We start from the raw sequence: 60,948 nt of genomic DNA, 5'->3' as shown, positions 1-60,948 counted from the left end.
GGACAAATTTAGTTTTCTCTCACTTTCCACCAAGATAGTTGCTTTAGAGGAAATGAGATCAGTTATATAAAACCAAAGGGCTGCATTTGTGTTTCACACTAAGGGAGTATTAGGTAAATTTTCAAATCCCTACTACAAATGAGATCTTCCCTGTAGCTCAGATGGTAAAGAATCTGCCTGCAATGCAGGTGACCTGGGTTCAATCCTTGGGTCAGGAAGATCCTCTGGAGAAGGGAATGGCAATCCACTCTAGTATTCTTGCCTGGAGAATCCCACGGATAGAGGAGCCTGATGGGTTACAGTTCGTGGGGTCACAAAGAGTCGGACACGACTGAGCGACTAACACACCCACACCACTACAAATGAAAAAAATGAGTTGGACCATATGCACCTGTCGACTAAAAAATTAGTCACGACCTGAAAGCTGAGAAATGCTTTATTTGGTGGGAGTGTTTAGGACTTCTGGGAAACAGCATCTCAGTAGCCCTGAGGAACTGCTTCCCAGAGGCAGGAGAGGGAGTCAGGCTATATACAAGTTTGCAACAAAGCGGGCAGGCAGCCTGAACATCAAATGTTATTGTTAAGTAAGGAAAACTAGGTATCAGGTTAAGAAATTTAGGGTCCTTGCCTGTATGGGAAGATGCAATAATCTGGGATTATTGAAGTCATTCCTTTCACCTGCATCTCGCCTATCTAGGACCGGTACCCTGCATTTTTACAGATATATTCTTCTCTTCATGAATTCCCTTAGGTCACCGGAGAGCTATAACCACTGATGACTGTAACATCCTTAAGTTCCTCTTGTAGGGAGTTCCTCTTGTTGGCATGGCTCAGAAATTCACATTTGGAGGGCTGGAATTGTGATAGCTATGACATTTCTTGCCCACTGATATAGCAGGAAATACTTCATTTTCCACACCTTTTTAGGGCTTTGAGTGAGCATTTCCATTGTGTATGAGAGTATACCCTCTCATACACTTTTTCTGTACCCTCCTAACAATGGATATTTACATTTTTGCCAGTGTAAGAGGCCAAAATTAAGAATTAAGCTGTCGACTAAAAAAGATGTACAACTTGAGAGTTGTGAGTTAAGTTTTATTTGGGGCAAAATGAGGACTGCAGCCCAGGAGGCAGCATCTCAGATAGCTCTGAGAGCCTGCTCCAAAGTGGCAGTGGGGGAAAGTCAGTATATAAAGTTTGGGTGAAGGAGGAGTTCAATACCACGAAGCACTCAATTTACAAAAGGTTTTCCGTTAGTCATGAGGGTCTGATGTCACCATGAAGGAGTTTAGTGCTTCTCTAGATATGAGGAGATGCAACGATTGAGATCATAAAATCTGTTCCTAAAAACATCCAACTATCTAACCCACCAGATTCCCTGGAGCATAGTGCCTCTTTCCATCCTGAACTCCCTCAAGGGTTGTTGAAGGTCGCCAGCTTTAGCAGCATGGGGTTCAATCTCAGTAGAGGCAGATGGCTAATGCCTTGTTGTTCAGTCATTGGCAATGCTCTTGGTAAGTGCCAATTTGTACTTGACAAAGCCTTTCTTTGATTTGTAGTAAGGTTGAGGAAATTTTGCATTAGGATATGACACTTGCTAGTTATTAGGGCAGTATGCTTTCTTCGCCTAAGTGTTTGTTTTGATCTCCCAATAACATCTTAGTAAGTTTTGCTCCAGGCTCAGTTTTGAAAGGATCCAAACTAAAACAAGTGGGTTTTAGAGTGGGCTGTGAGACGCCTGTTTCTTCCACAGGTCCTGGCATGTATGTGGGCCCTGACAGGAATAAAGGCTGAAGGAGATACTTCCCCAGAGGACTTTTGAGAGACTACCATCCAGGCTGCTTCAGGCTTGATCAGTCAGTCACCCTCCTCCCTTCTATGAGAATCTGCCCCACTCATTCATAGCCCCAAATGTGCCTCAGCAGGTCATTCCATGGCAAGGAACATTGTCTGTTTAGATATGAGTGACCCCAAGACCAAAGTGGAGACTCTTGCTTCAAGGGAAGCCAGACCACCCATGGGCCAATCAGCTGTAATGATGACTTGGCACAAAAAGATGGCCTCAACTGGATTCTTTTTCCCAAGGATTTCAGCTAAGAAACTCAGAAAGAATTTGCCTGTAAACTGTGGAAAGTTGTAAATATAAGGAGATAATGAATTGAGCCCTGGGCAAGTCCAAGCCCAGCTGAATCTGCAGGGAGAAGATATTCTGAGTAGAGAAGCTATTCCCTGTGACCCAGGCAACTGTCCCAGGAGGCGCTGCTGGCCACCTCCTGCCTCTGGGGCTCCAGCCTTGGAGCTGCAGCCATCCTTCCGGACTTTGAGAGCCAGAATCCTCTGCCCTCCAGGCTGCTGGAAGACTGCAGTGATTTCAGCTCTGCTCCAGGCCACACTTCCTTGTATATACCTAGTATTTCCATAGATGTGTCCCCATCCTTTTGCCTTTTCATAACTGTTCAGGGGGTTCTCAAGGCAAGAATACTGAAGTGGTTTGCCATTCCCTTCTCCAGTGGACCACGCTTTGTCAGAGCTCTCCACCATGACCCATCCGTCTTGGGTGGCCCTACACTGCATGGCTCATAGTTTCATTGAGTTAGACAAGGCTGTGGGCCACGTGATCAGTTTGGCTAGTTTTCTGTGACTGTGGTTTTCATTCTGCCTGCTTTCTGATGGATAACGATAAGAGGCTTGTGAAAGCTTCCTGATGGGAGGGACTGAATGTGGGATCCAATTTTCTGTTGATGGGTGGGGTTGTATTCCCTCCCTGTTGTTTGGCCTGAGGCCAAACTATGGTAGGGGCAACCTCCTTCAGGAGGGTTTATGCCGGCACTGTTGTATTCACTGCCCTGACCCCATGGCAGGCCACCGTCAACCCACGCCTCCGCCAGAGACTCCAGGACACTCACAGGCAAGTCTGACTCAGTCTCTTGTGGGGTCAGTGCTCCTTTCTCCTGGGTCCTGCTATGGACAAGGTTTTGTTTGTGCCCTCCAAGTTACCCCAGTCCTGTGGAAGTTCTGTAATCAAATCCCACTGGCCTCCAAAGTCAAATTCCTTGGGGCTTCTCAGTCCCTTTGCTGGATCCCCTGGTTGGGAAACCCATTGTGGGTCCTAGAACTTTTGTAACAGTGCGAGAACTTCTTTGGTATAATTGTTCTCCAGTTTGTGGGTCGTCTGCTCAGTGCCAGCAAATTTGGAAAACTCAGCAGTGGCCACAGGACTGGAAAAGGTCAGTTTTCATTCCAATCCCAAAGAAAGGCAATGCCAAAGAATGTTCAAAGTACCGCACAAATGCACTCATTTCACACACTAGCAAAGTAACGCTCAAAATTCTCCAAGCTAGGCTTCAACAGTATGTGAATTGAGAACTTCCAGATGTTCAAGCTGGATTTAGAAAAGCCAGAGGAACCAGAAATCAAATTGCCAACATCCATTTGATCATAGAAAAAGCAAGAGAATTCCAGAAAAAAACATCTAATTCTGCTTTATTGACTATGCCAAAGACTTTGACTGTGTGGATCATAACAAACTGTGGAAAATTCTTAAAGAAATGGGAATACCAGACCACCTTACATGCCTCCTGAGAAACCTGTATGCAGGTCAAGAAACAAAAGTTAGAAATGGACATGGAACAATGGACTGGTTCTAAATTGGGAAAGGAGTATGTCAAGGCTGTATATTGTCACCCTGCTTATTTAATTTATATGAAGAGTACATGATGCTAAATCCTGGGCTGGATGAAGCACAAGCTGGAATCAAGTTTACAGGGAGAAATATCAATAACCTCAGATATGCAGATGACACCACCCTTATGGCAGAAAGTCAGGAAGAACTAAAGAGCCTCTTGATCAAAGTGAAAGAGGAGGATGAAAAAGCTGGCTTAGAACTCAACATTCAAAAAACTAAGATCATGGCATCCAGTCCCATCACCTCATGGCAAATACATGGGGAAACAATGGAAACAGTGAGAGACTTAATTTTCTTCTCCAAAATCACTGCAGATGGTGACTGTAGCCATGAAATTAAAAGACGCTTGTTCCTTGGAAGAAGAGCTATGACTGAACTAGACAGCATATTAAAAAGCAGAGACATTACTTTGTCAACAAAGGTCCCTCTAGTCAAAGCTATGGTTTTTCCAGTAGTCATGTACTGGATGTCAGAGTTGGACCATAAAAAGAGCTGTTGCTGCTGCTGCTGCTAAATTGCTTCAGTCATGTCCCACTCTGTGCAACCCCATAGATGGCAGCCCACCAGGCTCCACTGTCCCTGGGATTCTCCAGGCAAGAACACTGGAGTGGGTTGCCATTTCCTTCTCCAATGCATGAAGTGAAAAGTGAAAGTGAAATCGCTCAGTTGTGTCCGACTCTTCGTGACCCCATGGACTGCAGCCTACCAGGCTCCTCTGCCCATGGGATTTTCCAGGCAAGATTACTGGAGTGGTTTGCCATTGCCTTCTCCATAAAGAGAGCTGAGCACTGGAGAATTGATGCTTTTGAATTGTGGTACTGGAGAAGACTCAAGAGTCCCTTAGACTGCAAGGAGATCAAACCAGTCAATCCTAAAAGAAATCAGTCCTGAATATTCATTGGAAGGACTGATGCTGAAGCTGAAGCTCCAATACTTTGGCCACCTGATGCAAAGAGCCAACTCATTAGGAAAGACCCTGATGCTAGGGAAGACTGAAGGCTGGAGGAGAAGGGGATGACAGAGGATGAGACGGTTGGATGGCATCACCTACTAGATGAACATGAGTTTGAGCAAGCTCCGGGAGTTGGTGATGGACAGAGAAGCCTGGCATGCTGCAGTCCATGGGGTCACAAAGAAACAGACATGACTGAGTGAACTAAACTGAACTGTCTCCATCCATCACACAGGTCGCAGGTGTACATAATTGATACCTCTGGGAGACTCTGGGTTGGCCTCCCCAAGCCACTCAGAACACCAGAGGAAAGATTTTGCTTAAAAAGATAAAGGTATGTGAGCATTCTTGAGACATTCTGAGCAGATATGGGACAAGTTTATAAAGACCTTCCACAAAATATAAGACAGTACACCATAGCATTTTACAGTGAACTCTCTCCTTAAGACTGGATGGGAGAAAGTTTATTAAAATCCTCTTGGCAATTCTGGTAGTAAACCCAAAGGATGGCATGTAAAATGGACCTGCTTTCACCTCCTCTTCACTCACTCTACCTCCAGACAGTAAGCCATCAATCAATACAGACAGGTTCATATAAACTTTCTGCATGGTTCTTTGGATGCAAGGCAGCCCGTAAAACCTGACATTCTTCTAGAATGATCAGAAAGATTCATACCTTTACCCTTTTCTGAAAAGAATGTTCTGTCAAAAGAAGTCCTTTCCTCAGTGGCCTCACAGCCGAGGGAGGCCCTTCCTGCCCGGGCCAGGGCCAAAGGAGGACCACGTGGATGACCATGACCTGGGCCAAGGGCCTTGTTCAAGTTCAAAGACACCACCAGAGCCCTTGCCAAACCTCCTCTCAGCCATTGTTTGGGACCCTGATTCTGAGGTCGATGTGCAGAGCCACAGCCTAGGACTTTAAGGGATGTCTAGAAGGAAAGGGGAGCTAGTGATCAAATGAAAGTCTGCGATTATCTACTTTATGAAAATAAAATACCGTTAATTAATATCCCCCTGCCCCAACCAATAAAGGGACAGGAGCAGAGTGGCCTGGCATGCTGCAGTCCATGGGGTCCCAAAGAATTGGACACAACTAGGCAACTAAATAACAACAATAACAACAACCAACGAAGAAGTCCGTTTAGCTTTAGCACATTCCTTTTATCTGTGTCAAGGGTGGTCTGAGTGTACTGTTGATCCTGAGAACACTTATTTTAATTACTTACAAAGAATAATGAACCAGTTGATAACTAAGCAGAGGGTTTGAGCTAATTCCTGGAGTAAATGCTATGCCTGGGAAAACTCTTCAAAATGATGAACTACCTTTGTTCATGCAGTAACTTCGATGCTGGAAAGTAACAAATCAATTAGAATTTTGTAAAATTAAATATTATTAGAAAGGCAGAAATGATCATCATAGAAAATGCCCTCTATATGAAAGGACTTTTATAATGTGACTAGTCAGGCTATAACCTTTAGTTTATTGGGTTTTTTACCTAATGGCTTGTAAGAATCCTTGTTTCCTGACTCAATACCCAGGTTCTTCACCTCAATTTGCACCTGTTCTATGAAGCCTTCCCTTCCAACCTGGGTTTTATAATTCCCTTTCATTCATCTCTGAAGTCAGTTTTAATATTGTCTGTGTCCTACAGTTTAGCTCTTTTTGCTTTCAATATTCAATTCCTGCAATATATTTTTTAAAAAGAAGTATAATACTCAGTTTAAAACATTTTAAAATGTTTATCTTGCCTCTTCCTTCTTTTCCCTATTTCTATCATTACATTCTTCAGTATATTTATAATAATCAGAATTTCAGGTATAGATCAACAAGTGTCACTGTAAAAAGTAAAATTTAGAAGGCTTATCAAAAGCTACAAACTTCCAGTTATAAGATAAAGAAGCACTGGGCATGTAATGTACAGTGTGATATACAACTGCTGTGTTATGTGACAAGTTGTTAAGAGTTCTCATCACAAGAAAAAAGCATTTTTAAAATTTCTTTAATTTTGCATCTCTATGAGAAGATGTATGCTCTAACGTTATTGTGAGAATCATTTCATGGTGTATGTAAGTCTAATATGCTGTACACCTTAAACTTATACAGTGCTCTATGTCAATTATATCTCAATAAAACTGAAAGAGAAAAAACAGTAAGTAGATAGAAAAAAATTGATTAACTGATTCATTCGCTCATCCATCCCTTCATTTATTCTTATTAAAACTGTGTGAGATTTTGGGTGGAGAAAATAATCATTAATGTTGCTTGTGTACGTGCTCAGTCACTTCCTACTCTTTTTGACCCCATGGACTGTAGCCTGCCACTCTCCTCTGTCCAGGAGATTCTCCAGGCAAGGATACTTAAGTGGGTTGCCATCCTCCTCTAGGGGATCTTCCCGACCCAGGGATCAAACCTGGGTCTCCTGCATTGCAAGTGGATTCTTTACCCACAGAGCAACCTAGGAAGCCCTAATGTTGCTTAGAGGAGATTAAATCATAACAGTGGGAATCTGGGAGGGAAGGCAAAAGAAAAATCAGCATAGGAACTGGTTTATGAATTACCTTTATCCACCAAGTAAGTCAGTTGATATAGTCAAGTTAATTTATTCTGAGAAGGCATGTGTCAACATTTTACCAAAAAAAAAAAAAAAAAGCAGTGTACTGAACTAACCTGTACTTTAAAAAAAGTACTGAAAGCTAAATGGAAGCAGCTCAGATCCCAAAAGGTCAGTTCATGGAAGGATCAGTTTGTTCAATGTCCAAGCTACTCCCAATTTGTCAATGTGTGATTTATCAAAAATGTAAAAGCACTCTTGAAAATACCCAATGAATACTAAGATTTTTTTATGAATACCACAAGGAGTATTTGTTATTCAGGATAATCTTTAAAATATTATTGTCACATATTCTAATTTAAAACATTTATATTCAGTTATTCTAGAATATATTTTTCTTCATGAATGTGAATATGTTCCATAAATGTATTCAGTTCTGTTTCTTCCAAAACATGTTAAGATGCTTGTAAAATAAATTAAGCTTTCTGTTAATTGGATAGCTAAGCTCACAAGAAAGTAGGGAACATTCTTGATGGTCCCAAGATTAAGAGGGAGTTAAATTGTGGGGGGAGGGGGGATGCAGGAATTTTGGATGAGCTGAGGCAGAGGCTTCCCTGGGGGGTTACTGGACTTTGAGTTTTAATGGATGCAGAGCAATGGGAGAAAGACCTAGGATTAACAAGAATAAAGAGGTAGACCTGATGCCTTCATGTAAAGTTAGAACTCTGAAGGGCTATACCTGTGGTGAAAGTATGTACCAGAAATGAAACTGCAGAAATGCACGAGGAAATAGAGAATGTCCTGTTATAACCTCTTTATTTGGTTTAAAAAAAAACAAAAAACACCTTCCCTTGAGAATTTAACCGCCTGACCTGCCTCTTGAGAAGCCTGTACTCAGGTCAGGAAGCAACAGTTAGAACTGGACATAGAACAACAGACTGGTTCCAAATAGGAAAAGGAGTACTTCAAGGCTGTATATTGTCACCCTGCTTATTTAACTTCTATGCAGAGTACATCATGAGAAACGCTGGGCTGGAAGAAGCACAAGCTGGAGTCAAGATTGCGGGGAGAGATATCAATAACCTCAGATATGCAGATAACACCACTCTTATGGTGGAAAGTGAAGAAGAACTAAAGACCCTCTTGATGAAAGTGAAAGAGGAGAGTGAAAACATTGGCTTAAAGCTCAACATTCAGAAAACTAAGATCATGGCATCTGGTCCCATCATTTCATGGGAAATAGATGGGGAAACAGTGGAAACAGTGGCTGATTTTATTTTTGGGGGGCTCCAAAATCACTACAGATGGTGATTGCAGCCATGAAATTAAAAGATGCTTGCTCCTTGGAAGGAAAGTTATGACCAACCTAAACAGCATATTAAAAAGCAGAGACATTACTCTGCCAACAAAGGTCCATCTAGTCAAGGCAATGGTTTGTCCAGTGGTCATGTATGGATGTGAGAGTTGGACTATAAAGAAAACTGAGTGCTGAAAAATTGATGCTTTTGAACTGTGGTGTTGGAGAAGACTCTTGAGAGTCCGTTGGACTGCAAGGAGATCCAACCAGTCCATCCTAAAGGAGATCAGTCCTGGGTGTTCATTGGAAGGACTGATGTTGAAGCTGAAACTCTAATACTTTGGCCACCTGATGCGAAGAGCTGACTCATTTGAAAAGACCCTGATGCTGGGAAAGATTGAGGGTAGAAGAAGGGGATGACAGAGGATGAGATGGTTGGATGGAATCGCCGACTCAATGGACAGGAGTTTGGGTAGGCTTCAGGAATTGGTGATGGACAGGGAGGCCTGGCATGTTGCAGTTAATGGGGGTCGCAAAGAGTTGGACATGACTGAGCGAAAACTGAACTGAACTGAGAACTTAAAATTATAGTCTGCCTTTACTCAGTTCTAGGTTTCAATTTTGTACTCCCTATAGAAAGCAGGGGCCTACAAGTTGAAAAATTAACTTAAAAGTGGATACCAAGCAGAGAGAAGCAAATATAAAATCTCTTTGAAAAGAATATATGCTCCAGTGAACTATACAGGATTGCTATAGACAGTTCAGTTCAGTTCAGTCGCTCAGTCGTGTCCAACTCTTTGCGACCCCATGAATCGCAGCACGCCAGGCCTCCCTGTCCATCACCAACTCCCGGAGTTCACTCAAACTCACGTCCATCGAGTCCGTGATGCCATCCAGCCATCTCATCCTCTGTCGTCCCTTTCTCCTCCTGCCCCCAATTCCTCCCAGCATCAGAGTCTTTTCCAATGAGTCAACTCTTTGCATGAGGTGGCCAAAGTCCTGGAGTTTCAGCTTTAGCATCATTCCTTCCAAAGAAATCCCAGGGCTGATCTCCTGCAGAATGGACTGGTTGGATCTCCTTGCAGTCCAAGGGACTCTCAAGAGTCTTCTCCAACACCACAGTTCAAAAGCATCAATTCTTCGGCACTCAGCCTTCTTCACAGTCCAACTCTCACATCCATACATGACCACTGGAAAAACCATAGCCTTGACTAGACGAACCCTTGTTGGCAAAGTAATGTCTCTGCTTTTCAATATGCTATCTAGGTTGGTCATAACTTTCCTTCCAAGGAGTAACCTTCTTTTAATTTCATGGCTGCAGTCACCATCTGCAGTGATTTTGGAGCCCAGAAAAATAATGTCTGACACTGTTTCCACTGTTTCCCCATCTATTTCCCATGAAGTGATGGGACCAGATGCCTTGATCTTCGTTCTCTGAATGTTGAGCTTTAAGCCAACTTTTTCACTCTCCTCTTTCACTTTCATCAAGAGGGTCTTTAGTTCTTCTTCACTTTCCACCATAAGAGTGGTGTCATCTGTATATCTAAGGTTATTGATATTTCTCCCCGCAATCTTGATTCCAGCTTGTGCTTCTTCCAGCCCAGTGTTTCTCATGATGTACTCTGCATAGAAGTTAAATAAGCAGGGTGACAATACACAGCCTTGACGTACTCCTTTTCCTATTTGGAACCAGTCTGTTGTTCCATGTCCAGTTCTAACTGTTGCTTCCTGACCTGCATACAGATTTCTCAAGAGGCAGGTCAGGTGGTCTGGTATTCCATCTCTTTCAGAATTTTCCACAGTTTATTGTGATCAGACGAGCCCATTACCTAAAATTGCAAAATGCAGAAGGAAATAATCACCATGAGTGAGAGTTGAGAAATTCTGAGGAGGAAAGTGACATGGACCTTGCCTAATACAGTAGCCTCAGCCTGGCATGAATATTCCCACAGTTAAAGTCTCCAAATCATCAGAGGAATCTGACAGGGGCTGAAATTGTTTCTTTATTTATCCTAACCAGCCCGTTCAAGAGCACACTTCACAGACTAGGCTCTGCTAGATGACAGCTAATCAATTAGCCTCCCCCTACCCAAATGTCCGGAGAAGACAATGGCACCCCACTCCAGTACTTTTGCCTGGAGAATCCCATGGACAGAGGAGCCTGGTGGGCTACAGTCCACGGGGTCGTGAAGAGTCAGACATGACTGAGTGACTTCACTTTTTATGCTTTCACAGGGTCAAAAAAATAAACACAGAAGCAGGACTAGACCACAATAACTTTAGATAATAGAATTACCAGACTATTACCAAATGAAGTCCATGTGCCCCATTCCGCAACAAGCCGAGCACTGAGAGGTGGAAGTTTGCAACAGAGAAAGGATTTTTTCATGAGACAGCCAAGCAAGATGGGAGAACAAGTCTCAGATCCACCTCTGTAAAGATGAGAGGCTTGGGATATTTATGGAATAAAGAAGCAGGGTGGTCTGAGGCATGGGGAAAGGGGGTTGAAGATAAGAAAAAGGTGGAAGTAATCAGTGTTGTGTGCAGGTTATTTGCATTACATGCTTCTTCATGGGACACATGCTCAGAAAATGGCAGCATTAGCATGTCCTAAGGGTGGAGTTTTTGTCCCTCTGACATCTATTGGAAACTCGCACGGCTGAATGTCAGTCATCTTGACCAGTTTGAATTGGGCAAGACTATCCCCATGTTCCTGAAAAACAACTTAAGCAACCATTACTATAGCGACCCATATGTCAGAGATTTTTCTCTAGAGCGTAGTTAAAGAAATCTTGTGATTTATTGTCCAAGCTATGGAGAATCTTGGTGGGTATGCAATTTGCAAGAATTAAAGCAAGCTTGATTAGTGAAGGTGGGTTGCAAGTTATTATTAAGCGAGTTATAGTTCAAGGATTCTAATTGATGACTCCCCTCAGTTTCAAGACTGTTAAAAAAGTATGTTTAAGAGGTGGGAGGTGGGAGGGAGGTTCAAGAGCAAGGGAACTTATGTATACCTATGGCTAACTGATGTTGATGTTTGACAGAAACTGACACAATATTGTAAAGTAATTATCTTCCAATTAAAAATTAATTATTTTTTTAGAGCATGTTTAAAATAATTAGACTTATCCCTAAGTATTTTGTGTTTTGGGGTGCTATTGTAATGTTTTGGGTGTTTTTGTAAAATATTTATTTGGCTATGCCAGGTCTTAGCTGCAGCATATGGGATCTAGTTCCCTAACCAGGGATCAAACCTGAGCCTCCTGCATTGGGAGTGCAGAGTCTTAGACTCTGGACCATCAGGAAAGTCTCCTGTAATGATATTTTTTAAACTTTCCATATGTTCATTGCTGATATGTAAAAATATCATTGATATTTTATATTGACCTATAGCCTGTGGCCTTGCTAAACTTATTTAAGCGTTCTAGTAGCTCTTTTGTAGATTCTTTAGAAGGATTTTCTATGTGCACGATTATGTTGCTGCTGCTAAGTCGCTTCAGTTGTGTCCAACTCTGTGCTACCCCATAGATGGCAGCCCACCAGGCTGTCCCGTCCCTGGGATTCTGCAGCCAAGAACTCTGGAGTGGGTTTCCATTTCCTTCTCTGATGCATGAAAGTGAAAAGTGAAAGTGAAGTCGCTCAATCGTGTCCAATTCTTAGTGACCCCATGGACTGCAGCCCATGAGGCTCCTCCGTCCATGGGATTCTCCAGGCAAGAGTACTGGAGTGGGGTGCCATTGCCTTCTCATGATTATGTTATCTGTGAGTAAAGACCATTTTCCTTTTTGCTTTCCAATCTCTGTGGCTTTTGTATATATTTTTTTTTGCAGTGACTTGAAGCTCTACTGTAATGGTCAATAGAAGTGTTGAAGGTGGACATCCTTGCTTTGTTCCTGATGTTAGGGAAAACGTATTCAGTCTTCTACTACATGAACATTAACTGTGGGTTTTTAATACATGCCCTTTATCAAGGTTGAGAAACAACTTTTCTGTTCTTAGTTTGGAGAACATTTTTATTATGAATGTATTTTAACTTCTGGCAAACACCATCCTTCCCCACCCCATCTTTTTAGATGATTGTATAGCTTTTCTTATGATAATGTATTTCTTTCTTTAGAAACTGAAAGAAAAGAGCTCTGAATCTGAAGTTTTATACAGTACAGCCAAATTCTCATTTCAATGAGAGAGTATTAAGAACGTTTTCAAGCATACAGAGCCTCCGAAGTTTAACACACAAAAATCCACAATCAAAACACCTTTAAAAGAAGTGTTCATGTAAGAAAAACAAATCCAGGAGAACCTTCAAGATATATGGGATGTCAGGGTGATCAAATATTTTGATACATTTATTGCTGTTTAAAAAAACTTTTTTAAAGCTAAGACTAAAAGAGACAATGTTTATCCAAAATAACTAACGTCAAAAATTCCAAACAAGAACAATATGATGGTGGGGAGAAGAGGGATGCAGAAGGGATGCTAAAAAATGCTAATGCATTTGACTTATTAGGAGGAAAGTATATATATTTAGAAGTTTCAGAAATCAATAGTCCTGGGAATTTTCATCAGGAGTTATGTGTTCTTTGATAACAGTCAGGGATGGAAGAAGTGAGGCCATTAAATAGGAAGAAGTGAGGCCATTAAATAGGTACCTCTCTAGGTATCATTCCCAACACCCCAGTTTATAGTATATCTGAAAAAGAACATCCCCCAACAGAAGCCAGAATTCCAAACTTTTAGCAGCATGCTTTGCCTTTTCAGAAATATTGAGTAAGAGATGGAGAAAAGCCCTACCTCACAGTCTTGATTAAGCAGATTTTACTGACATCAGTATTTTAGATTTCCCCCTCTGTGGTTATCTTGAGGTTTTTCTACCCTGGGACAATGCATCTAATAAGATTCAGCATGGGATTCCATAGTTTAAAGTGGGGAGGGAACATGATTGTGAGAGGGACAAATGGCATGATGTTCCACGGCAGGTCCTTGTTAAGCAGGCCGATTTTAGTGGAGTGCATAGGAAAACAGGCAGGCTGGAAAATAATCTCTGCAACTACCCGTGCCTGGACACCCTTGGAAGAGCTGTGTGTACCCTCTAGTACTCATGCCCTGCACGAACAGGAGTGGGTCATTATGAACAAATGGAGAATTTTTTAAATTAGTTTAAAAAATCACCAATGCACTGTGGTCAGTCCCCTTGTGATGCAGAACACAAGAGGGGAAGAGTGAAGAGTAACTCTGGAAGCAAATAGGCCCAGGACAGGAGAGGCCCCTGTTTTCTTTATGTGCCACTAATGTCCAAAATCCTGCCATGGCCGCTCACTGTCAGATGTGTCTATTTTTCCTCATCCCAGTGACCAGGTCAGGGGATGAGGAAAATTCTTAGAATTGTGGAAAATTCTTAAAGAGATGGGAATACCAGACCACCTTACATGCCTCCTGAGAAACCTGTATGCAGGTCAAGAAGCAACAGTTAGAACTGGACATGGGACCATGGACTGGTTCCAAACTGGGAAAGGAGTATGTCAAGGCTGTATATTGTCACCCTGCTTATTTAATTTATATTCAGAGTACATCATGTGAAATGCCAGTCTGGATGAAGCACAAGCTGGAATCAAGATTGCTGGGAGAAATATCAATAACCTCAGATATGAAGATGACACCACTCTTATGGCAGAAAGGGAAGAGGAACTGAAGAGCCTCTTGATGAAGGTGAAAGAAGAGAGTGAAAAAGCTGACATAAAACTCAACATTCATAAAACTAAGATCATGGCATCTGGTTCCATCACTTCATGGCCAATACATGGGGAAACAATGGAAACAGTGACAGACTTTATTTTCTTGGTCTCCAAAATCACTGCAGATGGTGACTGTAGCCATGAAATAAAAAGACGCTTGCTCCTTGGAAGAAGAGCTATGATAAACCTAGAAAGCGTATTCAAAAGCAGAGACATTACTTTACCAACAAAGGTCCATCTAGTCAAAGCTGTGGTTTTTCCAGTAGTCATGTATGGATGTGAGAATTGGACCATAAAGAAGGATGAGCACCAAAGAATTGATAGTTTTGAGCTGTGGTGTTGGAGAAGACACTTGAGAGTCCCTTGGACTGCAAGGAGATCAAACCAGTCAATCCTAAAGGAAATCAGTCCTGAATATTCATTGGAAGGACTGATGCTGAAGCTGAAGCTCCAATACTTTAGCCACCTGGTGCAAAGAGCCAACTCATTAGAAAAGACCCTGATGCTGGGGAAGACTGAAGGCAGTAGAAGAAGGGGATGACAGAGGATGAGATGGTTGGATGGCATCACCGACCTGATGAACATGAGTTTGAGCAAGCTCCAGGAGTTGGTGAAGGACAGGGAAGCCTGGCATGCTGTAGTCCATGGGTTCACAGAGAGTCAGACATGACTAAGCAGCTGAACAACAACAGTGACCAGGTCTCATTTCGTGTGTTTTGCTCTCACACTAGCCTTCTTGGAGGACTTTGGAATTCTTGCCTCCCTTGGCTGAACCATGCTGGGGCTCAAGGGACTGAGGGCTTGAGGATGCTCTCAGGCCCATCTTTCTAGACATCACTCTCAGTATCGCTTCTCCATTGTTCAGGTTCCATACTGGCCCCCCTGGGGATTGTTGTCTCCTGGAAAATACCCAAGGGAAAGTGGGGACTCTACCCTGGTCTCCTCTCAAACCCAACCTAAGTCATGAGCTCTTGAACTAGATTGGGAAAATTTTTAAAGGGATTCTGCCCAAAATAGTGCCTGTTGGACTACCAGGGAAAACAAGATTTTGAGACAGGGCCAGAAAAAAAGTGGAAGTGAAAATCTTAGTCACTCATTCATGTCTGACTCTGTGACCCTATGGACTGTAACCCACCAGGCTCCTTTGTCCATGGAATGCTCCAGGCAAGAATACTGGAGTGGGTAGCCAGCCATTCCTTTCTCCAGGGATTGAACCCAGGTCTCCTGCATTGTAGCAGATTCCTTACCATCTGCCACCAGAGAAACCCAAGTCTTCCAAAAGAGAGTGCTGTCCTCTTGTCCGGGGACCTTCAGTGAAGGGTCCAGCAGGGGAACCACAAGAAAGCAGTCAGCATTAAACATCAATCAGATGGAGGGAGGGAGGAAGAGCTGACTTACTGTGCCCATTAAGTAAGAACTTCCTTATCCCGCTTACTCTTCTCCAGTCCAGCCCCCCACTCAACCCTGGTGTGGTCACAAACAGCAGCATGCAAGATGGGAAGATGTGGTGATTGAGAGAGAGGAACTTGGTTTTTTATCAGACAACTTTCTGTTCTAATTTTTTTTCTAGCTACATCCATGTGTAACTTAAATGCAAAAAAAATTTTTATTAAAATTCACAAAGTGTACATTAACCATTGTATGTAATTAAATAATTATGCAGACTACCATTCTAAATGAATGATCCCTAACTCCAACTGAGCTTTCAAGTCAGGCAGGAAAGTCTTCTATCTCTTCTAGGCAGCTTGCTGTCCCAGTTTCACAATAATGATTTCAAACTTTGACCCAGCTGCCTGCCCTTCCCCCAGTCACAGCACTCCCAGAACTAGTGGGCTTCCCTGGTGGCTCAAGCAGTCAAGAATCTGCCTGCAATGCATGCAGGTTCAATCCCTGGGTTAGGAAGATCCCCTGGAGGAAGAAATGGCAACTCATTCCAGTATTCTTGCCTGGAGAATCCAATGGACAGAGGAGCCTGGTGGGCTACAGTCCATGAGGTCGCCAAGAGTTGGACACAACAAAAGCAATTCGGCATGCCCAGATTTCAGGCTCACACTCATCTGAGCTTTATATCCATTCTCTCCTGCCTCCTCAATAACCTTATTCTTTCAGTTTTTTCCACTCTGCTGTTTTCAATATTGTCTTTGCTGGGCTCCTTCTCAAAATGATTTCGACATGCACAAGGTCCTCCACCTTAAAGACAACCCTTCTGGATCCTGTGTCCTCCAGTTACTTTCCTTTCCCTCACAGGCAAACTTAAAAGGCTTGCCCACACTTGCTGTATGCAGTCTTACCTGCCAGGCACTCACCACCCACTGTACATCGGCTGCTGTCCAGAATTCCACATAAACTGGTCTCTGAGCCTGCAGTGACCTCACATAGACAAATCCAATTCCCATCTGAGTCCACATCTTGCTTGGCCTCTGTGTCACTTGGGAATGCTTTGGACTGCAAATAACTGTCTTAGAGCGGCTTAAACAAATAGGAGTCCTCTGCTCATAAGAGGATATCTGGAAGTAAGCAGCTGCTGGTGTTGGTTCAGTGGCCCCACAGCACTGGGGTAGTCTTTCTAAATCCTCTCCCACTTCCCTCCATGGTTGAGGCTGTACATCCCCATTCACAACTGGAGGAAGGGGAGAGGTCTGCATTTGTCTCTTTTATTAGAAAACCAAAAGATTTCCCAAGTTCCCCTTATGTCTCATTGCCAAGAACTGTGTTCCCTGGTCATCTAACTGCAAAAAAAGATGGGGAAGTGAGTGTTTAATGTATTTTAGCCTTTATTGTAGAGATAGACAAGAGAGAAGGGTGTTGAAAATGGAAACTGGGCTACCACCCACTCTAACCAGTGTTGGCCTGGTGTATCTCTTGGGTTACTTAAAACCTACGCACACCCTCACTTTCCCACATACATATTTAACCTGGGGGGTGGGGGGTGGGGCACTCACTCCATACAGGAGATAATCCTAGACAGGAGTCTCAGCCAGCTCCTGCCTACCACATAGAGTCCAGGTTCTCTGTGTACTCTGTAGGACCCTCTTTGAGGTTCAGGTGTGGCTTCTCATGGTTGGATGATTTAAGCCAAGACAAGTTCATTGCCTGCTAAAATGAGAAAGATGGGATGTACCAAGTATTGGAGAGAACGGGGACCAATAGAACACCTTATCCTCTTGCTGGTCTAGATTGACGCAGCCACTTTGAAAGATTTTTGGCACTATCTCGTACAACTGAACACCTGCATTCACTCTGAGCCGGGTGAATACCTGACACAGACATGAGCAGGTGTGCAAGAAAACATGTGTTGTACAAAGTTTGAAGCAGCATAATTTATAACCACCTGAAACTGGAAACCACCCAGATGTCCACTGATGATAGAAGGGAAAAGGGAGCAGCATACAGAAATGAGGGTGAATGTTCTAGATGCACACACTATGTACAGATCTCAAAACAATGCAGTGTAAAAGAAGCCAGAGACAAAAGAGTATGTACTGTGGGTTCCATTTATAGAAAAAACAAAAACAAGTAAAAGCCACTCTGTGGTGTTAGCAAAAGCCAGGATAGCAATTGCCTTTCAGGAGAGGGTGGTGCTTGGACAGGAGCACAGGTAGGTCTCCTAGGATGCTGGTAATGTTCTGCTTCTTGATCTGGGTGCTGGTTATATGGGGGCATTCAATTCCTGAAAGTTTATTGAGCTGTATGTTTTTCGGTATGTGTACTTTTGTGTGTACTATTGTGAAATAATAGAAAAAAAACATATATATATATATACACCCTTGGTTCCTGGCACAGAGCTGTAATTCCATTGTAATTTCATAAGTGACAGGAGCACTAGGAGCATCTTTGTTCTAATATTTGGCCTTTGACCCTGGTTCATGATGATTTTTAAATCCCTTGGAATTTCCTTGGTGATTGGAGTGTCCTTTGTTCTAATGTGGTGACCCTTGGTGGGCCCCTGGATGGCTTCAGGATGGGTCTGATCACCAAAAGACCATAATTAGACAGGTAGAGCTTTTAGCTCCACTCACTAACCTCCAAGAAAGGGAAAGGACTGGAGATTGAGTTAATCATTGATTATGCCTGTATGGGGAAGCCTTCATAAAAATCTCAGTGGTACAGGGTTTGAACAGCTTCTGGGTTGGTGAGTATATCCACATGTCTGCAGGGTGGGGTACTGCAACTCCAAAGAGACAGGGGCTCCAGTGCTTCGTGCCTTTCCAGACCTCACTCTATACATTTCTTCATCTAACTGTTCATCTGTACCTTTTGTGGTAACCTGTACTATAAAATAAACTGGGAAATGCAAGTAAATGTTCCCCTGAGTTCTGTGAGCTGTTCTAGCAGATGATAAAATCTCAGGCGGGAGTCATGGGAACGTTCAATTTGTAGCCGAGTCCAACAGAAGTCATGGTTAACCTGGGGACCTACTTACTGAGCTTGGAATTGGAAGTGGGCAGCAGTCTTATGCAGCTGAGTCCTTTACCTGTGGGCACTGTACTAACTTCAGTTAGTGTCATAATTGAATTGCATTGTAGAACACTCAGCTGGTGTTGCAGAAAATTGCTTAGTGTGGGGAGAACACCCCACACGTCTGCTGTCAGAAGTATTGTGTGTGTGAGTAAAGGAAAACAGGAGTGTGTTTTTTTCTGAACAACCATGCATCAATAAGCTCTAAAGAAGAAAACCAAATCAAAATACAGGGAAACACAGTCAATGCACAATGTGAAGAAATAATAAAACTCCTTTCTTTCCAGAAAAAAAGAGAATAAAAAACATAAGATTATACCCCAGTCAGTAAGCCACATCCCGTCCAGTCCTGCTGGACAGAAACAAGGGGTGTCTTCCGTGACCACGTATCAGGTTCTTGTAGGGGATCTGGCAGCCCCTCCCTTGTTAACAGGGACGACCACCGTTGACCAGGCTGAAGATTTTAGGGATATATGACTCCATCCATCATTTGTTAGGCTTCTGGTCAAGTTTATGCATGAGTAATCACAATCATGTAACTTATCTAAAGAGTCTTCAAATGGTTTTCTAATGAAAGACTATATTCCACTCCCCACAATAGGTAGTATATTTGACTTTTTAAAAATGAAAGCAATATAAAAAGATAAAATGAGGTCTGATTCTCACCTCTGTTCTCTTTTGTTAGTTCCTTGGGTATACCTCAAATGTTTCTTTTTGGAAAACAAGCAAGACCAAGTACAGGAATACTTAAGTCTTACAGGAGCTGGCCTGCGTGCTCAGTCGCAGTGGAGGTGATTCAAAACAAAGCAGGTAGAGAAGCCACCTGTGGCCCCCACCTGCGGTCCATCTTTGCTCCCGTGGGCCTCTATCTTATCTCCTGATAAAGCTGCCTCTTCCCTGTCTCCATTTGTTCTGACTTCAACTTGGATATTCAAAGAAAATTGTTTATTTCAACCCAGCAAGGCTCCAAATTGTGCGACTCAGCTACTTTAGGCTGTGAGCTGTACCTCATCAAGTCCTCCTCTCTCACCAATGCCTTATTTTCTTTAACCTCTGCTTTCAAATCCGTTCTAATCTGGATTTGCCACTCTCTTGAAGGACTTTGCTGAAAGCTACTTTAAAAAGGAAGAAAAAAAGGCAACGCTCTCAAGTGTTCTGTATTGTTCCTGAGATTTCCAATAATACAACTTTGGTTAGCGTGTGGGTTTTTTCCAAGTGACAGCTGTCTAGCAAGTGACAGCAGTTCAACTCTTTACTACTTAACATGTTGGTCACCAACTTTCCAATATGGAATAGAGAGGCTTCACCACTGGCTACCTTATTACTTCAGTTAGCCAATCCCACATTTTATTATTGGTTTTTGTGTTCTACTTCTAGTAACAAGTTATTTGCCTGTTAGGAATGGGTTCAGCTACAAGTTCTAGAACACTCCTCTATAAATGGCTTAAACAAATGTCTCATGGACTAAAATGGGGCAAGGGAGGTCAATAAGGAAGTTCTCACAGTAGTTTAAGTAGCGGATGATGGTTTCCTGGGTGTTAGTTATACCTCAGTAAAGCTGGGGGCAAGGGGGAATGTAGCTCCTAGAATCTGGCTTGAATAACTAAATGGATGGCAGTGACATTTGCTAAACTGGGAAAAACAGAGAGGTACATGTTTGGGGGTGAAAATATTTCAGTGGGCCAAGTTAAGTTTGGGATCCTAGTTAGACACTTCTGTGGAGATGGCAAGTAGGCAGTTATTTTGAGGAGTCAGGACTTATAGGCTGAGGTCACTGTTTGAAGTCTTTTTTTTGGAGTCATCTGCTTGTAAATGGCACCTAAGACCACATGATTAGATGAAATCACATAAGCAGAGTGGATAGGTCGACAAAGAAGGGGACTAAGGATAGAACCCTAAGCACCCCGATATTTATAGGTTGAGAAGTAGGTGAGAAGTCAGTGAAAAGAACCCAAGAAAGAACAGCCAGTGAGATAGGAGGACCAAGTACATGGCATCAAAAAACAAAAGAAGGTGTTTCAAAGTAGGAATGAGTGACTGTGAGAAATAGTACTGAGATGGAGAGTAAAAACAAAGAAAAGGAAAAGGCACCACTGAATTTGCATGCAGACTGCAGTTTCAGTAATGCAGTGGACAAGAAACCACAGCAAGATGAAATGATCCTGGGGATGGTCTATTAGAGGGGGAGCGATTGGTGAATTAAGAGAGAGATGACACAGGATAAGATCCACAGAAAAAGTGGAAGTGTTGGATAAATAGAATGAGAAATGCTTTATCCATCTATCAGACACTGAACTTGTTGAAGGAGACCATTTCTTGTTTGTATTCATTTCTTGGGTTAACTCCTAGCACAGAGCCTAGTACCTAGGAGGTACTCAAGAAGTGTTACTGAATGAATGAATAAACCATCAGATGGACGAATGGATGGACAGCAGAGGGAGAGCTGAAAAATGAACTAGATCAAACTAACTCAAACTTCAGAGTAAGGAAAGGAGGAGGAGTCTGGGATTAATAGGGTGTCCTCTATCCTCAGATGGTAAAGAATCTGCTTCTAAAGTGGGAAACCTGGGTTCAATCTCTGGGTCAGGAAGACACCCTGGAGAAGGGAATGGCAACCTACTCCAGTATTCTTGTCTGGAGAATCGCATGGGCAGAGGAGCCTGGCTGGCTACAGTCCATGGGGTCACAGAGATGGACATGACTGAGCAACCAAGACCCTGCTCTCCTGCCACAATGGTCAGAGAAGGGTGGAAATAATTTTCTGAGCTATTAAAACTAGAAAGTGGTACTTGATGCTAGACAATATGTTCACCATCCATGTTTCTTTCTTCATTCTGCCAACCCATAAAAAGATAGGAAGCCTGGCTGCTTGATTCTCCCAGTTTGCAGACTCCCAACATGATTCTCTCAACTAAGTCCCTGCATCATCTTAAATCCCTGGCTGAGCCCACAGCAGTTCTGTATTTCCTAGGGTTATGTGAATTTTTTCCTTAGAGATTTATCTTAATCTATCTAAGTATACCCGAAGTATATTACGTTTCCTGTTTTTCTCCATCCTAAAATTGGTCCCAGGGCCCACGGTTGGTGAGCAACTGCAGGGGCTAATGGCTTGATCCTGACAGAACTGGAATGGCAGGCAACAATTTTTTTCTTCACGCTATTATATTTTTTCCTAACTTGCAGTCAGAGAAACCCAGGAACCTGTAGAGGTGGAGCTGGTGGTGGGGCTGAAAGCCAGTTTGCGGGCCAGTTGCATCCGCCATCCAACGTCCTCATTCTACTACAATCCTGGGGGCTTCCGGGCTTGCCTAGCCCCTACGGTCTTGGGGGTTCAGGTGGTCCAACCCAGGATCCAACCGAGTGTCGCCCTATGGAAGGTAGACAGAAGAAATGCCTCCGCCCAGTCCTTCCTGGGCCTGAGGCCGTTACACGTGGAATCACCCCAGCGGCCCGGATCCCGCACTGGTCAGAGGCGGGGCCCGCGGCGCCAATGGGCGGGCAGAAAGGGACGCGCGTGCGCACAGCGGGCCAGGCCGGGGGCGGAGCGGAGGAAAAACGTACTGAAGACGGGAGCTGGCGAGGCTCATGCTGGAGGGCTTCGCGTCTGGGGAAAAACTGGTGGCAGCTGGTGGCAGCGAGGGTGAGTGAACCGGGGGCCTCCCGCGATCCGGCTGCGGCCTGTGATCCCTGTGACCCGACCTTGGAGGAGGAGGTCCGTGGGGCGGCATTCAGGAGTCTGCAGAGGGGCGGGATCCTGGCGTTCCTTCGGGGGCTCTCAGGGCTTCTGGCTAGGTTTGGAAGGCAAGCGCGGCCTGGGTGGGGGCTCGGACCCCGAGCCTCCCCGGGAAGCTGGCCGACTAGGAGCAGAGCCTCCCTCCCGGGGCATATGCCATAGGGGCTTTAAAGCCTGATGGGACGGCCGGGGTCGATCTCCGCGCTCTTGGAGGACCTGCGGTGGACCTGCGCGCGGGCCCGAGTCGTTGCTGTCCGTCTGCCCCTGGTACCCCGTCTCTCTCTGGGAGAGACAGTAAACACTGACGGGGGCCGAGCTTGACCAGGCTATGCCAGGGAAACAGGGAGGCGGGGAAGCCTGTATTCCTCTCTTGTATCCCCTGTGTGGGCATGGCACCGCCATCCATCCAGATGCCCAAGCAGAGTCTTGCACGTCATTCTCACCTCCTGCACGCTTTACCCATCCACATCGAATCCATCACAAATCTCCCTTGGATACGCCGACTTCTCCACGCCCAGTTCCTCTGCTCTAGCAAGTTCAGGCCACCATCATCTCTCCCCTGTGCCCCTTCTCCGTCCTCTGTGCTTTGTTATATGTTGGCAAGCCAGAGTGATGGCCTTAAAACCGAAATCTGATCACGGTCACCAGAACCCACCCCCCATCCCCTGGTCTTCCTTCTGTGGATCCCTATTGCTCTTACAAGCTCTTGAACATCGCTTTCAATGCCCTTGGTGACCGGTCTTCTTTACTAACTCATCCGTCTCCACTATACTGTCTTCAACCATGTTGAACCCTTTTTAGTACCCAGATTGGACCACGCTTCTTCTAGGCTTAGGTGTTTGTTACAGTAAGTTCGCTCTACCTGAAGTGCTATTCTTTAATTGAAAAAAAAAAAAATCGTCCTTCATATATTAACCCAGGTAGGGGTTCGGGCTATTGCCATGCCCTACAGCTATCCATTTACTGGTCTTTTCCACTGGGCTGTAATCTGTGTGACAGGAGACTGTCTGGTTCTTGTCACACAGATTATCCTATCCTCAGACATACGTGTCCTCAGAACCTTGTGCAGCACCAAGCTGTTTAGCGAAGTTGTTGTTGTTGTAGTTTAGTCACATCCAACTCTTTTGCAATCCCATGAACTGTAGCCTGCCAGGCTTCTCTGTCCATGGGATTTCCCAGGCAAGAATACTGGAGTGGGTTGCCATTTCCTTCTCCAGGGATCTTCCCAAGCCAGGGGTTGAACCCCACGTCTCCTGCACTGCAGGCAGATTCTTTACTGCTGAGCCATCAGGGAAACCCAGGGAACAGTTTAGTTAAATGTATAAATGAAGCATGCTAGCTCCCTCCCAAATGAACAAATAGATCAAGTTATTAACTGCCTGCTTCTCCAGAATCAGTTGTCAACGCCCAGCCCATGTAGAGGTTTCTTTTTCTAGGAACTTGGTTCTTTCCTTACTTTCAGTCCAGGACCATGGCAGTTTTAAATGGGGAAGTACCAGTCAGAGTTTTTCTTTGGCATCGACTCTGGGTACAGGATGTGTGGCTACTTTGAGTTTGATTCTTAACTGAGGGCGGTAGCATGAGAGAAAAGTTGCCTACAACTGATGGGAGGAAGGCTGACTCCAAACTTTTTGGTGCTGATAAGACTAAGGACACAATGAGAGTGGGCCAGGCCAAACCACTGCTGGGAGGACTCCCAAGGGAAGTTATGTTTCTAGCTTAGGTCAGATCCTCTGTGATAGGAAACAACACACCTGAGTTCCAGGGCCCAGGGCCCTGATACAGAGTGAAGGCATGCCGTTCCAGGTGAGCTCAGTATTTTGTTACAAATTCACTAAAGGAGTAAAGGAGAGACAGAGAAAATAGCTTCCCCGTCTTCACAGAGGGAGGGAAAGAGAAAAATAAAAGGAGAACAGTATGTGACCATATGGTAAGGCCAAGTGAGTGTGAGAGACCGCAGACTGAGGTCAGAGGAGGGAACAGCTGGCTTTGGCTGAGAGAGCACAGAGATGACATTTGAACTGGGCCTGGAAGGAAGAGGGCAGATGGACAGGTGGAGCGAATGCGAACAAACGCCCTAGGACTGGGAGAGGCTGCTGGAGCCAGGAGGAAAGCCCTGTTACAGTCAAGGCCCGGTGGGAGCCGGCCGCCGTCAGTGGTCTAGCGCTTCTCCCCAGAACGCCTGTGAAGGATGTCTCAAATTCAGAAATCTCTCCTCCTCTGGATTTTTCTCTAGCCTAGCCTTTACACTTTCTGAAAGGCCAGTGAACCCAGGAACTCCTGGGGCTTATCTGCCAAGCTCTTTGCTTATGGCCTTGAGCTAAATAGTTGGAGTGTGGGTGATGCAACTTGTTCTTTCGGCGGAAGGGGCTGCTAATATTTCCTTTTCAGTGTGAGCAGTATGGTTTGTCAGGTGGCAGTCAGATTCCCTGTTCTTTTTGTAGCACTTGCTAGGGGGAGTTTCTCTTCTGTGTTTGCAGATTTGGCTTTTGTTGTGGTCTCAAGGTTGGAAACCTGACACAGCAAGCCAGAATGGGGTGAGCCCCAAATGTATGGTTCTTGGCCTTTATCTGGTCTCCTTTGAAGAGGGGATAATTTGGACTCAAAGTTACTATATTACCAAGCACTTGGTTGCTTTTTGGCCTTATTCCAATAGAACCTCTCCCCCTCACCCCACCCATTCCTGATATACTAAGTATCCAACCACGTGGTTCTAGGAGATGGTGCCAGGGGTCTGTTGATCATTGAGCTCTACTATCTGATAGATAGCGCCCGAACCGAATTTCATCCTCAGTTACGTTGACATCAGACCTGGCAGTGTATGGGTGAGGATGATAACTCCCCAGCTCCCAAGGACCATGGCACGAAGGCTGAGAACCTCCAGCCTCTGTGCAGGAACTGTGCCCAGTGCTGCGAATGGGAATCCAGGCCCCAGCCTCACAGAGCCCAGTCCAACAGAGGGTACTGAGAGGTCCTCAGACGTGTTCACAGGTGCATGCACAGCTGTTGTCAGCAACAGACAGGACCCTCCTGAAGGGAAGCACTTAGGAGCATATGGGAAGAGCGTCTAAGCCAGACTCGGAATTGAATAAGGCTTGCTGGAGAAAGAGACATCTAATGCATTATGAATCTTAAAGGCTTCCCCCTCTGGTCCCTCCTGTCCCAGAACTCTGCAGTGTGTTGTCAGAACAAGCTATTCTTCTCTGGTTGGGGCAGTCTTTGCGGAGAGTAACCTGATACCTTGTTTTCAGGTACCAGGTAGAAGGACAGTGGCCTCATCAGTGTCTGGACACTTCTATTTGGTAAAATTGGGATGTAGTTTCTGGCTGTTCCTGAATTATTTTCTAGAGATGAGACTCAACCAGAATCCCCCTTTTTATTCCATCCATATAGAACTGGAACAAAATTATGGGATGAATTGCATTAAATATATATTTGTAAAGAAAACACATGTTTTTAGTAAAAATTTTAGAAGCAATGGAAAAGTAAAGAGAAGAAAAATAAAAGTCACTCCTAATCTCATAATTCAGAAAGTAATCTCTCTTAGTAGTTTTTAGTCTTTGTTCTGTGTATGAGAAATATACATACATTGTTTTGTTTTTTACAAAAGTGAATTTTTTTTTTTCTTTTTGGCTGTACCACGTGGCTTGTGGGATCTTAGTTCCCCAACCAGGGACTGAACTCAGAGCCACAGCAGTGAAAGCACCGAGTCTTAACCACTGGACCACCAGGGAATTTCCCCAAAATGAATTATTCTTTACAGACTTTTGTAGCCTGCTCTTTTTCACTTGGTGTATATTGAACATCTTTTTCTGTTATGAAATATGACAATTGCATTTTGATGTCCCTATTCATTTGCGAGACTCGATGCTTCTGTTTACACCTAGAAGTTATATATCCCAGGGACCATTGTCTCCTTAAGGGAGGGTATACTGCTGATATCCAGCAAAGCGGGTCTGGGAAATTTTCCTAAACATTGTGGGGATGGCATTTTCCTAGGGTCCTGCCCTCCAGAGCCTCTTGGGGTAGGTGAAAGGGGCCAGAACACCTCTGAGTAGAGGTCTCTTGGCTGTCCTTCAACTTCTTTTTTTTATAGAGGTCAGTCTATAAGCCCTGGAAGGATCAGGACTTTCAGCTGAATAGCAGGAGAAGGAAATGGCAACCCACTCCAGTGTTCTTGCCTGGAGAATCCCAGGGACGGGGGAGCCTGGTGGGCTGCCGTCTATGGGGTTGCACAGAGTTGGACATGACTGAAGCGACTTAGCAGCAGCAGCAGGGCGGCCTGAGTGTTGGTGGGGTACAGGTGGGAACAAGGCACTCCTGTCCTCGGGGAGCTTGCTGTGTAGCCAGCTGTTTCTCCTTGTTGACCAGGACTCCAAGTCCAGCCAAACCCCGGAAGTACTAGATGGAACCTAATCCCTATGGAGCTCTCCTCCCTGGTGCTCTTTCTCGTGGCTCAATTGCTTGCCTCCCTCACAGCCCTGGGAGGTGGACGAGGCAGGGGATAATGCCCACTGCCATGGGCCTTGATCTAACCTACCCACTGTTTCCCTCAACCCCTATCTCTGGTCTCACTCTGCCTAATACCTTCCCCATTGCACTGCCAGATGAGCCGTTCTGAAACCATCTCTGCTCTCATCTCCCTCAGTGGCTCCCATCCATTCCCAGGCAATGTCAGCCTCTTGGCCTAGCACGCAGAGCTGCCTCCAGCATGGCCTGGTCAGCCTCTGCAGCCTGTTGCCCACTGTTCCATCCACTTCATACCCTCTAAGCTCAAGTCCCTCTCACCCACTTGGAGTTTCTCTCCCCCTTGACTGCACCTACCCTTCTATTCACACCGTCCATTCGTCCTTCAGTTCCTGCACGCCCACTGCACACCCCTCTATCTGGACCTGCTGAAATGTCCCCATGTCTGTTAACCTCTGGCTTTCTCTAGCCCGAAGGACACTTCGTCCTCTGAACTCTCAGAGGGTTTCCTCTTTCTTTAGTACACCTCACTTTCTGCCTTGATTAGTGCTCTTGGCAGGAAGAATTTCTCTCACCAGACTGTAAGCTGCTCGTAGGCAGGAGTGCTCTCCAGATCCCGGTAAACTCTCATTGAGCTGCTTGGCATTCTGAAGGGGCTTCAGGAAAGGTCATGGACCTGCCAGCCCATTTGAGTGATGGGGACTTGGAGAGCCCGAGGTCATCCTGCAGTCTGGTGGCAGAGCTGGCCAGCTCTCTTCCCCAGCCCTGCTCCTTCACCCAGTTCCCAGGAGTGTGCTGTGTCAAGTCTTGAAAGAACCTCAGTTCTGGTGTTCTTGTCTTCACCTTCTTGTTCCCCACCTCCCAGGTACCGGTGACCATGAGATCTCTGCGACTGCTCAGAATCCCCTTCCTGTGTGGCTTGCTCTGGGCCTTTTGTGCCCCGGGTGCCAGGGCCGAGGAGCCCGGGGCCAGCTCCTCCCATCACGGCAGCATGGGCCTGGATAAGAACACAGTGCATGACCAAGAGTACGTATTCAGCCAGGGCTGTGGTCCAGGGGCCTCCCCGTCTGCAGCTGCAGCCAGCTGCAAGGGCACACGCTGTCCCCTTTGCCTTCTACTATTTGTACAACCCCTTGACATTTTTCCAAGCATGGTGTTTATTCCTTGTAGCCGCCTGTAAGTCCAGGTGTTCTTCTTTTGCCATCAGATCACAGATGAGACTCAAAAAGGATGAATGGCTTTCCTGAGTTCATTCTGTCTCTCTCTCAGCACAGACAGGCAGACAGACACAGACACCAGCAGTAGTGGCAGAGTCCAAAATAGAGCTAAGGTTTCTTGCTTATGACAAGATCTTTTTCTTTTTTCTTGGCATGTTCAAACATTGCATCATTTGTTGGAACTTTTACCCTGGGCCAGTTAGCCTCACACATTCCTGCCTACAGTTCCTGCTCTATTATCCTTAAATTGCTTTAAGAAAAAAAAAAAAAAATTAATAGCTCCCCCAACAATGTTAGGTAAAGAACCTGCCTGCCATTGAAGAAGACCTAAGAGACATGAGTTCAGTCCCAAGGTCTGGAAGATCCCCTGGAGTAGGAAATGGCAGCCCACTTTAATATTCTTGCCAGAAAATTCCATGGACAGAGGAGCCTGACGGGCTACAGTCCAAGGGGTCGCAAAGAGTCGAATACGACTGAACATGCACACACCCCCCCAAATGTTATAACCATATTCTAATAATAAAAAGGAAAAAGCACCCATAATCTTGCCAGCGTAACAGATGAACTGTTTGATTTTTCCCTACTACTTTCACGGCCTTGCCTATGTCTGTCTTCCTGGAGAGTGGTCTGCCACTGTTTCTGTTAGTTTTTCTGTGATGGGTGTACTTGAAGATCTTGAACTTTTCAGAGTCTTTAAGATTTCAGCAGGATCCCAGCCCAGCATCGCTGCCAAGTGGTCTGAGCTTCACTGTTGGTCTTTAGGCATATCATGGAGCATCTCGAAGGTGTCATCAACAAACCAGAGGCGGAGATGTCCCCACAAGAGCTGCAGCTCCATTATTTCAAAATGCATGATTATGATGGCAATAATCTGCTTGACGGCCTAGAACTCTCCACGGCCATCACTCACGTTCACAAGGAGGTAGGTCGGGCAGTGGCCCGGGGGGCAGCACCTCGGAGGGGCCTCCCTCTGGTGACTCAGCCCCTGCTCCTGATGGCTTCCCCTGTCCTTGTGCAGCACTGTTACTGCTTCTCCTCTTTCTGCTCACCTTCTGCTCTGCCTTTTTTCCTGTTCAGAGGGCCTTCTCACAAAGGGTGACCAGCCGAGGCAGAAGCCCCAGAGCCTGCCTTGGATCTTTAGCAAGTGCCACTGGCATTTCCACCATGCGCCAGGGTCTGAGAACTAGCTGAAAGGCAGACCACATTCAAAAGGCAGAACTGGGGAGAGGTTATATCATTTGGGAAGAATGGCCTGTCTGGTCCAAGGGATCAAGGGATTTGATGATAAGGGTTTGGGTAATACAGTATGATGGTCATGTCCTTGTTATTATCTCTAATTTGAGAGGTGAGGAAACTGAAACTCAGATCTTATGCCTCCAGATCTAATGTCTGTTCCACTTGACCACACTGTAATCTCAAGAGAGGAGGAGAGGCAAAGTTGGGGAGGGGCATGTGCTCACACCGGCTGCCAGCCGAGCCGGGCTGTGTTTGCTCTGAAGGTAGCAGGGAGCACCAGCGGCTTTGCACAGGAGACAAGCATGACTAATGCAGTGTTTGCTGTGGGAGGCAGACTGATGGATGCTAGCAAAGACTGGCTTTGGGAGAGGAATCGAGGTCCAGCTGCCCTGGCAGGCGAGGATGGTGGTGGGCAGGAGAGGAAAGGGTCGGGACATGGGAGAGGTGACAGAAGACGGATTGGCCACAGATAGGAGCAGCATTAGCTCAGCCCTTGGCAGCGTGAGCCCTGCCACACCTGCTTCTGGAGCAGAACTGCCTTCACCTCAGAGACTGTAACAGGGTCTGCTGGTTGGCAATGCCTTCTTCCTCTTGTCCTGACCCTGAGATGTCTAGTGTGGGCTCTCACCACTTTAGCAGAGCTGACCTGTGGGAGGGCCTGGGCTGTGAGCTTTTCTTTAGGACAGATTTGTGGGTCCTGGAATCTGTGAGACTCTGAGTTCTCTAAGCCAGACCCAGCTTTCTACAATGAACATGTATGACTTTGGTAATGAAAAAAGAATGAAAAGTATTTTTTAAAACAAATCAGCAAGGGCCTACTTTGATTGCATCGTCCTTTTAACTGCCAAATATCATTTTTTAATTGGGTTGTTGTGAATTGACTCTGGATCTAACATGTGGCTTGTGGATTTCCAAGAAGTAGAAGTACTACATTTGAAGGAGTCTGTGGACATTTTATTTTGGACATTAACCAGGCGCTTTCAGTAAAAGATGCAGCTCATCTTGGTGTGATTTGTATCTTGTAGGAGGGAAGTGAGCAGGCACCAATGAACGAAGATGAGCTGATCAACTTAATAGATGGTGTTTTGAGAGACGATGACAAGAACAATGATGGATACATCGACTATGCCGAATTTGCAAAATCCCTGCAGTAGACCCGATGTGGCCATCTCCCAGTTAAATGCAAATCTGACCCATTATAATGTGATCGGACACTTTCCGTAATGCAAAATAACTCATTTCCAAAATACTGCTTTGGTATTTTGGTAAAAACCTGTAGCAACTTGTTACACTGGGGTGAGAAAGAGAAATCAAGAGAAATAAAAAAGCAGAGGAATGGGACCTACTGTAGTCCCCAAGTACTGTTAAATATCTTATTGGACAAGGGCTTGATAAAAAAAATCCTTTTAAGGATATTGGATGATCACAGCTGAGCACTCAGGAACTTGGATGGAGAATGCTGCTAGGCTCTTGGTTTTAATTCATGCTACCTGAAAAGTAAGACAAGCTTTTGCTAACTGGACACACTTTTCAGTAACTGAAGGAATGAAATGAATGCCAAATGTTTCCCCTGGGGCTGTCCTGTCTCTTCAGAGGAACGTGGTCAGTATTCTGTAAAGTTCCCCTGGCCTAAGTGATTACTTGTTCTGGTCAAGGGAGTATTTATTAGGCTATTCAAAGCCACAGATCAGAAGAATGTCAAATAGTTGAGCTAGCCAGAGTCTAAGATTCTGTATCTCCTGGGACTTTGGGAACACCACACCACTGACCTAAGTGATTCACCTTTTTCAGTTTTTCAATATTTCGTAATACTACTGCCACATCCTTACACTATCTTTTATGTCTTCTTCAACCAAGGAGAGACCTCAATTCTAAAAGTGTTCTCTACTTCTCATCATTAGCAAACATTTTAGCTTTCTAGGTATTTGTATTTAACTTTGTTTCTAGGGTTTTGTTTTTGCAGTTTAGAAACTCTTAAGAATGTAAGGACTTTATCCCTTCTGCTTGATACAGCAGAGGTGAGCTACCAGCCAGTCTAGCCTAAGTGAAAAGTGGAAAGATTCTTCACCAAGCAGGTGATTAACCTGATACACATGAGATCTAGAAGGAATGTTGTTTAAATTACCTCTTCTGCCTGAATACGTGAATTCTTTCAGATCAGCAGAAAAAGAAGCCTAAAAACTCTTAAAAGTGTGAATCTCAATTGTAACTGAAAATCAGAAGTGGCTGCAGATTATAAGTTGGCTTATGGAATGTGATGGATATGCTGTGATAGGAAACCTGAAATGATGGTTGAATGGGTTAAAAAAAAACTGCATAAAATTTGCTGTAAGATATATAGACTTATTTTCTGTACTAAAGTATTCTTATAAGAAAAATAAGTATTTGTAAAAATGGTTTCCTGTGTCAAGTATTTGTGCAATCAGAGCTGAATTGTAAACTATTCTTGTAATAACTGGTTATTTTGAAAGATTTATATAATGAATTCTGGATATATGACCAATAAAACTGATGAAATGCAAGAGCAGTTGATTTTGTGCACATAGGCTTCTTCTCCTACCACCCAAAGGATTGGTTGGTTTAATGCCCACGTTTACAGGTGGGACCCATCCCGTGGGCTGGGACCCTCCCTGGCACTACCTTGTTCCTTTCTGCAGGGGTAGATCTAGGATTCACAGTAACTGTCCTTCTGTAGGCATTTTTTCCTTCTGCATGAAAGCACTTTTTGGACTGTCCTTCTCTGGCCAAGTTCAGATTATGACGGCATTGTCTAGGAAAATACAATGTTTTCTCCTTGAGTCTCATTGACTGTTTTTTCTTAGCCGGAAAATTTAAATTAGATAGCATTATTGCAAGCACCCTTGGACCAAGCAGGAAGCATAGTCGCCCCTGGATTTTTGGAAATGACACTGTTCTGCCAGTTGAAAGGAGAGCAAAGGAAGAAGTTACCATTGCCTCCCTGACTCCCATCCCCTGCCCGAGACCCCTGGGTCTTGCCCCACTTCATCCAAAGCTGCCCTTCTGGATGGATCTAGTGAGCAGACCCACGGTTGAAAGAACCTTGTATTGTTGGCAGCTAGGAAGTGAGGCAGCTGGAGACGAAGAGACAGATTCCTACAAGGTAGAGTCACCCAGTTAAACAGACCAGACAGACACCTCTTCCCTCCTTCCCAGTGGGCTGCACTTTGAAATTATTCCACACTGGCCTTTATGGTTAGCCTGGCTTTCCTTATAGCACCGCCCCCCCCACCCCCCCACCCCCACCCCACTGCCTGGCCCACACTTTCCCATCATGGCCCCTTTATCTCCTTTCCCCTACATGAGGTGTTGGCTGTCTCAGCCCGCCTCGGTTTTTCACATTGTGTAAGGAACATCTCTGCTCCTTAATTTCTTTATCTCTAAAATGGAGACAAATACACCTGAGAGGCGACCTTATAACACCACAAGCTTTGAACTTGGGCAGAGCTGAGTTGAAATCCCAGGCCTGCTATGCTCTTAAAGTTCTCTAAATTTCTCATCTAAAAACATAGTGAAATTTACCCACAGAGTGGTTAAAAGTATTAACAAAGTGAGAGAAAATATATATAAAACATCAAGCAGATGGCCGGCACAGGGTATGAGCCACACACAGTCAGTCCCCTCCCTGTTCCTTAGCCTGGCCGAAGTATCTGGGCCCCGTCTCACTGAAGAGTAGGGTCTCGAGAGGCTGGGAAGAAGTGGGTGGCTCCTTAGGGGCGGGCATCAAATGTCTTTTCTGCTGCTTTTTTTTTTAACCGGAATTTTTTAATTTTTAAAAGATTTTGGCCCACTGTGCAGCTTGTGGGGTCTGTTTCCCAACCAGAGACTGGACCTGGGCCACAGCAGTGAAAGCACTGAATCCTAACCACTAGACCAGGAAACTGTCTCTTCTCTGCTGATTAGATTCCTCAGTCAAAGTGCTGAATGAATGAGTGAGTGAGTGAGTGAATGAATTCTCAGGGAAGAAATGAAGGGTCATACTGAATGCAATGGTGAAGGACACAAAAGCATGGAAATAGAAATCAGACCAAAGGAGTTTTCTACTCACCTGGCCTCCCAGTGATTTCACTGGTCCTCAGTTAATCCCCCTTCAGTTCAGTTCAGTTCAGTTCAGTCGCTCAGTCGTGTCCAACTCTTAGTGACCCCATGAATCACAGCACGCCAGGCCTCCCTGTCCATCACCAACTCCCGGAGTTCACTCAAACTCACGTCCATTGAGTCGGTGATGCCATCCAGCCATCTCATGCTCTGTTGTCCCCTTCTCCTCCTGCCCCCAATCCTTCCCAGCATCCCCTTAAAGATGGGAAAACAGACCACCTCCCAGACCTCCTTAGTCAGCATACAGAAGGCACTCAAGCCGTTAGCTGTGCCTCCTTCCTTAGAAAGATCTAGAAAAGAGAAGAGAGGTGCCAGCAGGGTCCAGGGCTGTGGAGATGGAGACCACAAAGGACAGCTGCCTCAAGCCTGCTTTTTCACTCCGGGGCATTTTGGAGGTGTGCAGGTCTGAGAAAGCACTAGAAGAGGATTTTTTTTTTTAATAAATGGCAACTGCAAGATCACAGGATAAAAGCACCTGTATCTCCATCTCAAGTAATTAGTCCCAAATCAAGAATAAATACAAAAAAAGACAAATTCCACCTTCCGTGACCTGGGTTTGCCAGACCCGAGGGTGGAGAGTCGGCAGGGGGTGGTAGGTGGACCGACAGGGAAGAATGAGGGCGGCACTGAGGGAAGCAGCTCCTTCGTCCCCTAGAATCTAGGAAGGCAAGGACTGAAGGAACAAGGCACCAGGGGAGGCATGAAGTGGGAGCCAAAGGCAGGGATTGTCCCAGCCCTGTGAGAGGAGGGCATAGATCCGGCCAGGCCCAGCCTGTTGCATCCAGCTAGCCCCCTCATTCTCCTCAGAACACAGCAGACTGGCTCTGAGGAGGTGAGCCAGAGATGCTCTTGGCTTGGGAATGCCAAGCGAAGTGTGGGGATGAGGGGACCAGGCTAAAAGCAGAAGTGAAAGGCTCTTCTGCACATGATCACAAAGCTTCAGATAGCCAGGAGCCAGGCTTGTGCTCCTTGTGAATGAAAAGTCCATTCTCAGAAGAAACTGAAGTGCCCCTGTGTGAAGACCTTCAATTACTGACATGTTTGGGTTCCCAATGAAAAAACCAGGCTACCACCTGCCCCCACACAGATAACTACCAAATGGAGCCTGTCCAGACACCCATGGCTCCCAATCAACTTGTTAGTGTCACACTTAAATATGAATGGGTTACTTAGGATTGTAAGTCAGTTCGGGGGAAACCTGCAACATGAGAGAGACAGTAACCAAAACAAGCTGAGAAAAGGAACACTGAGGAAACGGAATTAACACAGGGGTGAGCAGACCATTAAAGCAATTTGATCCGTATCTTCTGAGGTGTGAGACTTGATCACATCCAGGAAACATAATTAGGATGCCATAAGAAAGAAAAAATTGGAAATAGGATCTAGAAACAAAAAATGTGATACTATAGAATCTGGAAATAAAAAATTGCCCTACCCCACCCCCATTATGTTTTCCGTGGATGAAAAGTGAGGTCAAGGAAATTTCCCAGGAAGCAGAACAAAAAGGCAAATAGTTGGATGATCACAGAGAAAAGACAAGAAAGTAAGAGGATTTAGTGAGGAGATCCAACATCCAGTTAATAGGCGCCCTTAGAAAGAGAAAACAGAAAGTATGACGGGGAGTAATCAGAAGCCAACTCAAACTAGAATAAGGGAAAAAATGGGTGAGGATGTGTCGGCCACATTACTAAACGGACTTCAGGTGTGGCCAGTCCCAGGGCTCCCTCCACCGCCAGCACCCTCTCTCCTCTGGTCTTCAGCCCCGTCCGCTGCGGGAGTGTGATTCACCTGCAGGTCCCACACAGCAGACCCAGAGCATCCTCCTCCCCTTCCCTCTCCTCCTGCCCCTCCTCCTCTTCCTCGCTGCCCCACCTACCGCGCCCCAACCACCACCCGCCTCCCCTTGGCTTCCAGCTCAGCAGAAAAGAAAGCTTGACTCTGTCGCAGCACACACCTGTGCCCTGATCATGATAGAGAAGACCATATGGCATGGTGTGAAGAATGTGAACTCTGGTTTCAGACTGCCTAGCTGTGAGTCTTTTATTTTTTTTTTAAAGGGTTTTTTTGGATGTAGACTATTTTTTAAAGTCTTTATTGAATTTGTTACGATGTTGCTTCCATTTTATGTTTTGGTATTTTGGCCCCCAGGCATGTGGGATCTACGCTCCCCAACCAGGGATCAAATCTATACCCTATGCATTGGAAGGCGAAGTCTCAGCCACTGAGCCGCCAGGAAGTCCTTGTGAGTCTTGGTTTTGTGTCACTGTTCAGTGACACAGCTATTCAGTGGCAAAACCAAGACTCACAAGGACTTCCTGGCAGCCCAGTGGCTGAGACTTCGCCTTCTAATGCAGGGGGTATAGATTTGATCTCTGGTTGGGGAGCTTAGATCCCACATGCCTTGGGGCCAGAGCCTCTTGATGAAAGTGAAAGAGGAGAGTGAAAAAGTTGGCTTAAAGCTCAACATTCAGAAAACTGAGATCATGCCATCCAATCCCATCAGTTCAGTTCAGTTCAGTTCAGTCGCTCAGTTGTGTCCAACTCTTTGCAACCCCATGAATCACAGCACGCCAGGCCTCCCTGTCCATCACCAACTCCTGGAGTTCACTCAGACTCACGTCCATCGAGTCAGTGATGCCATCCAGCCATCTCATCCTCTGTCGTCCCCGTCTCCTCCTGCCCCCAATCCCTCGTAGCATCAGGGTCTTTTCCAATGAGTCAACTCTTCGCATAAGGTGGACAAAGTTTTGGAGTTTCAGCTTCAGCATCAGTTCCTCCAATGAACACCCAGGTCTGATCTCCTTTAGGATGGACTGGTCCCATCACTTCATGGCAAATGGATGGGGAAACAAACAGTGGCTGACTTTATTTTTCTGGACTCCAAAATCACTGCAGATGGTAATTGCAGCCATGAAATTAAAAGACACTTACTCCTTGGAAGGAAAGGTATGACCAACCTAGATAGCATATTCAAAAGCAGAGACATTACTTTGCCAACAAAGGTCCATCTAGTCAAGGCGATGGTTTTTCCAGTAGTCATGTATGGATGTGAGAGTTGGAATGTGAAGAAAGCTGAGTGCTGAAGAACTGATGCTTTTGAACTGTGGTGTTGGAGAAGACGAGAGTCCCTTGGACTGCAAAGAGATCCAATCAGTCCATTCTAAAGGAGATCAGTCCTGAGTGTTCATTGGAAGGACTGATGTTGAAGCTGAAACTCCAATACTTTGGCCACCTGATGCGAAGAACTGGCTCATTTGAAAAGACCTTGATGCTGGGAAAGATTGAAGGCAGGAGAAGAAGGGGATGACAGAGGATGAGATGGTTGGGTGGCATCACTGACTCAATGAACATGAATTTGAGTAAACTCCAGGAGTTGGTGATGGACAGGGAGGCCTGGTGTCCTGTGGTCCATGGGGTCGCAAAGAGTCGGACATGACTGAGTGACTGAACTGAGCAGAGCTGTGTCACTTGGGCTTGTTACTTAGTGCCTCTGTACCTCAGTTTCCTCATCTTACAATAGGAATGAGATTCACCTCACGAGGCTCTCATGTGGAGTGATTGAGGAAACACAGATAACATTTGCAAAACCCTAAGAACGGAGCCTGCAGAGAGGGAGCACTTTGTGTCAGTCAGAACTATTAATATTCTGAGCCCTAGAACCCATCACTGAGGCCAAGGCCATGCCACACAGACTGGTGGGCTCAGGCCTCGGCTATAGCTGCATTTCTGGGGAGGGTCTGGAGCCCCAGTAGCATAAAATGACTGATGGTGATGAGGAGGCATTTCTGCAAAGTAAATCAGGGTACAATTTTTAGAAAAGGGAGGTGGGAAGCTCAGCGTGTCCTGCCCTAGGATGGTTAGTAGTGAAATAGTCCATTCTTTCAAGGAAATCTCCTCACTCCTCACCATCCAGGGCCCGGCCTCAGGGGCTGCTGAGATAGATAAATACTATACTTGAAGGCCCAGCTTCCTGCCTGTTCCCACCTGGGCCTCTATCATCAGCATGAGGGGAAGCCGTGTGCTGTTCTCTTTCTGTCAGTCTCTCCTCATCCACCTCGGACCCAGACTGCCTGGAATCACTCACACTCACTTCTCAGGAGTAAATAATCATGGTCGAACATGGTCCAGTCTGACACCATTTAGGAAAAATGTCTGCAGCTGTACGAGGGCACACAGTAGGGCTCTTTGAATCAATTTACCCTTCTCAACACCCCGATCTTCAGTGGGGTGACTTCCTCCAGTCTGAGGCGTTCTCTAAGTACCACGAGTGTTTGCCTTGCTGCTGGGAGACTGACAGAGGCCCCTGGGAGCAGTGGCCTGAAAAAGAGGAAAGATCTGCCTACTGAAGTAAATAACTGAGTCCCACAGCCGGGAGGAGAGAATGGAAATATGTCAAGCACACACAAGAGAAAGACTAGAGAAACGAGACAGAGGGCTTACAGGAAGGTTGACAACACTCCAGTCCATGGTCAGGACTTGGAAGGCACCAGAGAATTGAATTGAGGACAAAAATCGGGTGGGGAGAGTCCATGGGATGCTCTGAGAGGAAGAGCCTGCAGCTGGGGAACTCAGGGGTGTTTGCATGTCAAATGTAATTGATGTTCACAATAATGTGTTTTAAAATGTATTAATGTGTCAGCTTTATTTTCCTACTTTGTGCTTGACTATGTACACAACCACAGCTTACTCTCTCCCTCTTGGTGCTATAGGAACAAAATGCTGGGATTTCATTTGAAGAATATACTACATTTTTATTAAAAATAATATGAAGGGCTTCCCTGGTGGCTCAGTGGTAAAGAATCCACCTGCCAATGCAGAAGACATAGGTTCGATCCCTGATCCAGGAAGATCTCACGTGCCACAGGGCAACTAAGCCTGGGCACCACAGCTATTGAGCCTGTGCTCCAGAGCCAGGAGCCGCAAGTACTGGGCCCAAGTGCCACAGCTTCTGAAGCCCGTGCACCCTAGAGCCCGTGCTCTAAAACAAGAGAAGCCACCACAATGAGAAAGCCAAGCCCCGCAACTAGAGTAGCCACTAATCGCCACGGGGGGGAAAGCCCGAGCAGCAACAAAGACCCAGTAGAGCCAAAAATAAATAAATAAAGTCATTAAAAAAGTAATAATATGAGAGCTTCCATGGTGGCTCAGTGGTAAAGAATATGCCTGCCAAAGCAGGAGACATGGGATCGATCCCTGATTAGGAAAGATCCCACATGCCGTGGAGGAGCTAAGCCCGTGTGCCACAACCACTGAGCTTGTGCTCTAGAGCCCCGTGTGCTCTAGAGAAGCCACCACAATGAGAAGCCCACACACCGCAACTAGAGAATAGCCTCCGATTGCCACAACTAGAGAAAAGCCCTTGCAGCAGTGAAGCCCCAGCACAGCCAAAAATAAATATAATCAAATAAAAATTAATAAATAATAAAACAAAAATAAAAGTAAATAAATAAAAATTTAAAATAAGGCCTCTTCAGTGTGAGTGAAGAGCATCATCATCATCATAATATGAAAATCCAGAATAGTAAAGAAAGGAGAAAAACGGACTCATTCAACAGAGTTATGTTATATATAATGATGTATTTCCACATAGTCTTTTTTTTCTGTTTTTTTTTTAACATTGTTTTTATCATGGTATATATACAATTTGTGTGTGTTTTTATCAAAGACATGTTCCTGTCCTCTGATGTAGTCCTTGTAAACTTCATTTTTAACAGCTGCAGGTTATTCTGTTGAACAGATAGACCATGATGTCGATCCATTTGTCCACTGAGGAACTAGATAACATGTGAGAATGTTCTTATCATTGGTGTTAAATTTTCATTGTGATTTCTCTCTTTGTGCCTAAAACCGTGTCTATCTTTACTATTATTTCTTGAGGAAATAGAGTTACCGAGGGCTGAATAATTTTAAGTCTTGAAAGGCACTGCTAAATTGTGGCCCAGAAAAGTCAGACTAATTAATACTCATCTCTATTGTCTATAAAGAGCCCATTTCCTTTAGCTAGACCCATAGTATATCCCAACAAGTTTCCCTAAGTATAGAGTGACCAAACATCAGTGCTTCTTACATTTTGCTCAAAATAGTACAATCTACACCAATGCTATATGCAAATGATACCATTTGTTCATTTACTTACTGGATATTTATTGTGTGTTTACTATGTAACCTCTCTGTTCCACTATCTAGGGTTGAATACCTCCTGGAGAAGAAAAAAAGAAAAAAGAGGCTTTTCTTTATTTACCTCACCCTGCCCTACCACCCACCCTGAAAAAGGCTTTTTGTCACTGACCATGTTTCCCTAGAAGGTGCTGAGGTGAACAGAAAAATATTCTTGAGTAGCATCTCCAATAAAACAAAAGCTAAATCACATTTCTACCACAAGAGGGAATCCATTTTATCAAGGACCGAACCAAATAACTAGCATTTCAACAGGGAATTCGTTGCAGAAACCATGAACATTATATCTGAACTTTTGGGATGTTAAAAAAAAAACTACAGGACTTTTGCTTCTGGGAAGAGCAAGCAGACATGCTTCTCCCTGTTCCTCTAAGCACAACAAAACCCTGGGACGTTATACACAAAACAGACATAGGAAGACTCTGAAAGGTGGAGAGAAGACAGGCTGGCCAGGGGCCCTGGGGCCTGAGCAACAATATGGTGGTGAGTTCCCTTATCTGTTTTCATTTTTTTAACCTCATGTATCCCAGACCTGGAGCTAACGAAGCCAGCAACCCGGAAATGCCAAAAGGCACAGACAAAAAAGGCCCCCTTGAAAACCTGCTGTCTCTAGCCAAGGATGAAGACAAGAGCAGCCTAACAAGGCAGAAAACATTCAGACAATGACTGCTCTGCTCCTGCCAGACACTGGGGAAAACTGGCCCGTCCAGCAGAGGCCGAGCGAGGCCCAGACTTTCTCCCTTGCCAGGCTATGATGAGGGGCCCCTCCTCCTTCCTGCCCGAGGAGGCCAAGAGCTCAGACTTTCATTCCTCCCACCTGCTAGGCAGTACTGAGGCCTGAAATTCTACCTCCACCTGGGTTCACTCCCACTTCCTGCTGGATGGATCAGAGGAGGCCCAACAGAGGGTTAGGATTTCACCACTGCGCAGTGACAAGGGCTTCCCAGGGGGCTCAGCGGTAAACGAATCCACCTGCCAAAGCGGGAGACACAGAAGATGCGGGCTCAATCCCTGAGTGGGGAAGATCCCTTGGAGAAGAAAATGGCAACCTACTCCAGAGGAACCTGGCAGGCTACAGTCTGCAGGGCGCAAAGGATTGGACACAACTGAGCGCACACGAAAAAGACAAGAAGACGGTGATAACAGGTCACCTGCACTGCAATGTCAGTGGGGACCACACAGTTCCCAAGCTCACATCCCACCCGGCAGCAGTGAGGAGTACCTGGCTTTGCTTATCAACACGGGACTAGTGGAGATTCTGGGCTTCTCCCTCCGACTGTTAGTGATAAGACAGAACCCTACCTGCTCCCTGCTAGACTGATGTCATAGAAAACCAGATAATGAGGTTTAAATAAGATCCAGTCTCATTACATAACCGGAAAATGTCCAGGTGTCAATTGAAAAATCCTTCATCATGCTAAGAACCAGGAAGACATCCAACTGAAGGATACTGAAGTAACAGATGCTCTCTGTTAGATATCAGTATAAACTGTTGGAGAATTAGATGGGTTAGAACTATCTGATGAAGATTTTAAACCAGTTGTGATAAAAAGAATAGTTCAACAATCACAAACAAGCACACAAAAAAACAAGTCTCTGCAAAGAAATAGAAGTAACAAAGAAGAATGGATAGATGAATGGATAAAGAAGACGTGGTGCATATATAAAATGGAATTATTATTCAGCCATTGAAAAGAATGAAATAATGCCATTTGCAGCGACATGAATGGACTTGGAGATGATCATACTAAGTGAAGTCAGACAGAGAAAGACAAATGTCATATGATATTGCTTATACGTGGAATCCAAAAAAAGACAAAGACACAAATGGGGTCTTCCCTGGTGGTTCAATGATAAAGAGTCTGCCTGCCGATGCAGGAGACAGGAGTTTGATCCCTAGTCCAGGAAGATCTCACGTGCCATGGGGCAGCTAAGCCTGTGTGCCATAACTATTGAGCCTGCGCTCTAGAACCCAGGAGTCACAACTACTGAAGCCCGAGTGCCTAGACCCCACGACCTGCAACAAGAGAAGCCACCACAATGAGAAGCCCACGCGCTGCTGCTGGAGAGTAGTCCCTGCTCCATCGGAGCAGGAGACGACGGTGGGGGTGGAAGGGGGGGCGACCTGAAAGCCAGGATCTGGGAACGTGCAGGACCACAGGGCGCGGCGCTCTCGGAGGGTCCCACTCGGCCCGTCGCGCGCCTTCTGCGCCGACCACGGCCGCCGCGACCCTGTTGGTGTCGCCCGAGGGGGCCAGGAGCCGACGCCGTCTGAAAACCCTGCAGGGCAGTGGAGACCCAGCACAGCCGATAATACATAAATAAGATGATTTTAAAAATTGACACAAGTGAACGTGTTTATAAAACCAAAACAGACTTAGCAAACAAACTTATGGTTACCGGGTTGGGGGGTGCTGGGGAGGATGCGGGCAGGGATAGATTGGGAGTTTAGGATTGACATGTCCACAATGCTGTATTTAATATAGATAACCAACAAGAACCTACTGTATAACAGAGAGCGCTGCTCAGTTGCTAAGTCCTGTCTGACTCTTCGCAGCCCCATGGACTGTAGCCCACCAGGCTTCTCTGTCCATAGAGTTTCCTAGGAAAGAATGCTGGAGTGGTTTGCCACTCTCTACTCCAGGGGATCTTCCCGATGCAGGGATCGAACTCACATCTCTTGTGTCTCCTGCATTGGCAGGCAGATTCTTTACCACTAATGCCCCCTGGGAAGCCCAATCGACTATATTCCAATATAAAATGAAAATTTTAAAAATTGCTGGTCAACCTACTGTCTGGCTAATGAAATTTCCCAGAGTGCGAAAACCCCCAAAGAGAATAGTAAGTGCAAAGAAATCTATACTGAGACTTATCACAGTCAAACTTCTGAGATCTAAAGGCAAAGAAAAATATCTCAAAGGTATGGGGACAGAAACAAAACCTTACCTATAAGGGAAAAACAACTTGAATAACAGCCCATTCTCATCAGAAACCATGGAAACCAGAAGGAACTGGCCCAGTTTTTAAGCATCAAAAAAGATCCCTCAATCCAGAATCCTGTATCTAGCGAGAATATCCTCGCAGGGAAACCAAGATATTCTCAGACAATGGAAAACAAAGGGACTTTTCCACCAGCAGATCTACTCTAAAAGAATGGCTACAGGGAGTTCTTTGAACACAAAGGCAACAATAAAGGAAGGAAACAGAACAGCAGGAAGGAAAATAGAAAATAGACTCAAAAAAAAGGTAAAAAAAAAAGTGTTGAAAAATGTAGTCTTTTCAACCCCACCGTGGCAATTTAAAATGTGGGCCCTCTGAACCAGGGTTAGAAGAGGCCCGTTGCTCGGTGTTAGTGCCCCGGGGGCTGTACTGGCAGTCCTCACAATTAGAGCCTTCTTTCAGAGGCTTTCAGAGAATTCGATTTGCTCTGCCAGAAACATTGCACTGGGCATTTTCTGTCCATGAATTTCTAATTGCTTCCCGCTGGGTGGCTGGGGAAGGACACACACATCACTCCTGCCAAGGCTAAGAGGCCCAGGGAGGGGAGAGGAAGGTGAGGAAGTCACTGCGTCTCTGTGGAGGGAAGTACGTGGGGCTTGCCTGAGGGCTGGAGTCCTACAGGGCAGAAGAGGCTGAGTGTCCCTTGCCCCTGGCTGTGGATATAGCCAAAGAGGACTGGAATGGGGGCAGGTGTGGATGTGGTGGGTGAGCCTGAGAGGAGAGACCCAGCGGGTGTCCACATCTAGATTTCAGGGAGAGACCTTGAGCTCCACAGATACGGGGGAATTGCAGCGTGGGAAATACTAGGTGGCCATCCACAGGGCGGACTCTGGCATTCATAAGCTAAATTCTACGAGCTCTGTGGGGTGTGATTTTGGGAGTAGAGTGACCATATCTGAAGGGTTGAGGGTTTTGAAAGTACCCATTCTTGTGGGCTATGGGAGCCCATGAACAACAACCTCATTAAACTGTCCTTGGGTTGTTGGAGAAAGTCACTGGGTGGGAAGAAGATGGTGTAGATGGAGCAGGCAAGGAGCAGACAGTGAAGTCATAGGGCTACAAGACTTCCCTCTGCCTCAGGGCGGGACCTCCAGCCAATAGCTCATTCCTCCCCTCCTTGAAGGCAGACATACCCATGCTGTAAGGCTATACTGACCATAGTTTCAGAGATAGGCCTGGATACACACTCAATTCAGGCCAATGCCTTTTCTATTCCGGGGATTTGATGTTTTGGACCGAGGGACAATCAGCAGGCGAGCGCGGTGGTGGAGGCAGGTGTGTGGGACCCTTGCTACTCAATGTGTGGTCCACGGACCAGCAGCATCACCCAGGGTGGGGGGTGTTTATAAATGCCCATCCCAGATCAACTGAGTTGGAATCTGCTCTTTAACAGATCCCGTGATTCATATGCTCATTTAAATTGGAGAAACTGCTCTAGAGAGACGGTCCCCAGACACCTCTTGCGAGGAGGGCTGAGCTCTGAGAAGGGCGGTTCCATTCTCACTTGGATTCCAATGGCCTCCACTGAATTGCCTTTTTTTCTAACTCTGGCCAACTTGGTTTCTATATTGTTTATGACCAAGAGAATCTTGCCAATGCACACAGACAAGGCCTTGGGAACAAGGTAACTCAAGAGCAGGCTGACCCAGTCTGCCATACCAATCCAGTTCCATCACTAGTCAGTCAATCCTCTGTTTTCATAGAGGCTTTAAGTCACATATAATGAAAATGCTCCCAAAATGAAAATGATTTAAACCATTCTTCCTCTAGGATCAAGTTATCGTTTCAAATTCTTTCCAAAGGGACCATTTGATGGACTGGACACAGAAGAAATCATAGAGACCCTCCCATATTTACATTTTAGCAAAGCCTGGCTCTGCTTCTGCAGGAAAGTCTTGTATTGAAACCTCTCTGTGAGGCCCCTTTTAATGAAGTGCAAAGAAGACCTTCATCCCTGCTCTGACTAGTCCAGCCCGTGGTCACCAGTGCCGCGCCTGAGCCTCTAGAACAGCACACCTTGACCTCTTGTGCACCATGGGTCCCTTTACAGAATAACGTCTTCAAATGTGTAAAAGACAAAAGATTTCAAAGAAGTCAATTACATTGAAATACAGGTTCCAAAACATTTTAAGAGGTGAGCCATTTAATAATATAAATGCTTCTTAATTCACATCAGTAACATCTACCAGCACTTACAACAATCACTGCAATTTCAAAGTCATGATAAGTAAGTCATTTGAGACATTTGCAATGACTACAAATGATAGGAAAATATTTAAAAACTTTCTGTGAATGATGAAGTCACCGTTTCTGCTAATACCACCATGTTTGATGCCTAATTCATAATTGAAGAAAATGCTAAATTCCAGCTTAAGTTTCCTGAAAATAAAGATGTCCTTTTTTTCCTGCCCAAGTTCATGGAACCTCTGAAGAATATCTAGGGACAACAGTTGGTGGGCCTGAGGTTTAGAACCCTTGCCCTAGAGAATATCTAGTCTGTAACACGTAATAAATTATTTATAACCTTAGAAATAATGTATTTTTAAATGCAAAATAGATGTGTATTACAGTAAGATTCCAAGCCCCATCACTCCTCTACCTGCCTTCCACCCACCCAGGTCTGCCCCTCTCCTAATTGGTGTTGTCTTGGCAGGGTCCTATATTCAGTGGACCTGAGTCTGTCTTCTCTTACCTGCTGGACCGCCACCCAGACTTAAATGCATGGCAGAGGCTAGGCCAGGAAGGATCACTTAATCAGCATGTGTTGACTCTGCCTGTGATGACTTGTTGAATGTCTGTATCTTAAGATTCTGAGATTTTTGTTATCTATTGATCCCCTCTGTGCTGTGCTTAGTCGCTCAGTCTTGTCTGACTCTTTGCAACCCCATGGACCGCCAGGCTCCTCTGTCCATGGAGATTCTCCAGACAAGAATACTGGAGTGGGTTGCCATGTCCTCCTCCAGGGGATCTTCCAAACCCAGGGATGGATTCTAGGTCTCCTGCATTGCAGGCAGGTTGTTTTTATGGATCCCCTCAGGTCTGATATAAAATTTGTCATTTGCATTTGCACCACTAGATGGCAGCAGCATCCCACCGAATCTCCTTTCCCAGACTTCATATCCTATCCAAGGGCTATTTATTTTTTGAGTCCGTTCTATTTCTCTTTTGGAAAATCCAAGTCCCTCCCCCAACCCATGCGGATTTCCCAGACAGAGTCATCTCTGCATTATTTTGCTCCTCCAGTGGCAAGGCAGTGGGGAAAAGTGGAAGACTGTGGGTAAGTAGGTAGACAGTCTAAGTTCAGTGCAAAATGATCTGACTGGTCTGAATGGAGAATTCACCTCCTACCAGCATTTTCTGGGCACCTACTGTGTGTTAGACTTACAGCTATGCTTCATTTACAGGGTACACTGTCCCTGTCACAGATGTATGGTCACATCCTGAGAATGAAAGGAAAGAGTAGCTGTGGTCCTTGGGGGGATGGTTTAGAGTTGCAGTGGGAACTGGTGCTGGTCTGAGCAGTACTGCTCTCACTGAGCTGTTCACTCCACTTGGAAAATATAAATTACAACAGACTCTGAATGCAGCGAAGCTAAAATACGTATGTGGACAAAGTCTCGAAGGTGGCATGCAGACACGAAGTCAGTAATCGGGATGGGATTAAAGGATGATGGTCTATATGGAATGTTCTCTATACAAAGGACTCTGTCACATTGCCATTATTTAATTAAAGAAATAAAAACATTAAAGAACATATAATTGATTATCTTAGTAAGAAGTAGACCTCAGGCTAACCCCGAATCACACATGCCATGTGTGAATTCTTCACACATGAATTGGGTTTGGTGAGAAATCTTAAACAGCAGATGGTGTTTGGGTCACTGAACTTGACAGGAAAACAGAACATTTCCTTGTAGGGTCGGCAGCTTTGTTTGCTTCAAGGTGGAACAAAAGCCTTTTAATCTTCAAATTTAAGAGCCAGGCTGGCTGACATCAGATACCTCCGTGTATTCCTGTGCGGGCAGAGCCAAATCCCAGGGTCTTTTTAATTGGAGGTGCCTTCCCTTCCGCACGATTATTTACAAGGGCAAAAGGAAAAGCTGACTCCTCTTCAAACCTGCCTGCATCAAACGGCCACCAGAACCCTTCTTCCAGCACACACACATACAAAATGACAACAACAAACCATTCAAAAATGAATATGAACTTGAAAAATTGCTCACATTGAACTACTTTGGGGAAAGGCATTATTAGCCTTTCCCCAAACAATGGAAGTGAAGACCTGGATAGGCAGAGGCAGCAGTGTTACTGTGGACTCAGTGAACTCTCAGTGGGCCAAAGTGAAAGTGAAAGTCGCCCAGTCGTGTCCGACTCTTTGTGACCCCATGGGCTATACAGTCCATGGAATTCTCCAGGCCAGAATACTGAAGTGGGAACCTATCCCTTTTCCAGGGGATCTTCCTAACCCATGGATCGAACCCAGGTCTCCCTCATTGCAGGCGAATTCTTTACCAACTGAGCCACAAGGGAAGCCAAAGCAGTGTATGAAGTCCGGGTATAATCAACCTTTGTGTTACTGGGATTTCTTTTCCTAACACAAATGCCTTCTGAAAAATCTCTACCCTATAGCAGTTTGGCCACAGAGAAAAGGGATTTCCCCCCTGACTCCCATCAATATTGCTCTCTAGGCGAGCAAGGCCACCAAGAGGTTACCACAGTGTGGGGATGGGGGTGGAGAGGCATGGGAATTGATGCGGATTGACCTGGGAAAGGGAGGCCTGGAGTGCCTGGTGTGCTGTAGTCCATGGGGTCGCAAAGAGTAGGACACGACTTAGTGACTGAACAACAACTTGGATTTGGAAAATGAGGTAGGTTGAAAGAGCCAAGCCCTGAGGGAGAGATGGGCATGTGGGAGCTCCGTCATGGCCCTACACACTGGAGTTGACATCCTAGCCTTAATCCCTAAGCTTTGATTCCAGCAAGCTCCTCAAACGTCTCCAAAGCCACACTTCTCTTCAAGAAGTCTAAGAAAGCCGAAAGCCCTACAGGGGTGAGAAAACTTTGCTTTTAGAAGTGTTATTCATCCTTTAGCAACACAAGCACCATAGAGAATTCAAACTGGTTTATCTGTGGTCAAGCCTGGAGGAACAGGGCTCTACACATCAATTCAGAGAGCGTTTTTCAACATCTCTCAAGAGCCAGGATTGAATGGGGTTAGGATTCTGGGGTTGGGTGGCCTCTCAGAGCCTCAGTCCTCTGAAGGTGTGGGTGATCTAGTGCCCGTCTCATAGGCTTGTTGTGGAAACTGTGTCAGTGCCTGTAGCATTCATTGATAACTGATGGATAAATAGTATAGATCAATGTGCTCCTACGCATGGATGCAGTCAACCAAACCTGATGGATCTCTGAGAACATAGAGTGAGACCCTACAAATGTGTATACACCCACATATACTGCCTGGATTCTAAAATGCACTTTTTTGTATGTTCACATCTTTGAATTTGGCAACACTTTTCCCCAGGTGTCGCAAGGGGTAAAGAATCCACCTGCCGATGCAGGAGACACAAAAGACTCCAGTTCAACACTAGGTTGGGGAGATCTCCTGGAGAAGGGAATGGCAACCCACTTCAGTATTCTTGCCTGGAAAATTCCATGGACAGAGGAGTCTGGTGGGCTCCAGTTCATGGGGTTGCAAAGAGTCAGACACAATTGAGCACACACACACCGTGCTACTACAATACGTTAAGCAATGATACTTTCTTTGTTGGTGGTAAATTAAAATGAAATAATGGTATGACTACATCTTAGAGTTGGTGAAAAACAGCAATAATCATAGAGACAGAGCCACCAGCTCACCACCATGATCCAGCCCCTAATGGACACCCAGAACCAGAATCTCAGTACAGGTGACACAGAAATAAAAGTTTTAGTCACTCAGTTGTGCTCAATTCTTTGCAGTCCCATAGGCTGCAGCCCACCAGGCTCCTCTGTCCATGGAATTCTCCAGACAAGAATACTGGAGTGGGGATCTTCCCAACCCAGGGATCAAACCCAGGTCTCCTGCATTGCAGGCATATTCTTTTTTTTTTTAATTGAAGGCTAATTACTATTTTGGGGGGCTCCAAAATCACTGCAGATGGTGATTGCAGCCATGAAATTAAAAGATGCTTACTCCTTGGAAAGAAAGTTATGACCAACCTAGATAGCATATTCAAAAGCAGAGACATTACTTTGCCAACAAAGGTCCATCTAGTCAAGGCTATGGTTTTTCCAGTAGTCATGTATGGATGTAAGAGTTGGACTGTGAATAAAGCTGAGTGCCGAAGAATTGATGCTTTTGAACTGTGGTGTTGGAGAAGACTCTTGAGAGTCCCTTGGACTGCAAGGAGATCCAACCAGTCCATTCTGAAGGAGATCAGTCCTGGGTGTTCTTTGGAAGGAATGATGCTAAAGCTGAAACTCCAGTACTTTGGCCACCTCATGTGAAGAGTTGACCCATTGGAAAAGACTCTGATGCTGGGAGGGATTGGGGGCAGGAGGAGAAGGGGACAACAGAGGATGAGATGGCCAGATGACATCACCAACTCGATGGACATGAGTTTGAGTGAACTCCTGGAGTTGGTGATGGACAGGGAGGCCTGGCAACCATGGGGTCGCAAAGAGTTGGACACGACTGAGCAACTGAACTGAACTGAACTGAATTACTTTATAATATTGTGGTGGTTTGTGCCGTACATTCACATGAATCAGCCATGGGTGTACATGTGTTCCCCATCCTGAACCTCCCTCCCACCTCCCTCCCCATCCCATCCCTCAGGGTCATCCCATACACCAACCCTGAGCACCCTGTCTCATGCATCTAACCTGGACTGGCGATCTATTTCACATATGATAATATACATGTTTCAATGCTATTCTCTCAAATCATTCCACCCTCACCTTCTCCCACAGAGTCCAAAAGTCTGTTCTTTACATCTGTGTCTCTTTCACTGTCTCACATATAGGGTCATTGTTATCATCTTTCTAAATTCCATGTATATATGTTAATGTACTGTATTGGTGTTTTTATTTCTGACTTACTTTGCTCTGTATAATAGGCTCCAGTTTCATCCACCTCTTTAGAACTAATTCAAATGCATTCTTTTTAATGGCTGAGTAATACTCCATTGTGTATATGTACCACAGCTTTCTCATCCATTCATCTGTCGGATAGACATTTAGGTTGCTTCCATGTCCTGGCTATTGGAAACAGCGCTGCGATGAATATTGGGGTACACGTGTCTCTTTCAGTTCTGGTTTCCTCCATGTGTATGCCCAGCAGTGGGATTGCTGGGTTATATGACAGTTCTATTTCCAGTTTTTTAAGGCGTCTCCACACAGTTCTCCATAGTGGCTGTACTAGTTTGCATTCCCACCGACAGTGTAAGAGGGTTCCCTTTTCTCCACACCCTCTTCAGCATTTATTGTTTGTAGACTTTTGGATCACAGCCATTCTGACTGGCGTGAAATGGTACCTCATTGTGGTTTTGATTTGCATTTCTCTGATAATGAGTGATGTTGAGCATCTTTTCATGTGTTTGTTAGCCATCTGTCTGTCTTCTTTGGAGAAATGTCTGTTTAGTTCTTTGGCCCATTTTTTGATTGGGCTGCTTATTTTTCTGGAATTGAGCTGCAGGAGTTGCTTGTGTATTTTTGAGATTAATTCTTTGTCAGTTGCTTCATTTGCTCTTATTTTCTCCCATTCTGAAGGCTGTCTTTTCACCTTGCTTATAGTTTCCTTTGTTGCGCAGAAGCTTTTAAGTTTAATTAGGTCCCATTAGTTTATTTTTGCTTTTATTTCCATTACTCTGGGAGGTGGGTCATAGAGGATCCTGCTATGATTTACGTCAGAGAGTGTTTTGCCTATGTTTTCCTCTAGGAGTTTTATAGTTTCTGGTCTTACATTTAGATCTTTAATCTATTTTGAGTTTATTTTGTGTATGGTATTAGAAAGTGTTCTAGTTTCATTCTTTTACAAGTGGTTGACCAGTTTTCCCAGCACCACTTGTTAAAGAGATTGTCTTTTCTCCATTGTATATTCTCGCCTCCTTTGTCAAAGATAAGGTGTCCATAGGTTGCAGGCAGATTCTTTACTGTCTGAGCCACAGGTGACACAGAATGCTGTCTTTTTCTCTCTTCCGATGTGTCAGCTCCCCGGCTGCCTTTGGGGGACAGGAGTAGGAGGGGCCTTTGGGTGACTGGACTCATCACCTTCTTGGTGGACAGTACCCAAACTCCAGTGCACGTACAAGTCCGTGTTTAGAATGCAAGCCCTCAGGTCCTGCCCTGGGGGGATCTGGTTGGGTAGATGTGGGGGTGGAGCACCAGGTGGCTTAGCCAGTCCTGGTCCCTCCCTAGTGCCAGATGATTCTTTGCTGGAGGAGAGGGTCTGAGCTCTGGGCCCAGGAAAGGATCTTCACCAAGAAACCCGAGTTTGCTTCCAGATGCTGCTCATCCAGGAGTGTGCTGACGCTGCCACTCGACTGCCAGGCAAGTGCCAGGCGACTGCCAGTTAGTGTGAATACAGCCAAGGAGGAAGCACTTAACCCAGAGCAATGGGCCAATACACCAGACGTTTTTTCCCTTTCAGAGAGTCAGTTTACCAGCACACTTTGTAACTTCTAAGCTGGGTGACCTTCAGTAAGGAGGTAATGGAAAACCACTCTGAGTGAGTCTGTCTTTCCATCCGAATGGGGATAATTATATTTCTCACCTCATGGGGTTGTGGAGGGAATAAATGAGTTCATGAGAAAGCATCAAGCCCAGGGCCAGGCTCCATCAATTTGCAGTTTATTCTTTTGCTCCAGAAGTTTCCTATAATGTTTTCTCCTTGGGAACATATCGTGGCTCTTCAGTCACTAAGTCACGTCCAACTCTTTGTGATCCCATGAACTGCAGCATACCAAGCTTCCCTTGTCTTCTGCTATCTCCAGGTTCCTATGCAATATTGTTCTTTAGAGCATCAGACATTATTTTCACCAACAGACACATCCACAACTGAGCATCGTTTCCACTCTGGCCTAGCAGCTTTATTCTTTCTGGAGCTGTTAGTAATTGCCCTCTGCTCTCCCCCAGAAGCGTGTTGGACACATATTGGGTCAGCCAAAAAGTTCATTTGGGTTTTTCTGCAAGATGTTACAGAAAAACCTGAACACACTTTTTAGCCAACCCAATAGTAAGGAGAGAATGAAATGAAATGAACGTCCTTCATGAGACAGTTTAAATCTCCATGTGGGTAACTAGCATTTAACAGCAAGGATGTGTGTGTGTTATCATTCAGTTGTGTCTGACTCTTTGTGACCCCATGGATTGTAGCCCGCCAGGCTCCTCTGTCCATGAAATTCTCCAGGCAAGAATACTGGAGTGGATTGCCATTCCCTTCTCCAGGGGGGTCTTCCTGACCCAGGGATCAAACCCGGGTCTCCCACATTGCAGGCAGATTCTTTACTGTCAGAACTACCAGGGAAGCCCAACAGTAAGGATAAATAGTAAGCAACTTTATATGACCTTTTACAGTTTAATCACCTGTATTTAATGTGGCACAACCTCCCAGGGCAGACACTGCTCCCCTCACTCTTCAGATGAGGAAATCAAGCCCCAGAGAAGTGACTTATTCTGTGTCAGCCAGTAAGTGAAGCAGGAACCACAACTTTTGATGTACTTTGTTTCTTCCCCATCTCATCACAACAGAGCCTGTGTGAAAAAGAGTCGTGGGTGAGCAGGTAGGTGGGTGGTGGTGAAAACAAACTAAACTCCCAAGCCCCACAAGTTTCCTGCCCAAAGCTTAAAATTTAGTTGGAAAGCTTCAAACACCCGCAAGGGGACTCGCTTGGGAACGATGACCAAGCAGAGTCACAAAGAGCAGATGATTTAGTGAATTCAGTTCCTCAAACACATGGAGGGGTGATCAATGCAAGAACAGACCATCTCAGAACTTTCAAATGAACAAATCTGCTCAGATGTTCCCCTGGACAGTTTCTCAACCATGCTGTGGTTCTACTATTACCTTCCCTCCGGTGTTTGCAGGGGAAGCCGAGCTTGGGGCTGAGGCAGCCTTTCTTTTTCCCTTGGTTGCAGTCAGGCTCTTGGTTTTCTCCAAGACAAACACTAAATTCTTGAAAGCTGAGGCTGTCCGCCCTGGGTGTGAATTCGGATGGCGATTTAGTCTTTGGTTTCTGCAAGTATGAACTTTATGGCCTGAGCTGCTTATTGACTTATGAGCTGATTAAAAGGCAGGAAAAAACCTCTCCCAACTAAAGACATGCACCAGACCTTTCCAAAGTTTAAATAAAGTTGAAATTCAGCAGCAGTTTGGCTACGGTTGAGGAAAGGGAATTTCAGCCAAGTTAAGCCTTCATGTTCTGAAGGTGTTCAAGGGCCCAGCCCTGAGGCTCCAAGGAGCACAATGTCTTCCCTTAGAAAGGGAAAAAGTTGGCTTGCAACATTTGTTGCCTCAACCTTGGGCTTTGCTGAGAAGATAGAAGCAGTTGTTAACAAAATTCAGGAATCCAGAGGGAGAAGGCGGAACCCTGTGGACATGGTGTGACATGACAGTGACCATCAGCTGGTCTGATCATGTCCCCCCAGGCCCACCCCCCAGGCACACAGCCCGCTGGGTCTCTGAGCCCTCATTTGTGGCTCAATGAAGGGAGTGGCTTCTTAGGGGCTGGGGCTAAATCTCGCATGTGATGTGCTTGGCCAACACAGTGTTTTAACTTTTCTTCCCTTCCTTTCCCAAAATGTGTGTGCCATTAGGAAGGAAATGCCTCTACAATTCACTCTTCTAACCATTTCCTGATTTTTAACCCACTTCACACACCCACAGAATAAAGATTTTCAGCTTTAAAGATTCCATGAGTAAGATGTTCATGATTCCTTCACATCTTGAAATACTAAAATCACTTTGTAGAAAATATTTGTTGATATGGGGGAAATATTCTCAATGTAGTGTTGAGTGTAACAATAATAATATCGGTACTAGAAAGTCACAAAATGAGATGTGAACTCTGGAAATCTCTGGTCTTTGAGATGAAGGGTGATGTGTTTTTTATCTTTCTGCAGCAGACTGCATCATAATTATTAGTTTCTGAGTTCTGGGTGAACAGTCAGCTCTCTGAATGCAGGATCCATGCTAATGTATTTCTTGATGTGTCCACAGTGGCAAAAGCTATTTTAGTGATATGGGAGCCACTGGCTAAATATTTGTTGAATGAATGAATGAGTGCTTTTCTGGGTAGAAACTGTGCAATGGACATATAATACTTTTATTTATTATTGAAGAGTGGGGGAGCAATCAATGATAATGTACAAAATTAAGAAAATTCATATTCTTAACTGTCTTCATTAAAAAACAAACAATAGCTTCAATAAACCACAATGGAAAAATATATATATATATTTATATGTATAACTGAATCACTTTGCTCTGTAGCAGAAATTAATACAACATTGTAAATCAACTACACTTCAATTAAAAAAGAAACAAATTTTAAAAAGTAAAAAAATAAATCAACAACACACAGAAGTTTTAATATCGGGCAAGTACACAGCCTTGTTAGACAGGGCTTCTGCTGTTGTTTCAACTTTGGGAGGAGATATTGTCCAGTCCAAGGAACTCCACCCCCGCCCTGGAAAGCCCCTAAACAGCACACAGAGTCTCCGCCATAATGTCAGCACGAACCCCGAGACCCCCAAGCCACCTCTGGGCTGAGGGAAGGGGAGAGAGCAAAACTGGGTGAGAGTTTGGGGCTTTGATATTCAAGTGAACTGGCTTTTTACAATAGAAGACGGGGCTTTTTTTTTTTTTTTTTTAATACATAAGAGTAAGTGGAAAGCTAGGGAACCTCCCTGCGGAGAACCACAAGTTGTTAAAGAATCTTCTGAACCTCCGCTTGCGCCCCCTGCGGTAGCGCATCAAATGGACGGATTCCAGCTGTTGGGGATAAGAATCCCTATGTCCTTGAAGTAGCCCTCTATGTCCCTGTTTCTACCAGGCCACTGCCTCTGGTAGTCCTGGTGCTCAGTAGGAGCCCGAGGCAGTCAGCAAACGTTTGCAAGTGGAGTGAAAGGGGATCCTCAGGCAGCTGGGTGTGGGGCATTCAGGACACCTGGTGAAGGTCAGGGGAGCAAGACAGCAGAGATGAAGGGGTGAACGCCCATGGGAATGACAGCTTTGGGAGGGGAGCAGTGGCTGTGTGCATTGGTGGGAGCTCCCAAACAGATCAGATCATCTTCTGGGTTCACCTCAAGCTTGGGCTTGCTTCTCCCCAAGGGACCACATCCTGCACCCAGGCCTCCTCACAGGGTCCTTGTTGCCCATGAGATATGCGGAGTCAGAAATAGGGCTCCATGTAAAGAAACTGTGTTTTATTCCTGGTCCCCCCGCCCCCGCCCCCAACACCAGCCCGCACTTGCTAAAAACTTTCTGTTCAATTCATCACTTGGCAGGGTGGAGTAAGGTCTATTTAGCTCTCCATTTGGCTGTACTTCAGAATTACCTGAGCCACTATTAAAGCTCCCAGTACCCAGGCTCCACGCTGGACCCATTACATCAGAATTTCTGGGGGTGGGAGTGTCAAGAAAGCCTTTTAAAGATCCTCTCCTTTGCCCACCCGCTACAACTGATACCCGTAAGCAGAGCCAGGATGAGAGCCGGGAATATTCCTACATTCTGGCTGCCTCTCCTGGCCTAACCCCGGCCCCCGCTCTGACCCCTCAGGGCTCTCTCAAACCACTAATCTGGGGCTTAATAAGCAGGGGTGAGGCTGGGGTGATCCCTGCCATCTGTGAGGCTGCCTCTGGCTGTGAAGGATGTAACAGGGTCACCAGCAGCGCGGGCTGACCCCTCACACGTGCAATTTACGAGGCAAAAATTTCTCTCTTCATAAAAAAGTCCCATGTTCCTGTCACGAAGGGTAATTGAGGCTTTTAGCTTCTGTGTCACAGTCATCACGCATTTCTTTATGTGCCTGGTGGGATCGCCCACGGGGAATTAAGTCATGTTCTTGGTTAGTGAGTAACAGAGAGGCCATATGAAACGGACGTCCAGGCAGGTGACTCAGCCGGGACCTGAGCCCCTGGAGAGCCCCTGGAGAGCTTCTTTTCCGGTGTCCAGTCCCTCAGTTCACTCAGACTGTCCTGCGGAGGGGGCGTGCGGGGTGGGGGTCGAGGCGGGGAAATCTGCAACGGCTCCTGCTTCCTCGTCTGTAAGAAGGGGGTGAGCGTGTTTATTTCTCGGGGGTGACTGTGAGGGTTAAAGGAGGCAGTGAACACGAAAACCCTGGTGCCTAGCGGGCGATGGTTCATTTAAGCCACCTGAATGCTGCTTCCATTTGCCTCTTTCCTCCCTCTCCCCACAGGGCCCCAAACACACCAACACCGGTTTACTTGCAGCGGGAGCTGAGAAATACCTGTGAACTGAATTCCAAACAGCTGGAGTCCGGGCCAGCGATCAGCCTGTTGGGGGGACTTTAGGCCCGTTCCCTTTCCCTGACAAGAAGCCCAGTCCTCTTCTCTGCCTAGGGCCCAGATGCAGGGCTCCTACCTGAGACGGGAGCCGCCTAGCTGCAGGCTGAAAAGAGAAAGAAAGTCAAAGTCGCTCGGTCCCTTCCGACTCTTTGCCACCCCATGGACTATACAGTCCATGGATTCCCCAGACCAGAATACTGACTGGGCAGCTGTTCCCTTCTCCAGAGGATCTTCCCAACCCAGGGATCGAACCTAGGTCTCTCTCATTGCAGGCGGATTCTTTACCAGCTGAGCCACAAGGGAAAACCCAGTGGCAGGCACAAGGGCCTCCATTACTCCGCCCCTGCAACCCGATGTGGTAAGTAGACCCGGGAACAAAATAGCTATCATTCTTCCTCCTGACACATGAGTAGACAGGCTAGGAGCAGCCAAGCTATTTCTCTAGGTTACAGAGCTAGTTCCTGTGTTCCAACCATCACCCCAGGCTTGGTGCCCCCAAGGCCCTCTGGACTTGGGGGATGAGGGCGCCCCCTGGAGGCTTCTCCTGGGAGTGCAGTGTCAGTTCAGCCGCTCAGTTGTGTCAGACTCTTCACGACCCCGTGAACTGCAGCATGCCAGGCCTCCCTGTCCTTCACCAACTCCCGGAGCTTGCTCTAACTCATGTCCATCCCGTCGGTAGGAGGGAGAAAACCTGGCATTGGGAGCTCCCTCCCCAGGGTCAGGGTACTGCACTGAGAAATCCAAGGACTGGTGGTGGAGACGCAGGGTACCTGGGAAGAGGACGGACGGGGTGTGACGATCTGGGCTTCCTCCAGGCTCGGTCCTCTGCTCCAGTGCACCAAAGGTACCTACTCTCCGCGAAAAATGGCCAACTGCTGATTGACCAGCTGGTTTGTCCTCCGGCCAGAGTGCTGCAGTGGAGCCAGAGTTGCCTGCCTTATGGCTTCAGCTGTTAGGCTGGTGATCTCAGGAGATTGAAGTAGGCCTGTTGGGGAGAGTATGTGAGAGGTGGCGAGGGTTCCTAATCCTGGTTTTCCTGATCACCAGTGGGTGGTCTTGGGCCCAGCTAAACTCCCCCAAAATGTGGATAATAGTACCTGTTTCTTTCAATAGGCTGTTGTTATTTAGTCTCTAAGCGGTATCCAACTCTTTGTGACCCTATGGACTATAGCCTGCTGGGCTCCTCTGTCCATGGGATTTTCCAGGCAAGGATACTGGAGTGGGTTGCCATTTCCTCCTCCAGGATCTTTCCAACCCAGGGATCGAACCTGCATCTCCTGCGCTCTCAGGTGAATTCTTTACCACTGAGCCACCACGAAAGCCCCCAATGGACTGTTACAAAGATTAATTAACACATAAGAAAGCACTTGTAAAGTTACTGGGCCAGTGCAAGCACTATGTACGTATTTGCTATCACTCTAAATCCATGAAGGCAGCGAGACACTGCAGGTATGCCGAGCTCAGTGAATCTGAACTGACTGTTTTTTTTTTTTTCCAGGGAGCGAGCCCTCTGTCTTTGGTTGCCCCTCCATGGTTCCACTTTGTACTTCTATGACCCAGCACTGCCTGGTCAAGGTGGGTAGCCCAAGCTGGGGTTCAGGTTCAATTTACTTGAGACTTGAGGACATTCTGTGTGTGCTTTTTGTTTCTTTGTTTGGCTAATCTGATGTAGGTGAAATATTGTATTTTTGTTTTAATTTGCATGTCTCTGAATACCAGTTCTAACCCCATCACTGTATTTGTTTCTCTTCCTTCTAATTTCAATCCAGAAAGTGACTAGTGTGTCACTTGTACTGTAGAGCTTACAAAGCACCCTCACGTAATCGCTAATGCAGGCCTCCCAACAAGGAAATGATGTGTGCATCATCGCCACTTCAGGGTTGTGGGAAGTGAGGCTAAAGGTATGAAGCACCATGTCTGAGATGCAAGTGGGCCTTAACATGGATCTTCCAATGTTGGAGCCTATAATGTTCTTTCCATTAAATACCTTTCCACCAATTTGTAACAGAGTTCTACAGACTTACACATTTTAAATTCCTTTTATTACCTAATATTATTTCAGAAATAAGGTTTCCTTATTTAACACTGTCATTCTGGTTATCATTTGAATGACTGCACAATACAACATTCTACTGTAATTTACTCATTAGCCCCAGATCGTCTCTCATTTAGGCCATTCTGGTGTTGCTGTGTTAGAAGCAATGCTACTACAGCCTTTTGGGGCCAGAGAAATTTTCTGCTCTGAATTATTTCCTTAGTGAATTCACGAGAATTGGGATTAGGGACTCAATGAGAGCATTTTTACAACTCTTGATTCATCTTGGTATTGTTGACCTCCAAAGGAACCAAGCCTATTTATTAGTTATCCATCAATGTATGCATTCTTTGTTTTGTTTAGCCAGTTCTCCATCCATCCACCCAATCATTGACCCTTCCATCCATCCAAAGTATACTATATGTCCTCTAAACTTTAAATATATTGCAGAAATCCCAAACCAGCATGCATTCTGATAGATGCATATGGATGTGGATATAGTGGGGGAAGTCCCTGCCCCAACCCTCCACCCTGTCTCCCAGTTTCCACCGTTTTCTTAGACCAACCCCTGTTGCCCCCTGGGTCCCCTGAGTGATATGTTCCCAGGCTCTGCCTCCACCCCCACCCTACCCCACCCTTCTGCTGCCCTCAGCTGACTCCTTCATTGATGCTGGCAGTCCTGACTCCCTCAGCTTTCCTTTGCTTATTTTGGAAGGTCTGATCATTTAACTGCAGCCGCTAGAGTCGTTTGGTTCCAGCAGTTTCCCTAGAGGCTGGCTGGTTGGGGGTCTATGCCAGAGACAGCTGGCCGGAGTCAAGGGAAGTCAGGACCCTGGGGGAGAAAGAGGCCAGCAGTAGCTCTGGGACATCCTCAAGGGCCAGTGGCCTGTTGTAGGAGAATTGACTGTGTGTGAGCTTGGCCCCAGTCTTCCTTCATGGCCTTGGAAGGTAATGGATGTTTTTGAGATGCTCTGCTCCTTCCTACCTACAGACAGGTTATCATAGCGTGTATGTGTGTGTGGTGTGTTTTGAGGAACATTGGGAAACACTGCTGGATGGGACTCTCTTTTCTCCAGTGATTTTTTAAAAAAATTAAACCTTCCTTCTGTTTCTTTAGTAAATAAGTAAAACATTGCTGTGATAGAAAGTACAGATATGCAATTAAAAAAAAATCACTTCTGATTCCACCATCTAGCAGTGGCCATGCTAACACAGGGGGGACACCCTTTGAAGCAGACTGATGTGGCTACAATGTGGCTGGAAGGTGTGGATTAAGGCCAAATTATTTTGTGTCACCAGGAGCCATCCAGAGAGAGGTCATGGGCCTTGTTCTCAGACCTGAGGTCAAAGCCTAATTCTGTCCATTTCCCAGTTGTGTGACCTTGGATAAGTCACTCAACTTCTCTGAACCCTTACTTGCTCATCTGTAAGATGGGAACAATAGTAGTTACCTCATGGGATTAAATGACAGCAAATGTGTCTCATGGCTGGCACGGGGTAGAAGCTGTTTAGCCATGTCAGTCCCTCCCCAGGGAGTTTGGATCATCACCTGTGAAGTGTATTCCAAGCACGGGAGGCAAAAATTTGCTTATGACTGATTGATTCTTTGAAAATCATTTGCAGGCTCATAGGACCCAATGTCAGTGAGGCCTTAGGGAATGTACACTCTCATGGCTGCTGGAGAGAGGGTTTGATTGGTACAGTTTTTCCTTGGGGAGAAGTAGGTGACATGCTTAAAGACACTTGAAAACCCAATGCCTACCCCGTAGTCTAGCAATGCTACTGTCAATAACAATCTGATGGAGATGATCACTCAAGACGTGTGTATAACAGTGTTCTTAGTTTCTTTTCCGTGTTAAAGTGACAAATAAGCTAACTGTCAAACAACAAAGCACATGCATCTAACCCTGACATGTCCTTACAATGGAAGCACTATCAGTAATGAATGAAGTTTTAAGTCTAAGTTTACTAACACAGAAGAATGCAATATATTGTTGAATGAAAAAAAAAGAGTGAATGTACAGTTTGATTTCTTATTTGTAAAAAACTTGTACCGACATTTGTATAGAAAATGTTTTGGGTGATTTCTAAGGCTCTTATCCTTGGTTTGGGGCTTCCTTGGTGGCTCAGATGGTAAAGTATCTGCCTGTTATCCAAGAGACCCAGGTCATCGTTGGTTTAAGATGCCCTACTTAGCAGCAGCAGCAGCAGCAGCAGCAGCAGCAGCAGCAGCAGCAGCAGCTATTCCTTAAACTGAATTCTCCAAGGCCAACTCTAGGGGGCGGTGTTAGTAGCCAAACACACCCCAATCAATTCAGAAACAAATTCTGCTTGCAGGATTTGTCTTATTTAGAATGCTCCCCGGATCATAAAACACACACCTCTTGTCTTGGTTTTCCCAACTGGGACGGGGAGGCATGTGGAAACCCACTGCTCTCAGCCCTGTCCGCTAAGGGGAACTCAGGCTTCCACAGAGGCAGGAGAGGCTCTGCTCATTAACTGTGTAGGGAACAGCCGGGAACAAGGTCAGCACTGGCCTTGGGACATTGGCCTAAAAGTACTCAGGGAGCATCCATTGTGTGCAACTGATGCTGAAGCTGAAACTTCAATACTTTGGCCACCTGATGTGAAGAACTGATTCATTTGAAAAGACCCTGATGCTGGTAAAGATAGAAGGTGGGAGGAGAAGGGGATGACAGAGGATGAGATGGTTGGATGGCATCAGTGACTCAATGGACATGAGTTTGAGTAGGCTCTAGGAGTTGGTGATGGACAGGGAGGCCTG

At 45.5% G+C, this 60,948-nt stretch overlaps 1 protein-coding gene across 3 annotated transcripts; it reads left to right on the top strand.

The window, feature by feature from the left end:
• Nucleotides 1–22,031: 22,031 nt before the first annotated feature.
• On the top strand, nt 22,032–31,856 carry MCFD2 (multiple coagulation factor deficiency 2). Of its 3 annotated transcripts, none has more exons than XM_027555192.1 (4): nt 22,032–22,316; nt 27,742–27,902; nt 28,856–29,015; nt 30,355–31,856. In XM_027555192.1, exons 1-4 carry the CDS (start codon nt 22,047–22,049, stop codon nt 30,481–30,483), a joined length of 720 nt encoding a protein of 239 aa, XP_027410993.1. In that variant the 5' UTR covers nt 22,032–22,046; the 3' UTR covers nt 30,484–31,856. The 3 variants fall into 3 exon arrangements, with proteins under 3 accessions (XP_027410993.1, XP_027410994.1, XP_027410992.1); XM_027555191.1 differs by having other exon boundaries at nt 22,296–22,388; XM_027555193.1 differs by lacking the exon at nt 27,742–27,902 and having other exon boundaries at nt 22,216–22,316.
• The last annotated feature ends 29,092 nt before the right edge of the window (nt 31,857–60,948 follow it).

The sequence above is a fragment of the Bos indicus x Bos taurus genome, chromosome 11 (genome assembly GCF_003369695.1).
Source record: "Bos indicus x Bos taurus breed Angus x Brahman F1 hybrid chromosome 11, Bos_hybrid_MaternalHap_v2.0, whole genome shotgun sequence".
NCBI lineage: Eukaryota > Metazoa > Chordata > Mammalia > Artiodactyla > Bovidae > Bos > Bos indicus x Bos taurus.
Note: the sequence above shows the minus strand (reverse complement) of the source record. Positions and strands in the feature narration are given on the sequence as shown.

Bases quoted from the DNA above. Each gene is read 5' to 3' on its own strand.
- MCFD2 (XM_027555192.1), top strand. From the start codon at position 22,047: ATGGAAGGTAGACAGAAGAAATGCCTCCGCCCAGTCCTTCCTGGGCCT. The intron at 22,317-27,741 runs GTGAGTGAACCG...CCCACCTCCCAG, and splicing joins GGCAGCTGGTGGCAGCGAGG to GTACCGGTGACCATGAGATC. The intron at 27,903-28,855 runs GTACGTATTCAG...GTTGGTCTTTAG, and splicing joins AACACAGTGCATGACCAAGA to GCATATCATGGAGCATCTCG.